Genomic DNA, 71,360 nt, shown 5'->3' with positions numbered 1-71,360 from the left:
ACAGACAGAGTTTATGGGAAGGGAGAAGAGAGAGAGAGAGAGAGAGAGAGAGAGAGAGAGAGAGAGAGAGAGAGAGAGAGAGAGAGGGGAAGAGGAAGAAGAGGAAGAAGTAGGTAGAGTTCTGCCTTTTAAAGGAACAGGGTACTGCCTGCCACGCATGTAGGAGTGCCAGGTTCCCAAGGAGCGGGGCCAGATGTGCCTGGATGCTAAAAGCCACTGCTGTTGGGGAAAACACTCCCCTGTGGCTGAAAACTTGGGAAGGGCTAAGTACTGGGCTGGGCCTTTCACAGAGTGGCCACAGGCTCTGGCTTGCTGGGACAATTTTGGGCCACTAAGGTGTGTGAAGGAAAATACAGCTGTCACCTTGAGGGAAGGAGATTACTCCCAGTCAAACACAAGTGACAGGTCCAGGAATGTGAATTCAGGTTGCCCTGAGTAGCGTGTTTCCCAGCAGAATCAGTTACATGAGCATCTATGATGACAGAACGACAATAGTCATAAACAAAAGTATTTTCCAAATGTGGTAACGAGGAATGCAGATGGGTAGGTCAGGGGGGCACAGCAAAGTGGGCAGATATCCATTACTGGTTCCAGGTGTCATCTGATGCCACTCTGTCAGGCTGGTGGAAGGCAGGAAACTGTTAAATTAGCACATTCCAAACGTTTTATCCAACGGCTGAAAGGATGCTGGTTCAGACCAGAAGCAGGCAATAAACGGCTACTAGAAGGACTTACAGATAGTCGAAGATAACTCCAAATCTCTAACATCCCAATTGTCCACAACCAGGGAGTACGAGTCAACCAGCCAGCCTTGCGGTCTTTTACACAGGTGTGCCTTTATTCTGGGAACTTCAGTCCATAGATGATTTTCACAGTGCACCAGCTGGAAAGGAATTCTATACCTGCCTCTGGTTTATGGACAGGCTTACATTATTTTATATTCGAGACCCACTCTACCCGACAAAGAGGGACATGGGAAATATCTTCATTTCACCATGAAGAATCTGAGGCCGTGTTACGTGACTTGTCCAAGAGCACACAGTCAGCAAAAGGGGCATATCTGGAAGTGGTCAGGAGCTCAGCTCTTGACTGCATAGCTCTTTGGCTAGTCAGCCAAGCAAACTTCCTTAGATTCTTGACTTGACACTTTGAAGGACCCAGAGCGGGTATCTCCAAAGGCTGGAAAGGCCCTGTAGTCAGCTCTCTTCCCAGCCCACCCTTTGGGGCTTGGTTCTTCTCCTTTCCTGGAGGGACAGGGTGGGCAAAGGGGCTGCCCTGCACAGCAGCAGCAGCGGTGTCACAGGAGGCAACACTGTGCCTGCCATGTGACAGGGGTTACACAAGGTCCCATCGCCTGATCCCCACACCAACCCTGCAAGCTGGGCATCAGGAAGCTCCTGGAACGCAGCCTGGTGGAGGCTGACATTCAGAGGTCCTGGCTTTGAGTGGAGGGAACTCTCTAGGGATAAATAGGCTGTGGAGTTTGGTGATGGCGTTTGGATCCCAAGGGGTGGGACTCTCTGGTACCACAGTAGAGACAAATGGTTTTCTATACATCTATGGACCCTAGGCTTCTCCTACCAGGGAACAGGGCTCCTTTTGAGCTGGTATTTCAACATACGTTCTTCATGGAGAAGAGGCGTGGATAGTGTTTGCATTTCTTGGTTAAGAGAGGTCAGACATCGTTTAGAACAGAGCACAGACATCTCCATGCGGCTGTGGAAAAAGCAAGTTCTGAAGCCCAGCCCCCAGTGCTGGATCCACCCCACCCCTCTCTCCTCCACGTACAGGCCTCTGGGGAGGAGGATAAAGCAAGCACATTCCAGATGTTCCCAAGAAAACATATTTAGGAAAAGGATGTTTTCTCAAAAGTTACCAAAAATAGAGAAATGAAGAGGAAAAGACAACCTCTGACCCACTTAAAGAGCCATTTCCCAGTAAGGACTTTCTAAGTCACAGACATGGCAGAAGAGGAAAAGGCCAGTAGCTCTGGCATAAAAATGTAAATCTCTGGCACACCAAAAACTATCGAGCACCAAATGGCAATAACACAATAGTAAAAGCACAAATATAGGGCTAATGAGATACCACATGGTGCCAAGCTTGGCAGTTTGTTCTTCGGAGCCCACGTCATAGAAGGAGAGAACCGACTCCTGCAAGTTGTCCCAACCATCACATGTATGCCACGGCATGTGCGTGCCGTCCACACACATGCATTCACACACAGCAAGTGAATGTAGAAGCATATACATACAAGCAAATATTAAAATGAAAACGCCCAGCTTGGAAAATGATTTTTCAATAATTCCATCAAAACCTGGCTAGAGGGGCTTGAATTGAAAGATGAATTGGTGGAGAACATTCTGAGCAAGGATGAGAAAGGACCTGCGTTAATCTCCAGCATCCACACTGGGGAGGTCGAGTCGGGCATAGCACTGGGGGCCAGAGTGGCCTGCCCGAGAAAAGACAGTGAAAGTGACCTCTGGCCTCCACACTTATATGTACCCAGATGAATCCATACCTACATACCAAAAACCAGGTTAGACAATAAAGTGTGTCATCCACACACCCCCAAAACCCCCGCCCCAAAGGAGCAGTAACTGAATATATGGCCTTAAGTGTGCGAGGCGAGGACTCTAGCAGGAATTACAGTCCCAGGACTGAAAAATGGTGGAGAAAGAAGATGCTTAAAAAATGGTGACTTAATTACGTTTTTATTGCTGTTCCTTGCCATACAAATTATAGTTTTGAAATACCATTGTTCGCCTATCAGATAATAAGATTTTCTTCACTGTTGTAACTACCCTAAGCTAGGACAGACAACAGTCCCCTCAAAGGGAGGCATGTAAGCCAGAAGCAGCCCTTGTGGAGACCATTTGACAAATGCATCCAGGAAATTTAACTAAAATATCTTGGAATTTTCTCTAAGGAAATAAGACTTTCAGACAAAAATTTATACACAGATATGATCAATAAAAAGGATGTTGAATACCAAAAAAGTGGAAGCCCAGATATTCTAAATATGTAATTATTATGTAATTACATGTATTATGATACATCTGTAGGATTACATAGCTATTTCAAATGTTATTTTTGAGGACTGTTCATGCAAAAGAAAAAAAAGAAGCCTAAAATATTAGTGAAAAAAGTAGGCTATGATTACAACTTGGAAAAGTATGTATATATATATATATATATATATATATACACATACACAAACACACATATATCACATGCATACATGCATATATATGTATTTATAAACACACACATACACACATATATGAACAATGTGGTCATATAGGAATTTGGCCCCATAACAGGGCATAGTAGTGCAAACCTTTAATTCCAGGACTTGGGAGGCGAGGCAGCCAGATCTCTGTGAGTTTGAGGCCAGCCTGATCTCCAGAGTGAGATCCAGGACCCAGTCAGTCTCAAAACAGAAAAAAAAACCCCAAAAAACAAAAACAAAAAACAAACCAAAAAAAGAAAAACGGAGAAAAAAGTGAAAAAAGAAAAGAGATTTGGCTCCATCACTCATGTCTACCAGGAATCCAAAGCAAGTTATTGCACTTTTCTCTCGGATGCCATATCCTACACTGTAGCTGTCGCTGTCCCCCAACGTTCTGAGGACAGTGGGATGTCTGCTGATTCATCGGTGTTTCTGAGGTTAGATTTGAGGCTGGAGGTGGAGAACAGCCTGAAGGAAGGCTGAGGGCAAGCAGCCCGGCTGCTTGGGTCTTTTAAGACAGTGGTGATCCCTTGGTGGACCAGGAGTCCAGAAAGTATCAGGACCACTGTGTTGAGAACAGGTCTACCATGGCGGGCACAATCCTAGTGATCAAGGGCTGTGGAGAATCTGGCCAGTGAGCCCAATGTGTTGGCAGAGGGACAGGCTACTCTGCCCTGAGAATGGACACTTATCCCTGCTAGCATGAATAGACCTCTCAGAATATGCTCTCCTGATCCAATGCCCCAGGTCATGGGATACCTTAGAATAGCTATGGAAGGTAGGTGCTCTAATGACAGTAATAGGTGGCCAGACTATGAACATTAGGGTACTGCAAGTGAACAGATCTCTCCAAGGTTTTTTAAAGCTAAAATATAGTATTTGAAAGATTTATTTATTTTTAAAACCATTTATTTATTTTTAAAAGATTTATTTATAGATGTGCATCATGTGTCTGTGCCTGAGGAGACAGGAAGAAGGTGCAGCATTCCCTGGAAGTGGAGATTGTTGTGAGACGCCACATGAGTGCTGGGAATTGAAACTGGGCCCTCTGCAAGAGCAGCCAGTTCTCTTGACCACTAAGCTATCTCTTCAGCCCCTAAAATATAGCTAATAATATTTGTGTGGGTTAAAACTTATATTATAAAAAAGTTATCTTATTTTCTATACTTTCAATTTTTATATCAGTTATATATTACTATCAAAACATAAAGGTTGCTGGGCATCATGGTGCACTCTTTTAATCCCAGCACTTGTGAGAGAGGCTGAGGCAGGAAGATTCTCTGTGAGTTTGAGGCTAGCCTGGTCCATATAGTAATTTCCAGGTCAGCCTGGGCAACATAGTAAAACCTTATCTAAAACAAACAAATCAACAACAACATCAACAAAATATATACACACAGGAAGAAAGAAAACATTTAGATGGTCATTTAGAAAGTAATATACATACATAGGTGACTCACCTGCAGAATCGCAGCCCAGAGAGAGAGAGAGAGAGAGAGAGAGAGAGATAAGTATATGTGCCTGTGAGTTCTGGTGCCCTCAGAGACCAGAGGCATTAAATTTCCTGGAACTGGAGTTACAGATGGCTGTAGGCCAGGTGAGTGCTGGGAACCGAAATCGAGTCCTTTGCAAGAGCAATAAACACTCTTAGGGACTGAGACAACTCTCTAGTCCCATGTGTTTATTTCTTACAGAGTGCTGCAGCCTAGCTTGAGAGCTCACAGTCCACTCCTCTCTGGCTGATCAGTACAAGCCCAAGAAGCTAGCTGACCAACAGGACTCGGGGTGAAGGCAAAGGTCATCCCGCCTAAGAGCACTTGCCTAGAAGGCCTTTGACCTCAATGACACTCTTTCTAAAGACACCCATTGCCAACATTCAGGGATCACGTATTGTCTTGCCCAGTGCTCTATTGCTGTGACGAGACAGCATAACCATGGCAACTCTTATAAAGGAAAGCATTTCGCTGGGGCTGGCTTACAGTTTCAGAGGTTTAGCCCATTGTCACCATGTCAGGATACATGGTAGTATGCAGGCATGGTGCTGGAGAAGGAGCTGAGAATTCTACATCCAGATCTGAAGGTAGCAGGAAGTGAGACACTGGTCCTCAAATGGGCTTCTAAGGCCCCAAAGTCCCCCTGCAGTGACACACCTCTTCCAACAAGGCCACACCTACCCCAACAAGGCCATAACTCCTAATACCTCTCAAAGAGCACCACTTCCTAATGACCAAGTATTCAAATAGATGAGCCTGTGGGGGCCAGTCCTATTCAAACCACCACAGGTATGCTATACAGTTGTAGCATCTGACCTCTCCATGTAGAGAAGCCAGACAGCTCACGGTCTTGTGACTTCTCATGGAGACCAGATGTCTGTCAAGCAAGCATGAGGTCTTGAGCTCAGACCGCCCCCCCCAGCACCCACCTAAAGGCTGGTAGCAATAGCAATCTGTAATCTCAGTGCTCTTATAAAGAGATGGGAGGTGGAGACAGGATATTCCTGGGAGCTCGTGGGCCAGCTAGCCTGGTATATACACTTCAAACAAAGCCCTGTCTCAAACTAGGTGGAGGGTGAAGAAGGCTGACATCTGAGGCTATCTTCTGATCGTTAGACGTGAGCTGTGGGACACATAGCACTTCACTGACACACGGACCAGCAGCTGGAATCCAACGGTTTGCAGCTGTTCATACAATACAGGAGCCAGAATCAAAGAGGGACCTCTGCATCAGTATCCGGTGCCTATGATGCCAACAGCGCCCTCCGTCCTAGAAGCTGCCAGGTGAAGAGGGCTCTCTGCCTTCTCCCTGGGGAAGAGCGCCATTCAAGCCACACACCCCAAGCCCCTCCGTGAGACAGGCACAAATCTTTCTTGGTACCACTCAGCATCAGGCATCCTCAGGCTCCAAAAAGCCTCGGAGAGAGCGTGCCTTCTTCACCCATCACAGGAGCCACCACCGCTCAGAATCTGGAATCCTCAGGAGTCAGAAGCTGCCATGGTACAAAGCTCACGTGTCTGTTGTCAAGGCTCTGTACCCATGGTACGTGTTTCCCGTCACCTCTGGTTCTTTGTGGCCTCGTAAAATCGCAGCGAGCACAGTTGCAGTCAGATGGAGGAAGCTGTAAATCTGATCTCTGCGTGCAGGTTGCAGGGAGCACATTTCCCATCATGTCCTTGTATAGTCAAAGGGCACAGAGGTCAGAGATGGATCGTGGAGGAAGCTTGCTTCCCCTTTCCTACTCTGCTTACTGGAGGGTGAGCAGGTTTGCAGAGGAGCCCATGCTGTCCTAATAAGCCTGCTCTCACGGTCACAGTGCTGCAGATGCCTTGGTTCCCTTGGGGTTCTCAGGCCGTTGTTCTGTTGAACTTGGGCCTAGAATGAGTCTCAGGCAGATATTGGAGGAATGCACACAGGCCAGGGTCCCTGTAGCACTAATTGTGAGGAGACAGCTCTCCCCTCCCCTGTTTAACAACCCTAAAGGAAACTAGTTTTAGAAGATGTAAGATCACAGTGATAGGAGCATCCTGGACCTGAAGGTAGAAAGGATACTGCTGATGAGCATATGCTTACAATCTCTTTCCCAGTGCTGGTCTTCTTGGTCCTTGTCTCTAACCCATTACATCAGGGCTAGTGGAAACAAGCCACATCTTACATATACACTCAGCTAGCTAGAGGCTCCTAGAGCACCCAGTTGCTAAGGATGCTGATCAAGGTTCCATCCGGTTGTAACAGGAAAGAAGTGCAGTGGTCCATTAGTGATGTTTGCTATGGGTGCAGGCAGGAAGGTGAGGGCTCGGGTGTGCTAAGGTGGGTGAGAGACATGGGAGGGCGCTCTGGGGTGCAGATGTGGGATTCCCCTCTGTATGCTATGAACTTGTTTTATTACTATTGGTTAATAAAGAAGCTGGTTAATAATATATATAGCTGGAGGAGGGGGAACCTAAACTAATGCAGGAAGAAAGAAGGCAGAGTCAGGTAGATGTCATGTAGCCACCCAAGAAACAAGATGTGAGGTAATGAACCATGAGACATGTGGTAAAATATAAAATAATAAAATCTTTAAGATGTAAGAGCTAGTTAGGAATATGCCTGAGCCGTTGGCCAAACAGTGTTGTAATTAATATAGTTTTTGTGTGATTATTTGGGTCTGGATGGCCAGGAAACAAAAACATAGTCTCTGCTTACATAGTCCCGGAGTGATTGATGGCAGAAAAGAAGGACCACAGAGGAAGCAAACAGGCCCCAAGTGAATATCTGCTAGCATCAAAAATCCTTGTTAAGTTCAGGAGATTCTGCGGTCACAAGTGTGGGATGTTGGCTAGGAGCACCTTCATGACTAGCAGGAGCTGCTTTATCCGTAGACCTAGGCTATGGACTCAGGCCAGTTAATTGTCTTGTCTTGAATTTTGCCTCCTGTGTGACTATGGTGCTTGGTGATGGGGTCTTGAGCTTGGATCAATGCCAGGTGCTAACTGAGGTTGACCAAGCATCCGCTGAAGCTCTATGGGACTGTGGGATCCTGTTTCAATCCTTTCCACAATCAGGTACTACACACTGGGGGCTAACAGCAATTGAGATTTATTTCCCGTAGTTGTGGAGTCAGGGAAGTACTGCCTTGATTAAGGTACTGTTGGATCCGGACCTGGTGAGGGCCTACTCTCCAGCTCACAGCTATGACTACAAGGTCTCTCTTTCCCCGGCATCTAATCACACTAGTCTCCATCATGGTCACAGGCTGTGTCGTGATGACATGCTCTCTTCCCACAGGCCCTTCCTTCCAATGTCCTTACCTTGCTCAGGATAAGGATTTCAATATATGAGTGGGAGTGGGGTACAAGCATGGAGACAGAGGAGCTCTTCCGGCCAGACACAGAGTCCACCATGCCTCTTCCATGAATAGAGGAGATGCTCAGGGAACAAGTGCCTTGGCAGCCTGGGAAAAAGAACCCCAGCAGTGTGGGTCACAGAGTTGAAAGAGAGAGGCGCTTAGGAAGAGAATAAACACATGCCAGTATGGGTATGATCTTCCCAAGGGTAGTCACAATAAATTGTCTTAGCAGGTGACAAACATACCACGTTGGTGGCTCACAAGTTACACTTGAAAGGGTTGCTAAGAAACTCCCTATGACTTTCTAACAAGTGAGATGATGGGCGGGTTACGAGGTGAGTTGGATGGGGCTGTAATCCGTTCAGGTAAAACCAGGAGCTGCCAGGGTTACTCAAGGTTTACAGTCTGTCTTTTTACTGTATGAACTTTTTCTGGTGAAATTCCTAGAAGCTGCAGGTACTTATAGTTAGGAAAGGAGAAAGGCCTTAAACAAAGGTTAATTGTGACCGAATCTTTTTTTTTTTTCTGGACTTGGTGATCTCCCGTTAGTTCTGTCGCGCCATCTCAGTGGGTGAACGCACCCATCACGGTCCTGACTTTCTTTCTCATGTTCTCCCTCCTTCTGCTCCTCATCAGGTCCTTGGGAGCTCAGTCTGGTGCTCCACACTGGGTGACCGAATCTTTGATTATCAGCAGGCAAGAGGCTTTAACCATACTCTGGCATGAGAGACCTCCCTTTTCCCATGCCCTTGTAAGAGTCCATCTTTCTCTCCTGCCTCAGTTCCTCTCTCTAATTTACACAGAAATGCCCTGTGTATTACAGGCACCCCTGGCTCCATCTTTGCTACTTCCTCAAAGCCATCATCTTCCTTGTCTTCTTCCTCCTCCTCTCTCCCATGGTCACTAGAGTCAGTTATGCACAGAAGAAAGAACAAAGAGAGGGAAGGGATGCTTGAGCTGTGCCTATGGCAGTCACTGACTCTGTGGTCCTCACCTGCCTGCTGGGCTTCCTGGGGTCACGTGGTCCTTTCCAGCATGGTTGTACTTCTTCCTACATCCATGCCTTCGAATCTCTGACTGCTCTGCGACATACAGGCCAATGAGACAATACACTAACTTCAAAGCCAAAGAAGCTGCTGCATGGACTGTCCTCAAAGTCCCCTGCTAGATCGAGGGGTGACTTTAACTATAAGCCGTGGTGCTCCTTTCAGAGTTGGCCAGATGGGGAAACCTTTGGTGCAGAGACCTCCGCGTGGCAAGGAGATGCCGCTGCCTGGCCAAGGCATAGACAATTAACACGAACTCTGGCAGGCTTACAGGTGCTTTGCCCAGGGTGTACTTAATATCTTGGTTTAGAGTCTTCCTGTGGAAGTCTGGGATTTGAAACCCAGCATCCCTTTCCCTTCCCTTTAGGATCTTGAAGCACTTCTGGCAACCCTAGACTTCTTGAGTATTCACACCTTTAAAACTGTGGCCAGCTGCTGAGTCTGCTCAGCTGGCAAAGGCGTTCCGAGCCTGATATCCTGAGTTTAGTTCAACCCTGGAGTCTGTACGGTAGGAGGAGAGAACTGATTCCTGGATGTTGTCCCCTGACAGCCACCACCAACCACCACTATCATCATGACACACACACACACACACACACACACACACACACACACACACGCACACACGCACGCACGCACGCATGCACGCACGCACGCACCCCTCCTGCCTGACTCTTTTGTGTTTTGATAGCAGCTGCTTGTCATCTTGGAATGGCCCCTCTCTCATTACCCCCTCCCGACTGGAAAACTCCTAGTCATCTTCTAAGATTTTTCATAAAACAGTCCTTCCTCTGGGAAGTTTCTGCAATGGTCTAAATCTTTGTGTTCCCCGAATTTAGGTATTAGAAGTTGGCGGCCATTAGGAGGGGATTTTGTGTCCTTGGAGAGAGGCCCTAGAAACTGCTTTGCCCCCTTTCACAAAGAAAAACCCAGTAAGAGACTCCGTCCCTGACCAGACAGTAGGTCCAGTAAGAAACTCCGTCCCTGCCGGGCGGCGGTGGCACACACCTTTAATCCCAGCACTCGGGAGGCAGAGGCAGGCGGATCTCTGTGAGTTCGAGACCAGCCTGGTCTACAAGAGCTAGCTCCAGGATAGGCTCCAAAGCTACAGAGAAACCCTGTCTCGAAAAACCAAAAAAAAAAAAAAAAAAAAAAACTCCGTCCCTGACCAGACAGTAGGTCCAGTAAGAGACTCCGTCCCTGACCAGACAGTAGGTCCAGTAAGAGACTGCGTCCCTGACCAGACAGTAGGTCCAGTAAGAGACTGCGTCCCTGACCAGACAGTAGGTCCAGTAAGAGACTCCGTCCCTGACCAGACAGTAGGTCCAGGCACCCAGTCATTGCTGTTTTCCACTTGGACTCCAGCTTCCCGAGCTGTGAAGAACGCATTTCTGTTCTACATAAGCCATCTGGTCTACAGTATTTTTCTATTGTAGTCTGGAAGGGCTGAGATATTAGCCCTACAAAGTGGTGGTGATGGTGGTGGTGGTGGTGGTGGTGGCGGCGGCGGCAGAAAGGTCACTTCCTCCCCTTCCTGCATTCTCTTTACCACTCCAGCCTTTCTTTTAAACAGCTTTGGTGTTATTCTGGGTCCCAGCGTCGTTTTTACCTCTGCAGTCTCGGGTCCGGGTCCCAGGATTCCCCTGGTCTTCTGTGACTTTACTCTGGCCAGAGGGCTAGGTGGGGAGCAGGCTGACTCTTTAGCTAGGTTAATGCCTAGTGCCAGGCCCAGTCTGGGGGTGAGGCAGTGAGTGACCAAGCCAGGAAGTTCAGCAGCTCGGAGCTGTGGGTGTTGCAGTCATTTGTGGTGCCAGGGAAAACTCCTTCTGTGACCTGTCGGAATTCATACCACTTGAATTCACTTCCCTAACCAGTACATTCTTTCAACTCTTCTAGGAGACGTTCTTCTTTTCATTTCAGGGGTTCAAACATGGCCAGCTGAGTGTCTCTCTGGTGCGGGGACAGAGGGATCAGGAAGGAACGGACAGACGTCAGAAAAACAGTGTAGAGGGCAGTGGCCAGACGGGCACAGTGAGCTGGTAAGGAACTAGATATTAAACCTGGAACCAAAGGTCTCATTGCCATCCCAGGGGTTCTGCGAGACTTGCTGAAGAGGCTGCTAAACCTAGCCAAGGCATCTCTGTTTATCTGTCCAGACTCCTGGCACCCATTCCAAGCAAGAGGCTGCTGGGATTCTGAAGCCACAACTGGGACAAGAAGATGGAAGAGCTGTCGGGGCTCCAGGCTGAGTGAGGACACGGCACAGGAGCTCAGCACAGCCCTCTCTTGCGGCCACCCCGGGGGCAGGGAAGGACATCCCTTGCTGGCAGGGCTACTGACCTCAGGCAGCCAAAGGGACGCCCACAACCCAGTGAGCTGCCTGGGCTCAGGCCCAGCTGGGGACACAGATGTGCGTCACCCCAATCATCCAGGCCACTTGAGTCAGGCAAATGAGATTTAGACAATTTAAAAATCAGATTTGGACACAGTCCAAGCCAGGCTTCTGTCTGGAGGGAGGGTGCTGGGACTGTTGACAGAGACTAAAAAGTTTAGCCCTTCTCTCTCTCTCTCTCTCTCTCTCTCTCTCTCTCTCTCTCTCTCTCTCATTTTCTTTTCAAAGGAAAATATACTTATGTGCAACAGAACACACACATACCACACACACACACACACACACACACACACACACACACACACACACACAAGTTTTTTCCTTAAAGGTCAGACTTAAAGGACTTCCAGTAAAAATACCAACTGCTTTTAAACAGACTCCAAACAAGGTCCTTTCCAGAAGTGTGTGTATGTTTCTCTCTCTCTCTCTCTCTCTCTCTCTCTCTCTCTCTCTCTCTCTCTCTCTCTCTGTGTGTGTGTGTGTGTGTGTGTGGTGGTCAAGGAAGAGTTCGGGGTTCAGACTATGCTTTTTAACCACTGATTGGTTTGGAATCAGCTCCTTTCATGAGTTTGTACCACCTCACTGAGAGACGGCAACAGAGAGAGCTTTGCTGTATACAGAAATGAGTAGACTGTCTGCCCCGGTTCCTTGTGAACATTCAGTGTGGGCATGAAAGCATTTCAGATACAGCATCCTCTCAGATGCGTGCAGGGTATTGGACCACTGGTGTCGGGTATGGGTGTAGCTCTGGGGCCCTGAGCAATGGTGACGTCACACCCTTTTGTACGCTCCAGACAAAGTCAGCTAAGCTTCCTTACCAGACAGATGAGTTACACCAGCCCCGGAGAACTTCCAGGTACCCCAGCCTCAGTGCTGCCAGACTCCATGCTGCCCCTTCTGCTAGATTTGTCACCCCAGCTGCTGAGCAGCCACAGTCCGGGGTGTCATTAAGACAGAGTTGGTCTGGTTAGGGATATTGGCCTAGTGACCCTGCCCCCATCCTGCACCGATCACTATGACAACAGCTCATAGAGGCCCCAGGGGCTTAGGAATCCCACTTCCACAGAGGGCGAGGTTGGCTGAGGTCAGACAAAGAGGGATTAATAGAGCCCTGTTCTCATTAAGCCACAGAGTGCCATTATGACAGGCTACAAGGGCTCTACCAGAAGATGCATCATGCTTTCAAGTCACAGAGAACCTGGCAAACTAAAGAGAACGTTCCCAGCATGATCCCCAAAGTCGCCATGGTACCTAGAATCAGAAAAAGACAAAAACAAATAGAAATAACCCGCATACCGAACAACCGGCCATCTACTAAGGCCTGCCATAGCTGTCAAGAGCAAAGGCTCCAAATGACAGTGCCGATTATATTCGTTAAACTCTTTGTGATGCATGAAAGCAAGTACATGTATCATACAAGGACATTTCTGTAAAAAAAAAGACATATACAATAAAGTCTAAAAACACTTCAAATTTGTTAGCAGTAGCCGAGCCTGAAAACTGAGATGATGCATAACCCGTGTATTCTTGATCTGCACTTTCTATAATGAACGTGTACTTGTTTTGTTTTTCTAGCGCGAGCTTGTATGCATGTAGAGGCCAGGCTGGCATTGGGGTCTCCCTTAAATTACTCCCTATTGTACTGTCAGCTTTATTTTTTAGTTATGTGTCTGTATAGGCATGTGTGCGTTTGTGTGCATATCTGCACGTGAGCGAAGGTGCCTGAGATGGCTGCTTTGGATCACCCCAGAGCTGGAGTTAAAGCAGTTGTGAGTTGCCTGCTGTGAGTGCCGGGAATTCTCAACTTTATTCTTCTGAGAGAGTAGTGGGCCCTCTTAACTGGTGAACCCCAAATCCAGCCCCATCTTACCTTAGTTTTCGAGGCAGAGTCTCTCAGTGAACCGAGAGCTCAGAAGTTGCCTGGAGTTCCTGGTCAGCAGAATTCCAGGGACTCCCTTGCTCCAGTCTCTCCAGTACTTGGGATCGCAGGGGTGTCTGTCCTTTGTCATAAGTGTCCTGAAGATCAAGTTCCGGTGCTCAGGCTTGCTCTATAAGCATTTACTGGCTGAGCGATCTCCATGGGCATTCTCTTGTTTGTTTCAGGATAGGGTTTCTCTGTGTAGCCCCTCACTGTCCTGGAACTAGCTCTTGACCAGACTGGACTCAAACTCCAAGATCCGCCTGCCTCTGCCTCTGTGTGCTGGGATTAAAGGTGTGTGCCACCACCACTGCATAGCGGCTTCTCTTGTATTTCACAAAAATGTAGTTCCTTACAAATGGGTACAGAGAATTAAGAGACTGATATCCTTTTCTCTAGAGGTCAGCTTCTGTTAATGAGACTCACAAAAAAAGGTCCTGTTTTGAAAAGTCGAGATTTTGGTCACAGTTTTTATTGATTTAAGTACTAATACTTTAAAAAATTATTTTATGAAGCTGGCAAGATGGTTCTCTGGGTGGAAGTGCTTGCTCTGTAAACCTGATTCACCAAATCTGATTCCTGGAACCTATGTTTAAAAAAAAAAATCAGATGTGGTGGTGTGCACTTGAAATCCCAGCACAAAGACAGCAAGACGGGAGGCAGAGACAGGAGGACTGCTCAGGAGCTTGTAGACCAGCCAGCCTGGAGTATGAACAGAGACAGGAGGATTGCTTAGGAGCTTACAGACCCACCAACCTGGAGTAGGAACAGCAAGAGAGACCCCACCTCAAAAGCAATAGAGAAGGGGAGAACCAACTTCTGAAAGTTGCCCTCTGACCTCCAAACATGTACCATGACTCTCACATACACAAAACAACAATAATAATGCTTTTAAAAAGATAATATTCACCAATCCTGTACAATAAAGGAACTTCTGGAGGCATCACAATCCCTGACTTCAAACTCTACTACAGAGCTATAGTACTGAAAAAAAATCTGGTATTGGCATGAAAACAGACAGGAGGACCAATGAAACCAAATCGAAGACCCATCTATCTATCAATCCACACACCTATGAACACCTGATTTTTGACAAAGAAGCAAAAAATCTAAAATGGAAAAAAGAAAGCACATTCAACAAATGGTGCTGGCATAACTGGATATAAACATGTAGAAAAATGAAAATAGACCCATATCTATCACCATGCATAAAACTTAAGTCCAAATGGATCAAAGACCTCAACATAAAGCCAACTACACTGAACCTCACAGAAGAGAATGTGGAAAGTATAATTGAATGCATTGGCCTCCTAAATATAAACTTGGTAGCAGAGACACTGAGAGAAACAATTAGTAAATGAAACTTCCTAAAACTGAGAAGCTTCTGTAAAGCAAAGGACATGGTCAACAAAACAAAACAGCAGATCTTCACCAACCCCACATTGGATAGAGGGTTGATCTCAAAAATATACAAAGAACTCAAGAAACTAGACATCATAAGAACAATAATCCATCAAAAGAATGGGGTACAGATCTAAACAGAAAACTCTCAACAGAGGAATCTAAAATGCTAAAAGACACTTGAGGAAATGTTCAACATCCTTAGCCATCAGAGAAATGCAAATAAAAACAACTCTGAGATTCCATCTTACACCTGTAAGAATGATCAAGATCAAAACACTAATGACAACTTATGCTGGGGAGGATATGGGATAAAGGGAACACTCCTCCATTGCTGGTGGGAGTGCAAACTGGTACAGCCTTTTGGATAACAGTATGGCAATTTCTCAGAAAATTAGGAAACAACATACCTCAAGATCCAGCAAGGGGCTGGAGAGATGGCTTAGTGGTTAAGAACATTGCCTGCTCTTCCGAAGGTCCTGAGTTCAATTCCCAGCAACCAAATGGTGGCTCACAACCATCTGTAATGAGGTCTGGTGCCCTATTCTGGCCTGCAGACATACACACAGACAGAATGATGTATACACAATAGAAAAAAGATCCAGCAATATCACTTTTGGGTATATACCCAAAGGATGCTCATTCATACCACAAGAACATGTGCTCAACTATGTTCATGGCAGCATTGTTTGTCATAGCCAGAACCCGGAAACAACCTAAATGCCCCATGACTGAAGTATAGATAAAGAAAATTGTGGTACATTTACACAATGGAGTACCACACAGCAGCAAAAAAATGACATCTTGAAATTTGCAGGCAAATAGATGGATCCAGAAAACATCATATTAAAGTGAGGTAACCCAGACCCAGAAAGACAAATACAATATGTACTCACTCATAAGTGGCTTTTAGACATAAAGCAAAGAAAAACCAGCCTACAGTTCACAATCCCAGAGAACCTAGACAACAATGAGAACCCTAAGAGAGACATACATGAATCTAATCTACATGGGAAAGGGTAGAAGGGGAGGGGAAAGGAAAGGAGAGGAGCAGAGAAAAAAAATATAGTTTGATAAAAACAATGAAAAAAGAGAAACAACAGCAAATCTCTAAAATAAAAAAAAAATAATGTTCACATCAACCAGTGGACAGTTGGCTCTCTGTGCTCACAAATGTAATCAACCAGAAACTGACTGTGTTTAGGGGGAAACTAGACCTTAATGAGTAAGAATAGGCTTTTTCTTGTCATTTTTCCTCCAGCAATACAGACAATTAAGCACTAGTTACACAGTAGTTACAATGTATTAGTTTTCCTAAGTAACATAAAGGCAATTTAAAGTATATAAGAGGATATACATAGGTTACGTGCTGTACTCTGCCATTTGGAGGGACTTAAGCATCCTCACACTGGAATTCCAGAGACAGATAACGAGGAATGACTGTGTAAGCACATCATCCTAAACAGCTCTGCTGTCTTATGCCTGACACAGAGTATTATAACATAGCTCACCATAAGCTTTATCGTGGTGAAGGATCCAATCCCAACTGTATCACAGACCATGTGGCTCTCAGGGCTACTGGATGAGATCGGTTTGACGACATCGAATGGCCTGGGATGACGTGACTTGCGGAGCACGAGCATCAATTTGCTCTTTATAAATTTGCAGTTTGGAGGCTGGAGAGCCACCTCAGGGCTTTAGAGCACTGGCTGTTTTCCCACAGCATCTCAGTTCAATGTGCAGCACCCGCTTGGCAGCCCACAACTGTCCCTGTCTCCCAGGGGGGCTTCTCAGCAGGCATCAGGCACACACACGCGCACAGACATACAAGAAAAACACCCATACACGAAAAATGAAGTAACTAAAAGTTAAAGTTGCAGTCTGCTGCGAGCGGACTGTCAGCCCCAATATTCCGCCCGTCGCTATTCTTTTCTTTTCCACTTTTATTCTTTTCCACTTTTTGCAGTCTGCTGTGTCTCGTTTGCCATCTTTTGAGAAAGCACACATCTGCTTGGCATAATGTATAAATAAAGCAAGAGAACATGGGTCTGGGGACTTTGAAGGGAAGGCACCCATCGCCCAGCTGAGACCCTAGGTGGAGTGGAGGCCATGACTCTTTTGGGACAAGAGACCATGGAATACCACGTAAAGCATGATACAGACATGAAATCCTATTGCATTTTATCTTGGCGGCAGCTGAGAAGTACTTAGGAATTTCAATAAGGGATGAGAGCAGGGTGCTCAGATTTTTGGGTTTTATTGAATTAAACACAAATTTTAATTATTTTTTGGTGTTGGGAAGAAAAGTTAGACCCTCACACATGCTAGGTACGTGCTCTACCACCGAGATATCCCCCCAGCCCTTATTTCACTTGAAAAGAGGACTATAATCAGAGACAGCCCGGGACATGGGCTGTGATAGACAGGTTATCAGGGACCTTGCATGCATGTTCTCTTTCAGCGGGCAAATCCAAATGTAAGCTCACCTGAAGAGGCGGCAGGGAGAAGTTGCATGTCTGGTGTTCGAGCCAGAGAAAGGGATGGCTCCTTCAAGTCATGGATTTGTTTCTACCCTGGGGTCCTGTGGAATCTGTGTGTATGTAATTGTACTTCCTGCTCCAGATGATCTTAGATGCACACTTTCGGTTTGTCCAGAATTCTTTGCTGTTGTGGAAGCATGGTCTGGTATATAGCTAAGACTGGTCTTAAGCTGACGATCGTCCTGCTCCTGCAAGTGAGTGTTAGGGATTACAGGTACGAACTACTATGCCTAGCTCATAATTCTATATTTGTGCTATTTTGTTTCACCTGATGTTTTTAAAGTGGCATCAAATTATCTCTGAAATGAAGCAGAATATATATAATGAAAAGATGTTTGAAATACCTGGGCCTGCAAAAGCAGTTTCTTTAGGCTTTCAAATTCTTCCAACTTCTCATTTAGTGGGTTTTTTGTTTGTTTGTTTTGCTTGTTTGTCTCTTTTAAATCCAATGATTGTTTCAGTGTGAATTTATGTCAAATATTACTTTAAGAAAATCTGGAAAGGCTATGATTCTAACGGCACAAGCTTGTGAAGAATAGTGGGATAAAGGTATCAAAACTGAAGACATTTTGGACTGAGAGTAAGTCACTATTGAGTGTTCAGCTCTACACGGAACAGCAATATCACCCCCTCCAAGAATTCAAGGACCACTGCAGAAGAGGAGGGAGGAAGAATATAACAGCCAGAGGATGGAAAGAGTGCCCTGGAATGCCGTTTTCCAGAGGTGACCAAAGCAGTTGTGGTTACCTGCCTGAGAGCCTCATGAGGTTCGGCTATCAGCCTTCCGTCAGTGGGGGAAGGGCAATAAATAAGGTCCAGCCTCTTTCTCAGGGGCTATTGGCGGTAAATGGTTGTTTTGGGGTAGAGAGTAACTTTCTTTGGTGCTGCACTCATTGCTAAGTTGCCTTTGCTTAAGTAAGTAAGCCCCCATATGTGCTAATACAAGTAACCTTAATTAAAGACACCCACATACACACACACACACACACACACACACACACACACACAGCATGAAAATAGGAGTAAGAACTTGTTGAGAAAGAGAATGGGCTCAATGGAAGAGGAAGAGGGGTGACTGAGGCTAACTTAGGGTGAACATGACCAAAATCTATTATATAAATGTATGAAGTTATCAAAGAATAATAAACAAAAAATTGGGAGTGTATACACAAAAGTAATAAAAAGTTAGGTCTTTTGGTTTTCAACTATTTGCACATCCTGATCCAGGATTTATATCTAATATACATAAGGAACACCATGACTCCAACTAAAAAGACACATAATCCAATTCAAAAATGCGCACAAGATTTAAACAGATGTTTTTCCAAAGATGATATGCAAGTATCTAATAACATTCACCTGAGAAGACCGTCAGCATCATTAGCTCTTAGGGAGATGTCAACCAAAGCCACAATGAGATACACTTCAGTGAGGGTGGCTAAGATCAAGAGACAGCGTCGAGTGCCAGGAGGGAACAGTTAGGAACCTTTGGCAGGAATGTCAAATGGTGCACTTCAGAAAATGTGGTGCCAAGTCCATTCAACATGGAGTTGCTGTATGCCCCAGCAATGCCACTTCTGGGCACATGAAAAATGAAAGCATAAACACACACAAACCCACCAGCAGCATTATTTTTGAGCAGATAGGAGCTTGGCTTGCAGAACACAGAAGGGAGAGGCAAGTAGATCACAGAGTTCCTGGCCACACTGGTCTACAAAGTGAGTTCAAGGACAGAGGAATCTCCCACCCCATCTTGAAAAACCAAAACCAAAACCAAAACCAAAAACCAAAACCAAACAAACAAAGAGCCAATAAGTGAAACAACCCAACAACGGAAGAATGGATGAACAAAAACATGAGACATCCACAGGAAGGAAAACTATTTGGTCACAGAAAGCAATAAAGCACTTACGGATAATGCTTCGCGTAGATAAACCTTGAATCTGTATGCGATGTGGAAGAAGCTGGGATTACCAAAAGGCCGCGTGTAAACACCATTCTGTCTGCAGGAAATGTCCAGTGGGGAATAGAAACTGAAACTATCTGTCTAGAGCTTTGAAGACGGGGGTGGGGGGGGTGGGGGTGGGGTGGAGGGGGGAGAACACACGACGGGGTTGGAGCATGATAGCTAAGTGGTATGGAATCAGTCTCTCGCCCTTCTCGCTCTCTTGTTCTCTCCGGTCCTTCCTTTTCTCTTTCTTTCTGAGACAAGTTCTCAGCATGTAGCCCATGCTGGACTCAAGCTCACGTGTGTCTTTCCCCTGCCTTCGAGCATTGGGATTAGAGGTTTGTAATTAGCACACATGACGTGGGTTTCTTTCCCAGGTGATAGACATTCTAAAATTGATGGTAGTGGCTGTACACTCTGTGAATGTAATAAAAACCCATTGAGCTGTACAGTTCACATCACATGGGCGTGCTTTATGGTGTGCAAATTATATCCTGATAAAGCTACTGAAAAGTATGGTGGCGCACGCCTTTAATCCTTGCACTTGGGAAACAGAGGGAGGCCGATCTCTGAGTCTGAGTCCAACCTGGTCTACAGAGTGAGTTTCAGGACAGTCAGGGCTACACACACAAACCCTGTCTTGGGAGAGAGAAAAAGAGAGGGGGAGGCAAATCACTTGGTACTTATTCTATTTGACCCACTTAGAAGGCTGGGATGCTGATGGGAACTCAGGTATGATCCTAAACTGCTTCAAACTTCAGCTCAGCCACTAGCCCAAGTTGCACAAGCCCACAGTGCAACATTCGCAGACAACCATTGCATGTCCTTACTTAGGAGATAGTGACATCTGAGGCACAGCATGCTTGTGTAGATCTGGGGGTATAATCACACCGTAGGAACTGAGGGGTGTGTCCCGAAAGGCCTGCTATGGTTTGAACGTGTTCCCCAGAGTTCACATGAAGGCACAGTTTGTACAATGCTTCTAGTGTAAGCACGACAATCTGAGTCCAATCCCCAGAATTTTAAGAAAGTCTGGGCGAGGTGCTGCGCTCTTGTAATCCCAGAGTGGAGAGGCAGAGAATGGGCTTGCTGGGCCAGTCAGCAAGTTCTGGAACAGTGAGAGACACCGAGAGACACCGTCTCAAAACCAAAACCAAAACAAGGTGGATGGCTCTTGAGGAATGACACTCAGATTGGCCTCTGATACACACACACACACACACACACACACACACACACACACACACACACACACACACACACACCAAACACCACACACTGGAAGGCAATCCAATCTCTTGAATTTATATGTGAATAAATGATACTTGAAGCTGGAGCCTTTGGGAGCCAGTTAAACACCGTGTGAAGTCATGAGGGTGGAGCCACCATGATGATCCGAGGGGGTTTTATGAGGAGAGGGAGGAAACATGAGCTGGCACGCTTGCTCTGTCTCACCATGTGATGCCCTGTGTCCTCAAGGCCAGATGCCTAGCAGGTGACACACCATGTGCGCCTCCAGAACCATTAGCCAAATAAACATCTATTCTTTATAAATGACCTGGCCTCAAGTACTTTGTTATAGCAACAGAAAACAGTCAAAGACAACTCTTTCTAAGGCCCCTGTCCTCAGAAGGTGTTACAAGTAAGCGGAGCTAGAAGATTTCCTTTATAGGAATAAACTATCATTGGTCTTGCTAATGTAGGGGGCCTGAGAGATAGTTTAGAGTTTGCTCTTAAGCCTGACCTTAATTCCCAGTTCATTAAGTTTATGGGAACGCCTCAGAGAGGGAGGCAGGAGCTGCCTCCATTCCACAGGAAGCCCATGAATGGTACTGAGTCGGCTGTCCACACGTCACCCACCATAAGTGTTTAGTCCTTAGCTGAAGTGGCAGTTGGTTTTAGTCTACATTCTTGTGTCCTACTTTTCTGGGTCTCTGAGTCAGCAACTACATCTAAAGTCTGACCAAATGGCCCTGAGTGTGAGGGCCTTAGTTTTAGAGTCAGTTAGTCCAGGCCAGGCCCCTGGTGAGTGGACATTAGAAGGTTGAGGACACAAGGACCGAGGGCTTGACTATGGTGGTCTCTCTAGGACACCCCTCTAGCAGCCCCAGGGAGCTTTTCCCAACCCCCTCCAGCACACTCCACTCTGTTCATGTTTCTGGGGTGTTTTCTGTCAGAATCTCAATGGTCAACCCTTGAAGAAGATGTTTTCCTTTTTTAAAGCGACTTCATATGTTATTAAAACAGGGGCATGTTGGGAATTAAATCTAGTTTGTCTGAGCCAGAAGTCTACAAGCCCTCAGCCCCACCTCCAGCCCCCTCATTTCTGTACCCCATTGCAGACTTCACTGTAACTCAGGCTTCTTGTGTGTGACCCCTCTAATCTGGGGCTAGGGAGCTTCCATTTAAAGTACCACGAGAGAAAAGAAAAAAGAAGCATGGCTTTCCCTACTTCCAAGCCCTGAGTCTGTCTCTCAGGATGCCTGTTGTTGCCAAGGAAGATGAAGCAGATGTCTTGGCAGTAGCTTCAAAAGCTTCCTGCCAAACCAGGGGAGAGCTTGTCTTCAGTCTAGCTGCAGCCAAGACAGACAAGTCCCAGCTCGCATTAGTCACAGGAAATGAGTGCACACACGAGAGCATCTCAGACCTGGGAGGCCTGCAGCTCCCAGCGGTCTCTCTTCAGCAGAATTTCAACACTGACCACAGAAGTTTCTTGGCAAGGCTGTGACAGACTTCAAGTGTCTATCCTCCACTCCCCCAGGCCCTAGGCTTCCCAGGCCACCCCGTCCTCCCCATCATGCACTATCCCACAGCATCCCAGCTGGCAGGGAAGAAGACCTGGAAGGGACATGCAACCATAACACTCTAGGGTTTTTTGTTTTTTTGCAGAGGCTGATAAAGTGCACATAACATGAAGCTTACCATTCTAACCATTTCCAAGTGTCCAATTCAGTGGCATTTAACACATTCACCCTGTCTCACAAGCACCACCACCACCCCTTTCCAGAACATTGTGTCAGGAGGAAGCTCATATCAACCAGAAATCTCTTCTTCTTCCTCCCTCCCCTAGCCTCTGGTGATTTAACCTCTCATCTCTCAGTCCCTGACTTTTCCATGTTGTATGTAATTCATAAGCAATATTTTATAGCATGTGACCATTGCGAATGGCTTCTGTCACTCAGCTTAGTGTTTCCAAAGTTCATTCATACTTTATTTATACTTCATGTACTTCAGAATTTTCTATTGTATGGCTTTACCAGATTATTTTACTGGCCCATCATAGGTATTCACCCAAGATAGGCATTTGGGTTGTTTCTACTTTTAGTTTATTGAGAATAGTGTTATCATTTTTTTTTTGGTTTTTTGAGATAGGATTTCCCTGTAGCTTTGGGGCCTGTCCTAGAACTAGCTCTTGTAGACTAGGTTGGCCTCGAACTCACAGAGATTTGCCTGCCTCTGCCTCCCGAGTGCTGAGATTAAGGGCGTGCGCCACCACCGCCCGGTTATAAAAATTTTTATATGAAAATTTTTTGTATGTTTAATTTATTCAAACATGTCTTTAGTCTTCTCGCCTGTACACTTACTTGTGGGATTGCTGGGTCATATGATTTCTATTTCAAAGTCTTGATGACTATTTTAAGAACTACAAAGCCAAGCTAGGAATGGTGCTGCACGCCTGTAATCCCAGCACTCAGGAGGCAGAGGCAGGCAGATCTCTGAGTTCAAGGCCAGCTTGGTCTACAGAGCAAGTCCCAGGACAGCCAGGGCTACACAGGGAAATCTTCTCTCAGAAAAAAAAAAATGACCAACTATTTTCTTTCCTTTTCTGGGCTGTTTATCATGCTTTCAATGATGAACTTTGATGCACAAAGGTTTCTCTACTTGATCAAGCTTAGTTTATGTTTTTCTCTTTAGAGCTGAGTGTGCCTAGCATGTGATGTATAAATCAGGTATGGTGCTTCACACCCACAACCCCAGCACCTAGAAGCAGGAGGTCATGCTTGGCTATATAACAAGTTTGAGGCCACTCTGTGCTGCCTCAAAAAGCCAGGAAACAAATCAAGTTCCTTAGATGTACTAACTCACATCTGCATTCTCAGCTCCATCCCATGCATGTGCATGTGTAGCCTTGTGCCGATACCATAATATTGTTTTCATTGGTCTACCTACATAGCAAGTTTTGAAGGCTGGACGTAGAAGGCCTATTCTTTTTCAAGATTGCTTTGACTGCTCAGTGTCCCTTACAATTCTATATATTTTATTCCTTTTGAGATGAGGTTTCACTCTATAGGCCAGACTGGCCTGGAACTCAGGAGTCTCATGCTTCAGCCTCTAAAATGCTGAGATCAGGCATGAGGAGCCATGCCTAGCCCCATATACATTTTAATATTAGAGCTTCTGTTTCCTTCTTTTTTTAAAGGTCATTGAGATTTAGATATGGATGACATTGTCCTATATATCAAGTTGAGGGTGATTGCCATCTTAACAAAATAAAGCCTTAAAATAATTTAGATTTGTTTAATTGTTTTATGTGTACAAGTGTTTAACTTGAATGTATGTATGTGTACCATGTGCATGCAGTGCCCTCAGAAGCCAGAAGAGGGCACAGGAGGTCCTGGGACTAGGGTTAGAGATGGTTTGAGCTCTACTGTGGGTGAGAGGAATTGAACCTGTGTCCACTGCAAGAACAAAAGTGCTCTTAACGGCTTTGCTAACTCACTAGCTCTAGTGTGAAGACTTTCAATCCATGACTACAGGTGTCTTCTCATTCCCCTTTACTTTCTTTCAGCAGTGTTCTTTCTTCTACTTTTATGTTGACATATATATGTTACATGCAAGTGTGTATGGGTATCTATGTGTCTATGAGTGTATGTGTGTGTGAGGGGTGTATGTATGTGTGAGAGGTGTGTGTGATGTGGAAGTGCAAGGCTTATGCTAGGAATCTTTCTCAATCGTTCTCTACCTTACTCTCTTTGAAGTAGAGTCTCACAGTAAAATCCAGAGCTCACCAATACGGCTATTTTCCCTAGGCAGATTCCCTGGGGATCCCTTATCTCTGCTTTCGAGGCTAGGATTATTGGTGGAACACCACACCCATACAGAATTTACGTGGGTGCTTGGGACTTTAACTCTGGCTTTAGCTGCTGAGTCATCCTTCCAGCCCCATCAATGATGGTATATGGTCCTCAGTGTAGAAATCTTCAACTTTCTTGGTTAAATTCAATTCCAAGTATTTTATTTTGTGGACGCCATATGCGTGGAACGGCTTTCTTAGACATATGACTGATTTGTATGTTCCTATCGTATCCTTTGGCTTCGCTGAATCCATTTATTAGCTGTCATAGTTTTTTGTCTGTATGCATTTCTTATGAGTGTCTATCTACATGTAAAATCACGTCATCTGCAAAAAGAACACCTTGACTACGCCTTTAGCCATGTGGGTGCCTTTGATCTCTTCTGTCTTGCCTAATTGCTCTGGCTAGAACTTCTGGTCTTGTTGCCTACCTGAGTGTAAGCTGTGTATATGTGTGTGTGTGTGTGTGTGTGTGTGTGTGTGTGTGAGAGAGAGAGAGAGAGAGAGAGAGAGAGAGAGAGAGAGAGAGAGAGAAACCAGGACTTCACTAAATATTCTTCTACCTCTTCCTGTCATCCCTCTGTGGCCTTCAGAGTGGCTCCCACACCTGCCCACTCTCCCACTTCTGCCCATCGTTTTCTCAGAAAATACCCCAGGTTTACAGCAAAGAATGTTTTGAGGAATTTCCGCACCTAGTACATGTGGATCCTTCCACCTAGTCAGTTGGCATGAATTCTCTTGGACCCTCTTCCTCACTATCCTGAACATGAAAGCTCAGGGGTACATCATAAGTGCTGGGGAGCATGTGGGAAGCCTTTAGATATTTTTCTAGAGGCCAGGCTTGCTGAGAAGAGCAATGTCCTCATATTGGCACAGGAAAAATTAATTCCCAAACCCTCCAGCCTGACTTGGCAGAAGAACTGATCGCTGGCTGTCACAGAGTCATGGTGTTCTAGGGCACCTGACCCGTGGCAGGGAGCACCACTGGCAAGCCATAGAAACAGAACCAAAACCTAAAATCATGTCTCCTTCAGCTAGAGGAGGCCAGAAGTGCCCTATACCTGGACCAAGCACCTCTGTGAAACAAATGGGTTGAGATCCATATGCTAGGTTAGAAAACAAAGCCACAAGGAACCTAGGGCTGTGCTCAGTACCTTCCTGCTTCCTGCTAGAAGCACACGGAAGGCACAACATAGACAAATTCAGTTCTTCAAGGACAAGGCCAGGGGCTGCTCTGTGGATCCTTAGTCAGAACTGGCATCAAACAACACCCAGAAGCATTTGACAAAATCACCACAGTGAGATATATTAATATCCTCTCAGAGATGATGGGTCAGGTAATCCAGAATAAATTAGAATAAAAACCTGGGAAATAGAGCCAATAAATTTGAAATTATATATTCTCTCCAAGCAAGATACAATTCAATGAAATTTAAAATGAATTACATAGGGATAGCAATACTAAAGATAGAATCTGGGAAATAGGCATAAACACACAACGTTATGAGTATTTTAAATAGCTTTTTATAGTTTAAATAAGGAAGACAAACTTTAAATTCATAGTTGTTGAAAATCAACCAAAACGAGACACACTAAATGATAACATGCATAGGAGGTGGCCCAAATTCTGCTCTGATGGATTAAGTAGGTAATACTGGGTGCTGACGAGGTGCTTCATAGGCACACATACAAATAAATAAATGCAAATAAAAATAGAAAAATAGTAATATATATATATAGCCCAAACTATCTGTTTTTTAAATTTTCATTTCAATTATTTATTTGATACAGGGTCTTACTATGTAGTTCTAGCTGTCCTGGAGCTCACTTGATAGACCAGTCTTATTATTGTTATAGTTATTATTTATTTTTGTTTTGTTTCATTTTTCAAAACAGGGTTTCTCTGTGATGATGTGGGATGCCCCTCTGTATGCTGTGAACATGCTTTATTGCCACTGGTTAATAAAGACGCTGATTTGGCCAGTAGCCAGGCAGAATAGAGCCAGGCGGGAAATCCAAGCATAAAGAGAGGAAGAAAGAAGGCAAAGAGCCACCAGCAGCCACCTGAGGAGTAAGATGCCAGAGAATTACTGGTGAGCCACAGGGCACGTGGTGATACACAGATTATTAGAAATGGGCGAATGTGTATGTAGAGCTATTCAGGAAGAAGCCTGAGCCATTGGCCAAATACCTTGTAAGCATCAGACTGGTTATTTGGGAACTGGCTGGTGCCAGAGAAACCTCCAGTTACACTGTGTAATAGCTCTGTCTGTCTTGGAACTCACTTTGCAAATCAGGCTGGCCTTGAACTCACAGAGATCTGCCTCCCTCTGCTCCCAAGTGCTGGGATTAAAGGCAAGATAAAAGAACAGTGGAAGGGCTGGAAGATGGCTCAGTTGGCAAACTTCTTGCCAAGGAAGTAATAAATCTGGGCACAGCAGGATACATCTCTAACCCCAGTGCTGGACGGGGTAGAGGGTAGAGACCAGAGAACCCCTGGAGTTCACTGGCCAGCCATGCTAATGAAATGATGACTTAGGTTCTGTGTGAGACCCCGACTCAAAAAAATACAGGTAGAGAATGATGGAGGACAGACTGTGTTGACCTCTGACCCCCCACAAGCAGGTACGCACACATATATTAACAAGTCCAAACACCACATGCATCACACACACACACACACACACACACACACACACACACACACACACACACACACATTTAAAATGGAAAGAACAGTGAGTGGCATTAATTTCTCATCAACATGAGTGCCAAAAGAAAGATAAACAAAAGAGCCCAGATTGAAAACTGGATTGATAACACAAAGACAATTTTAGAGCTATAGGAGAAGATTGTGCATTTCTGAAATCTAAAGAGGAGGATGCTTTCTAGAGAAAAAATATAAAGTATGAAAGAATTAGAAAAACATCCATAGAAGAAACAGATCAGGAAGGGGTAAAGGGGTACAGCTGTGTGACAGACAGGCGGGCCTGGGCAGCTTGTGGAGGGATTTTATTGGTACTTTGGTATTTTTGCAAAGCTCACTCGGCTGTTCTGACGCCTGCATGAACCTGGGACCCCTATTCTTGAATTCAGGCTCTCACACTTAAGACCCTTGAGCCCTAGGCCTAAGGGGTGTCCTCAAAGCCAGCCCAAATTCCGTGGTGGGGAAACGATTTTAGGCAGGGCAGCAGCAGGAACCTGCCTCTTATCTATTGGCAACAATAATGTCTCAGGCTTAAAGTAGGGGGCAGGAGATGACGTGCTGGGCTTAGCTTGGCCCTTGTAACCATGAGACAAAACAAAACAAAGCAAATGAAGCACCCACTTCTTCTTGGTCACTGTCAGCCGCTGTACTGCTCTTGGGAGGGGGAGGCCCGGGGACTCACCAGGCACCCCCCTCCCCACAGAGAGCAGCATGAAGTCCTCAGAGATGAAGTTAGCCCTCTTTGCTTCTTAAGAGTCACACAGCAGTCCTTCCTGGATGCTAACAAACAAAGTCCCAACACTTCCTGAACCAAAATGTCTTCGTGGAGACCTTCAGCAGGATGGGGCTTCACAGCCTGCTCCTGAAGGCTTCACTCCCAGAAAGGCTTGTCTTCTCAACAGTCATGGCCCAGGCTCCTGGGATTTACTGGGGACCTCAGGGAGAACATTGAACATCTTTTCCCCCCACTCTTGCCTGACACTGGACAACTGACAGGAAGTTGGAAGTCACAGACACTGAGATAAAGCCAGTAAGTATCCAGGGCTTCCAGGCCTGCTGGGGATTTTTGTTCCCATATTTCTCCAGAGGGATCTAAGAGAAGACTGTTTTCTTTCACAGATGCCCCCGGATCCTTCCTTCCATGCCATTATCTGCTGGGCAATAACCCTGACCACCATGAGGAAGATGTGCCTAAGCTTGACCTGAATCCCAGATGAGGGAACCACAGGGGAGGGTCAGGGTGTAGGGAGGTAGGGCTAACATCTAGGGGTTGTTAAGAGACCTGCTCCTGGTGGTGCCTTTCTAAGTTTTTGTTTTCAGGTAGACTGGTGTGTGAGTTATAGGTGAGTATATGTGCAGGTGTGTGTGTGCCCGCTGAGTGTGCCATGCAGGTGTGTGCGCGCCCGCTGTGAGTGTGCCATGCAGGTGTGTGCGCGCCCGCTGTGAGTGTGCCATGCAGGTGTGTGTGCCCACTGTGAGTGTGCCATGCAGGTGTGTGTCCGCTGTGAATGTGCTATGCATGTGTGTGCGTGCCCTCTGTGAGGGTGCCATGGAGGCATGTGCGCGTCCACTGTGCGTGTGCCATGCAGGTGTGTGTATGTCCACCGTGAGTGTGCCTTACAGGTGTGTGTGCACCCGCAGTGAGTGTGCTATTCAGGTGTGTGTGTGCCTGCTGTAGTGTGCCATGCAGATGTGTGTGTGCCTGTTGTGAGTGTGCCACGTAGGTGTGTGCCTTCTGTGAGTGTGCCATGCAAGTGTGTGTGTGCCCGCTGTGAGTGTGCCATGCAGGTGTGTACAGAGCCCCCAAATTCTCCTGCCCCACCAAATGCACAACTCCCCCACTGTGGACACTCTGCTCCACGGAATAACCAGTGATCCTATAGAAAGTCTAGATTTTATCAGGCTCATTTTCGGTGTGGATTCTATGTTTGTCCAAAAGCATGTATGTCTCCCCTAGAGCAGCTTTCTCAACCTTCCTAACACTGTGATCCTTAAACACAGTTCCTCATGTTGTGGTGATCCCCAACCATAAAATTAATTTTGTTATTTCATAACTGTAATTTTGCTGTTATGAATCATAATGTAAACATCTGATATTTCTGACAGTCTTAGGTGACCCCTGTCAAGGGTCATTTGACCCCAGAGTGGTTGCGACCCACAGGTTGAGAACCACTGCACTGTAAGATGTATCGAGCAACTTAGGCCCACCCATCCCTCCTTCCCCTTGTACCCTTGGCAGCCAGTTATGTTTTCGCTGGCCCTGCAGTGTTGCCCTCTCTGTGTTACTGTGTTGGCATGGCTTAGTTCCTTTTTCAAACTGTCGTCTTTTTCAGGTAGCACTATGCATGAGAGGTTCTCCCCCAATCTTTGAAGGCTTCCTAGTGCATCTCTTCACCATGCTGACTATATTCCATTGTCTGGGCTCTAGTCTTCATCTATGCACCCACAGAAGGGTAGCTTGATTGCTTCCACGTTTGAGCAATTAGGAGTAAAGCTGCGGCCATGAACAGTAGGTTACTGTGTGGACTCCAATCTTTCAACTCCCCTGGCTAAATGCCAAGGTGCACAATTGCTGCATCTGCCGGGATGGAGTCGGTTTGGGACCATGGTTCCTCTGTGAACAGCTTTGCTGAGACAGGGTTTAAATGCTTTCGTAAAAGCTCCTCATTTAAACTGAGCAGCCTGGCGAATCCCAGAGAATGTTTACAGGCTCACTCCCTTGCGCTGACTTGACCATTTCCCCACTCCCGAAACGTAAATGTTTCCTCATGGCCTCTGGCAATTGGTTCTCTCCCGCACCCTTCTGTCCCCCAACCACTATCATCTGCTTTCTTCCCACAAGACAGTTTACCTTCTCCAGAATTCCACACAAACGGGCTCCTGCAGTGCATTCTGGGTCTGGCTTCCTTGACTTAGCGTGTTTTGGAGTTCCACCCTGCCATAGCCACTGGCAGCTCTTCCTTTCTGTGCTGAACGGCGTCATACCTTATATGGATGGACCCTGGTTTACTCACCCATTAACCCGTAGGTATTTGGGTTGTTTCCTGTGGACAGGAAACTGCTGGACACAACACTGCCATGAACGTCCATGCCTAAGTGTTTGTGTGTGGCTTCTGGAAGAAGGGGGGTGGTCACTTGGCTACCCAGTGGGAGCAAGCCGTGGAGGAGAAGCTTGGGGGAGGATGGGGAAGACATGCAGAGATTTGCCTCTGTCCCCAGCCTCCCTCCAGAGGCACCCAGCCTGTAGCTCTGAACAAAAGGTCAGAGGCCGGCAAAGAGAGGAAGAAGTGTTTATTTCCTCATCTCCATGGTGCTGGGAAAACTCCTTTGTCTACACTGCAGAGTGAACTGGGATGAGGTCCCCTGCTCCCACTATCCTGCTGTTATTCGTGAGTCTCATCAGCATGGCTGGTATCCAATCTGTTCCATCTACCCTCCTTCCCACGTCCTCCATGGCCCATACCCAAACAGCACAACCCTTGGCCTCAGTGGATGAGATGACTCCGTGCTGCCATCTTCCAAGGTCCCCGAGTCACAGTAAAGCTGGGAAAGCATGTCACTACCCAGCCCTGCAGACCAACAGTTAGGCTCAGGGACGCTCAGTGACAGGCTCAAAGTGACATCTGATGAGATGAGAGCCTCTTCTTACATCTGTGCTCTACAGCATCCCCACAGCTTCCCATTCTATACATTCTATCCCCCTTAGGGATGTCACAGTCCAGAAGGCCTGGGTTCAAATCCTAGGACCACTCAGATAACCAGAAAGAAGTTCACTAGAGTCGTACACCAGGTTGGGGGCAGGAAGCGAGGTTATTTTCAGGTGGCTGCTCAGCTTCTCTACAGCTGTGGATGCCAGGGAAAGAGGTGGGCAAGAAATCTGCCATCCTGCTTTCTAACCTAAAAACATAGCCATCTGGGCCTAGAGCACTTGTCTGAGGAAGTCAGCAAAGTGGCCATTAAACCAAAAATGAAAAGAGAAGCGTGCATGAGGAGATACCAAGAGCCTGAGCCCAGAGGCAGAAAGCCAGTGTGGGCCAGTTCTGAGGGAATAGCACAGAGCCTTCATGCTCCGCTAGGCCCTAGCCTCTATGGCTTCCTTAGAGCCTGTGCTGACATCCTCAGAGGCTGAGTGAGAGAGAGGATCATGGGAGATGCCAGGAGCCAGCTGCCTGGGAAGGTTGGGCCATGCAGAGCGACACATAGACAATGTTCAGGATGGCAGGGAAGGCTCCAGGCTTCCCCTTGGCATCTCCTTCCCTGTAGGAAGGAAGGCAGGCATGTTGCTCTCTCCACCATTAGCAAAGACATCCTTGAGGGTCACTGAAGCTTAGTTGGGCACGACGCACAAAGAATAGATGCCAAACTTTGGGCTCAGCAAAGAACCTGATTCAGTACCATAACCCAGTGTTACAGGACAAGGGGGCAGGTATACGATTGGCCTGGGAACACTTGTGAATGCCAAATGTTCACGGCAGGAGGCGGATATAATGGGTTGGAGAGGGTCTCCTCAAATTTCAAGTCTACCTAGAACAGTGATCGTCAACCTGTGGGGTCGCATATCGGATTCCTGCATATTAGATATTTACATTATGATTCATAACAATAGCAAAATTACACGTATGAACAACAAAAATAATTTTATGGTTGGGGTCACCATGGCATGAGGAGCTGGACTAAAGGGCTGCAGCGTTAGGAAGGTTGAGAACCACTGTTCTGGAAGCTGTGAGGATGGCTTTTATGGGAAAGAGGTTCGAAACATGATCAAGAGAGAATGGCGTGCATTATGTGCCACGTTAGGCAACATAGTCTCATGGCTCGAGTTCTTACAAAGGGGAGTTGGGCCCAGAGATGTGGGAGAGCCCACTGTGTGAAGACAAGAGACACATAGGCACATGTCACATGAAGATGGAAGCAGAGGTCGGAGTGAGGAAGCTGTACACGGGGCATGCCCAGCGCTGCTCAGAGCCAGGGAGAAGAGGGAGGTGGTCCATGGAGACCATAAACACGCAAGCATTATGTATCTAGCTTCCGGAACTGCTAAGCAAGTTGTTTTGTTTAGATCCACTTCATTAGGGATGAAGGCAGACACCCATGCAGGGACCAAAAGCCAGGGCCAGGCTACACACACTGTATGTGCTGGCAGGCGGTAAGAGAGGACATTTTAGTGGTGTTTTATGTTGGGCAGGAGCTGAACTGAAGCTAGACGACCCCTGGGAGGAGTGACGTGAACAACTCCTTTTCCATCTTCAGGTCCATTTCCGTGCCTTGAGCAGGACAACAGGAACGTTCACTATCTGCATGGCCTGTTCTTTCTCATGTCGGCTGAGCCCCAGAGGTGTGCACGCCAAACTCCTGCCTCCTTCTCCCCTGCTCACACTGTATGCTCTGGGCCTTTGCCTTGCTCCTGATGGCTCGTGCTCTCTTTCCCAGCTCTTCTGCTACAAGTTGTCCTCCTGCAACGGGACCGACCTGCTTCTATTCTGCTTCCCTAGGACACCTGCTGCTCTGTTTTAGGGATCACAGTTCTGCACACAATAGGCACCCACTGAACACCGTCTGGAGATGGGGAATTGGACATGACTGGCCAGCTTGGTTGTAGGAATCTCGCAAATCCAGCTTTACTGAAAGAAGTGACCAGAGGCTGTGCTATTTGTTGAGTTTGCAGAGAAGCATCCGGAGTTTCGGAGGAACGTTATCAAGAGGGAACGTCCTCTCACTGAGTCATTTGCTAAGCTCCTGATCTCTTTGTTAGAGGCTGCAGCTTTACCTCAAGTATGATCTGAGAGTGCGATCTCTAGCCCCTTACCAGCAGCCAGAGCTAGGGAAATAAGAACCAAGGGTCAGCAAGTAGGGCAGGGACTCATGTTTGCACATCGTGTTTATGCACTGCACAATGCCCAGCATGTATTTAACGGCCAGTGCTGACAATAGGCTTGCTGAGGCTAACTCACCGGCCTCTGACTGCCCTGCCTGACCACTTAGTAGGCAGCTTGCATTGGGCAGAGGTCCATCTATGATTAGCTCCCGAAGCTTCAAGCACAGATAAGACCTTTTGGTCAAATGAGTCCAGCACTGGGAGTAAAGAGTTATTCTACAGTCTGGAGGGATGAACATTCTGGAGCTACCATGGCCCCATCCTCATCAAGGGAGTACTGCTGGCTGTTCATGCCACTTCTCTGCCAGTCCCTGGCCACCTTTCTCCAATCCAAGGTCCTTAGGGTATAGAGTGGGATGGTGGTGGCTCCAAACAACAGCTGACAGTCCTTGGGGCATCTAAGGCTGGAACTGAGAGCTCAGCCACTCCAAGGGGCTCTGTGCATCAGGTCTTCTCTGAGCAGCCATTGGCCTGTGTGGACATACAGCTGCACTGGGAAGTATCTGCCAACCAGGCAGGAGATTCACTGGTTTCTTTGCGGTCCTCTTTCTTGGGATCTGTACAGCGGGGTGGTGAGTCAGACAGAAAACAAAGCATAACCTCCCACACCAGGTTGACACTGGGCATTAAATCCATGGCAGTTTGTGGACACAAAGCCCAGGTGACAGCTGGGAACAGAAACCACAGGTTCTACAGAGGAGCAAAGCTTGGCTGTGGTTAGCCTCTGATGCAAGGGTTCTGGTCTCAGCAGATCCTTGCGCACACGGGGATGAGCAGAGCTGAAGAAATGGTAGGCAGTAGGTGGGCACTCTCCAGCAGAGCCCAGGAGGCAAGCCTGGCCAGGATTAGTCCTCGAACTGGGACTTTCCAGAACTGTCTCAAGTTCACGATGTTCTAAGAACAATGATGGGAGGAAGGGAGCAGCGGATGCAGCCAGCGGCAACACATCCTGCCCACGGGGCCCATAATAGCCTTCAAAACAAACACATGCTGCTGTTCAGCCTTCAGTTTCTCTTGCATGGAGATATTTGGAAGTTTCCTGAGTCTGAGTCCTCAGAACAGCCGGGTGCTTCCTCCTCTGGACCTCCGATTCCAATTTGATCCTGATTAAGAATTCAAATCAAAGTGGAGGGGGAGGAAAGGCTATGGAGTGGCACAGGCTGCTCCTGGCACACACCTTAGAATCCCTGAAGAGATGTTTGCTGCAGAACCCAAGACAAAGCAGTACCTTAGGGTGTTGGGGTGCAAGGCCAGGCCTGTGTTCATCCACCAGGCAGGACATGTCTGAAATCATGACAATTCCAGCCCCATGTGGTACCCAAGATGAGGATCTGGAAGGAAGCGGTTCTCCTACAAAGGGCTTGGCTGAGAGATTACTGGCCAGAGGCTCCACTGGGCCTGGCCCTCTGCCTCAGTTTACACTTCTTCCTAGTTACAGCTAAGAGACAGACAGGAGGGCTGGAGCAGAGTCAGCAGACATACCTTCCCTGGTTACAAAGGACAATCCTAGTTACACACACACACACACACACACACACACACACAGAGAGAGAGAGAGAGAGAGAGAGAGAGAGAGAGAGAGAGAGACAGACAGACAGACAGACAGACAGACAGACAGACAGAGAGACCACCACCACCACTACCACCTCCACCACCACCATCACTACCACCACCACCACCACCACCACCACCTCTCTCCCATCAGCCCAGGCATGGAAAAAGAAGAACACTAAACTTCTGGCTTTGTCACATACAGACTTTACTGGGTAACTGGAGGACGTAGACTAGCTATGCAGGTCACAGACCTGCGATCAAAACAAGTCATGACGGGAAACTGTTATCTGTGGAGCAGAACACCCGTGCCAGGGTGTCCAAGAGCTCCACGGCAGACAAATCCATCCTGGTGGGCAAAACCACACTGGAGAATGATAGGTCAGGTCCTGTTAGGGACGCCAGCTGGGAGCTGGCCCATGGTCATCCAAATCCCTACACACCCACTTCTCCTATGTCGTCTATCTCCCAGAATGGGTGCAAGGAGTGTGTGTGTGTGTGTGTGTGTGTGTGAGAAAGAGAGGTAGACAGCTCATAGCCAAGGCACACAGGAATGATGTAGAGAGAGAAGAATCCAAGGATACGGTTGACTGGCTCTGCAGAGGACTGGGACACGTGGCCTCTTCCCACCTACTGAAGCTTCCTTTGCTGTCAGTGAGAAGGGCTTGAGGGGGCTTTTGGGCACTGGGCAGGGTTCTGGGCATGAAGTGATGGGAGGGGGTGAAGGCCTGCTGGTGAAAGGGAAGTAGAGTTGGGGTGGGGGCTAGCTAGATCAGTTCTAGGCTCTGGCAAGGCAGAGGATTACCCTGGTTCTCAGCCTAGAACCATCTATGCCCTCCCACTCAGGCTGGGTAGATGGCCCTGCTCAAAACTAGGCAGCTGACAAGGGACATGGAAAGACGCAAGCCAGGTCAGACCTGGTACTCCCAGCCTGCTCCTGTAGGTCTTACAAGGTAAGGGAGCTGGGGACCCTGGACACCGACAGCAGCAGATAACTGGATGGTGCCACTTGGGGGCTCCTGACAGTGACTCTTGGACCCAACTGGGCCCTCTAATGCCTCTGTGAAGCTCAACTGAGTCAAGGAACAAAAAGGCTGCATTTTGTTAAAAACTATGTGTTTCATAAAAAAACCAAAAAACAACCAGAAAAAAAAACCTAGTTCCTAACGCAAAGAATATACTCCAACATTCTTTGCTCCAGGAGATATCATTTACTGGAAGGCACAGGGTTGCCCTGGTGCACAGCTCCTTCTCCTTAGCTGGTAGCTCCACTGGAGAAAAGCTAACAAGTTCAGATCCTGAGGGCAGAGAGGCCTTAGAGGAGAAGCGTCAGTTCCTCACACCTCATGGGTCAAGCTCTGGGAGATGCTATGACCCACTTGGTTAACAGGTGCATTAAAGAGGCCATGGGCTAGCCAGGCACTTCCTGGGAAATGGAATGGAAGACCTGGGGTCCTGGAGTCCTCCATGCCCTAGGGAGGCAAGGCAGGGTCTAAGTTTTCCTATCAGAATTGAAAGTACAAAGAGATGCCGAAGGAACTTGGGTCAGGGCAGTCTGGACAACTGGGCTTTCTGCTCTGATCACGCCTTGGGGCCTCAGCAGCCAAGTAGAGATTCCAGAGCAGCCTGTCGCAGGTACTCCCTTTAGCCCAACCTAGGTTCAGTAAGTCTTCCTTCCTGTACTGAGCTGGCAGAGACAGTGGATACATGTATGTAGGTGTCCCTTCCCTGGTGGACATTGTCCTCTGATCTCATTCCATCTTAAGAGGTCAGGCCCTTGTTGAGCAAGGAAAGATCATACCAATTCTCTTCTTTACAATCAGGTGGGCTGGGATGATGCAGTTTGATTCCTATGATGCTCCCCAATCTTCTTCTGCAGAGTCCTTGTCCATCCCAAAGCCTAGGAGGAAAAGGAACAGTGTGGTACTGGGACTAAGGGTCCAGGCTTCCACTTCCATTGGTAGTTCTTGCCTTGCAGGTAGAATCCACATATTCACATACAGGCCTCTTCCCCGGGAGGGTACGCAGCTGCAGGCGCAGTATAGGTTGGAAGGGGTAAGTCAAAAGAGACTGGGAGAGGTTTGGGCAAGTGTGTCATGGTCTTGGATATACTGCAAGATGTCCATTTCATCCATAGCTTGGATCTGTTGCTGCTTCTGTGGTCCAGGCCCAGTTTCTGATGGGCCCACAGAGGGGGGCACAGTTGGTTTCCTGGGCAGTGCTGGCTTTGCTGGGACTAGAGGCTTGGGCTTAGTCTGGGGCTTGGGTTTAGGTTCAGATCCTAGGTTCAGAATCTGGTCCAGGTCCTCTTCAACTCTAGGGAACCAAAGAGAGCACTCCTGGAATATAACTATATCCATGAAAGGAATAAGAGCCTGGAGCAACACCATCCCCACACAGGCATGGGATAGCTCCCAGCTCGCCTCACGCCAAGGTATCGCTCACTGGACCATCCACCCAGCACTGAGGAGAAGCCTCCGGGCAGGTCTTTCTGACCCTTCACATCCACAGCAGCCAGGGTAGAGGCAGACACTTGGTGGTGTCTTCAGGCCTGCTGGTGTCTTCAGGGTACCCAGCCCTTTAGAAATAACTGCCTGCTGTCTGGTACAGACTCCCGACCTTCACTGAGCACTTGAGAGCCATTATCACTCTTTCAGATCCCTACTTCCAGGAAGGATATATATGTGTCTATTTTATAGACAGGACTTACAGTCTGAGAGGCTGGGCGGCTCACTGAGAGGGCACTAGGTCGTAGTTGTGGTGAGTCACAACCTCGTTCTCTGACCTGGGAGGCACACCGTGAAGCTAAATCAGCTCTACCCAGAGAAGCAGTTAACATGGATGCTGCTGCTGTGGGACAGGGTCTGCTGGCTGAGGTACAGCTCTGTGAGTCACCTGGGTTCTAGAGAGAGCCTTACGAGGCTGGAGTGGACTCAGCCAGGTCTCATCGGGATTGGGTCATGTGAGTCTGGAGCAACCACTCGGCACCCAGGTTATATCCTCAGCGCTCACAGGGAAGTTCACAACTACCTGTACCTCCCGTCTAAGGGAGTCCAACCCCTCTTCTGACCTCTGAGAGCACGGTACACGTGGCGCAGAGGTAGAAATGCGGACAAAACAGTCACACAAAGTAATGCGATAAAAATTTTCAGAAAGATTGGGTGATGGCACAGTCCTCGGATGGCCCACTGGCTGATGGGACTGAGGCTTCGGTAGTGATTGGCGAGGAGGAGAGCATGCCTGGGTACTGAACAGCCAGCCAGACGGCCCACTGCTCACCTGTTCTTAGCCTGGGGAAGCTCGTGTTGTAAGTTCCCAGTGGAGGAACTCGATCTCAGAAGCAGATGTGCAACATAAACCTCCCTTGACCCCCTCTCCCTTGACACCCCCTCCCCCACGTTAGCTCACTCAGTACTGAGATAGACGCAGCGGGCCAGGCACTTCTGCACTCCTCAGTTTGTCTGATGCGCTCTCAAAATACTGGGAGCAGATACAAACCCCGTTTTACTGAGGCTTGGATTCCATGGCTAGGGTGACCCACAGGAGGCTGGCTTTCTAGAGGGTGGTCGCCTTCCTGGGAACTCCTGCATAGAGGTCCCTTCTCCAGCTTCAGGGAGGGGCTGTCCCCTGTGCTGACAGTTATCTCCACAGCTGTCCTTCAGTCATGCCGGGCTAAGTGAGTTCGGCACAGCTGTGGAAAGCAGAGGACCTGGGAGGCCACTTAGCTTCTCCACGTTCTGGTTCCTCATCTCTAGGAAGGGAAGGGGGAGCATTAGCGCTGTACAGCAGATCTGAGCAGATCTAGCAGCGCCTCAGCAGGTGGCCTCAGGCCACTCCACCTCTCAGCCTCTCTCAGTCTGCCCACCTGTAGGGGTGGGGGTAGTTCGTGCTCCTCTAACCTCACAGGGACCCTTGTAAGGACCAAATAAAACAACCCTAGAAGTGCTTCGCAAATCTAAGGGCATACTGCACACACTGACTTGGACTGACAGTCACGGAATGTTAGAGCAGGGAGCAGCTATAATAGAGCCACTGCCTCACTCCTCCTGCAGGGCACCCTGACTCTTGACCAGAGAGGATCTGAATAATGACAGGGACTCAGAAGCAGTCACTGATGGTTAGAGAAGATGGGGAAGGGTTCCTATGGGAAGGAGGAAGAAAGGTGGCCCTGACATGACTTGGCAGGATCCTGCAAAGGGGGCTGCCAGAGAGCAAAGGCTGGGAACAAAGGACTGAGAACAGTGTGAAGGAGGCTGTCTGCCCTGGGCAGTGTGACCTTGCAGAGGAACAAGAGTAACCCAGTAAGGACTGAGGTGGGGGAGGGTGACAGGAGTGGACAGAGGAGCACTCGGTCTGAACAATGCCCTGGTCCTACAAGGCCTGAAAGAGCCCTGAGTGCACACAGAGCAGTGTGGAGAACTAACTGCCTGTCAGGAACCAGCGGCTTGGGAGCTCTGGGTTGCCCTGCCTGCTTTTAGGGGTGATCGTGGCTTTCAGAGCCTGCTTGGGGAGATCAGAAGTGAGCAAAAAGTCTAGGCACAGAGGGAACGGGTGGGCCAGCTTCTAGAGAGACCAGGAACGGTAGGGAGATGGAGGGAGGTGTCCTCATCCACAGGAAGGCTGCTCCTGCCAGTCTTCTCCAGGCAGCCATTGTGTCTTGACTCACTGGGTCCCGAGCTGGCTTCCTTACTTCCTCGAGAGGACATCAAGGGTGCCCACAAGAAGCTCAAAAGGACAGAACTATATTCAGAGTTCTTTGGAAAGCCGGACAGCAGCTAAAGGCCTGACCTATTTCAAGCATAGCCACGACTCTCTGGAACAAGTCACAGCAGGCTCTGCTAAGGTTGGGAGGGGTGCCCTGGGTGGCCAGCCACAGCACGGCCAGCATCGCCACTCTTAACGTATGGACGGTGACACGGGCCCCCCAGATCATGTCTAACTAACATGGGGTTCAGCTCCTCTCTCTTCCAGACCCAGGTGGTATGATGTCCTGAAGTGTTCTGTGTCCCGGAGCCGTAGCTCTCTCCTCCCTCCTAAGCCCCCACAAAGGGCAGAACTCAGCTACAGACTTTGAGAACTGGGATAGAGGTTCCTTGAACTCTGCTTGGTTCATTCAACAACTCCAACATTGCAGCCTCAGGAGAATCGAAGCTGAGGTAAGTGGCTAAGAGAGCGATGGAGGAGTGGAAGCCCGCCATCAAAGGGAGTCCAGTTACTGCCTCAACAGGAACAAGGTAGGCACAAAGAATAATAAATTCTGGCTCCTGCTCTCAAGAAGCCAATTCTTCACCACCAGATGTCTGTTAATGGAGGCAGGAATGCAAAGCCCACATTCTCTGAGCCGTGATTCCCAGGGGGCTGTGCAAGACTGGGAGGCATAATGAAAAGGAAGGGTCCCAGGGACCAATAAGGCCATGAAATGTTGCGTGACAGTGTTTGCTTGTGCATAAGCCTGCTTAACGCGGATGTCAGCTGGCCAAGGCATCCTGTGGAAATCGCCGTGAGACACCCACAGAACAGTGAACGTGGGATGGAAAGAAAGTAAAGGTTTATGGTATGCGGTGCTGCCCCTCCAGCATATACCCGGCCACCAGACTGCCCCATGCCTCAGTTTCCTCCCTAATGGGATAACTATGATCCTGGCTCCTCCCAGGCAGCAGGATGTCAGGAGCCAGCACACACGATGAACAATGAGCTAGTGAACAGATGCCAGGGGCCTCTGAGAGGTGTAAATACAAGACGCCATCGAGGTGACTCAGGCTTGGCGGGCACTTAGAGGGCTGTGTAATAGCCCGGGGCTGCTAACTAGGGGTGCGGTGCGGATGTCAGCCTCCAAGGACCACAGGCCTCGGTGCTATCTAAACTGCCCTGGAAAGAGGCCGCTCTGCTTCATGCATATCACCAAGCACGCTGTATCCTGGGGGGCGTGGATTGGGAGGTAGGAACACCACAGTGGAAGCAACTGGGAGCAGGGTGTAGCACAAGAAGTCAGGGAGACCCCGCAGCAGGAAGGCAGGTCTCCCAGCCCTTCTTCTCCAAGGGCGCAGGGATTCCACCGGAGCTGAGAGGTGGTTACCTCGGTTGACAAGAGTGGTGGCCTTGGGCAAGTCATCTTTCCTACACTATTTTCTGTAATTGCAGAGAACAGCACCCATTGTCAGGTCCGTGGGAAGGGTAAATAAAATTACCTGTGGTGAGGCAAACCTACTACAACTCCGAACACACAGCAGCTCTAAGGAAACAGACAGTATTTCTTTCACATCTGACATCAACCTTCAGGTAATAGATTAATCCTGAAGTTCTCTGCCCTCTGATAGGACCCTCCTGGATGGCTGGTCATTGCTCTCTCTGAACACAAAGTATATCAAGGGTTAGTTTTATTTGTTCCCCAAGCCACTTATGCCCATTACACTTGCTCATGAATTAGATAATTTTAGTTATTCTATTCCCTTAAAGGAGCTATTAAAATGGACGTGTGAAAAGGAAAGGAATGGAACTCTCTGGGGAACCAATGGGGCTGCCCTGGTTGCTGACAATCTTCCCCCAGCAAATCCTTGCTCCCTTTAAGCCGTGAGTGGCCACTCAAGGCTGCAGGACTTGGCCAGGGCTGGATCCCTCGCTTGTGGGCTGAAGCTAGGAAAACACCCTCACACGTGGGTAAGAGCTACTGTAGTCTCTGGGGACAACAGTACCTGAACAGCTCCTTGCAGCTATCCCTGCATGTGGGTCTTCCACTCTCACGGGTAGTTGGCAGCAGTAAAGGGTCACCCAGGGAGACAGCACCACCAAGGTCAGGGTCGTCAAACAGCTTCAGGGCTGTGGGAAGAAGGAGCAGAGGGTAAAAAGAAGGGCTGGTCTATCCTCGGCTACCAGAGAGCAGGCCTGCTAAGCCTCCTATTGCACCCAAGGGAGTGAGCAAAGAAAGCAGAGAGGTGGGACACCCTGTAGGGCAGGAGGGTGAGATTCTTCCAGCTCTCTTCGGTATGAGGAGCCTGTCCACCCGGTCTGGCTCTGTTCCAGGGCTGCTCTCTGTTGGGGTGAGTGGCTTCTCAGGATATTGCACCAGACCCCCTTGCAAAGTTCCAGCAGGACTGGACCCCTGAGCTTGCCCACAGGTACAAATGAGCAGGTGCTGAGGGGCAGCCACCAGCCACAGATCTTGCTAAGGTCATGAATGGGGAGTGGGGACAACAGACACTAAGTGTTGATAGGACCACCTTTGGTAAACCCAGGTCTTCGCAACCCTCTCCCACCTGAGCCACTCATGGCAATCCTTTGGGAGTGTCAATCATGTCTCTACTTGAAAGCCTCTTTTTCCAGTGGAGATAGCTAGGACCTCCTGGCATCTTGGGGTCCACCACTGCACTCCCTCCCAGGATGCCGCTGTCCTATGGGAACCCGTGTTTCTGCTCAGCCCTGAAAGAGATTTGTGGCTGTGCTACATTTTCAGGTGATGCTATCTATGTATCCCCAGCTTCCCGTGGGCTCTGAGATGTAAGGTTAGGGATCTGAGCTTTGACCTTCCCTTGGTGGATGCTCACCAGGCATGGGATGAATCAGAAAGTTACCATCAATTACCTCCCTGGGGAGGAGAACCTGGGCAGGCATGAGGAAGGTTCGGAGAGACAGGTGGATGAGTCCCAAAGCTACTGAGCCCTCCCTCTGAACCCTGCATCATGCCTTGCAGAAGAGTCTACAGGGGTGACATGCAGTCATTCAAATTAAACATTGTACAGAGTAGCATGCACGCTCAAGATGGGCCAGTACCCTCTTTCCATTAAACAGTTCCAGTGCCCATGTGGCTACAGAGGTAACCAGGGAACTATGTCTTTAAGCAACCAAAAAAAAAAAAAGGCATTCTCTTCCTGTATAGGACATTCATACACTGGTTATGAGGTTCTAATTGGCCAGCATAAAATCTCTACATACCTAATCTGTATTCCATCTAAACAGGATACTGGCTTGGGGACACAGGCAGTCAACAAACTCTAGGCCAACAGCAGGAACAACAACAGCACTTACAGTCCTGTGTGGTCTCCAGAGGTCTCTGGGGGGACACTTTATTGCCTGGGCTGAAGAGCCCTGCGTCAGGATCCACCTCCTCATCAAAGATGGTGAGCCGAGGTGAAGGTTTGGGCCTCATGGCCACTTCTGGGTGTTTCTTGGGCTTCTTGGAGCTGGAAATAAAACACAAGGTAAGGAGTCTCATGAGTGCACAGGTGGCTCACTGGTCATCCCCAGGTTCCCAGCTCGGCTGGAACTGTCTGGATGCCAAGGGTCGTAGAAGAGAGAGTCAGAAGAGGACCACAGGAAGATCTGGGGCAGCCCAACCAGAGCAATCTTAGCAGGTGGAGCAGCCTCAGTGATCCTCAAATCTCCAACTCAAGGTCCTCTTGACCCAAGGGGTCAAACAGACAAGAGGAGGGTGACGAAAAGAAGGTGTGTGCATGAACCAGGAATGAGCTTTGCCAAAATCTGACAATCGAGTGGAGAGTCGCTGACTGCTTGAAGCAGTCACAATCAATGCTCAGGTGTGATGGGCACTGTGAAGGGTAGGGAGAAGCGAGGGGATATCTGGATTAGTCACTGATGGTCAGACAGTTCCTAACTCAGATGGTCTACTCAGGTATCATGCTATCACATGACCATGGGCCTGGTAACATGCTTCTCTTCTCAAGGTGAGGGTACCTGTGAGGTGCCTCCTGGGGCCTGAGTTCAGAAAGCTGGACTTTCCAGTCACTTGGACATGGGGCAGATGTGGTCCGTGGCTCAGAGTTCAAGGGACAGGGCCCAGAAGGTAGGAAGAGGCCTATTAGTGACTTTTCTTTTCATAACAAAATTAAAGTGGGATTCCTTGCTGTATGCTATGAATATGTTTTATTACTATTGGTTAATAAAAAAAAGTTGCTTTGGCCTATGGCAGGGCAGAATATAGCTAGGTGGGAAAACTAAATTGAATGCAGGGAGAAAGAAAGCAGGGTCAGACGCTGCCGGGGAAGCAAGATATGAGGTAACACCACGGCCACATGGCAATACATAGACTAATAGAAATGGGTTAATTTAAGATGTAAGAGCTGGCTAGAAATACGCCTGCGCCATCAGCCAGACAGTGTTGTAATTAATACAGTTTCTGTGTGATTATTTGGGTCTGGGCGGCTGGGAAACAAAAGTACTGTCTCCGTCTATACAAAATACCTAACAACAATAACACAACACAACACAACACAACACAAAACAACTCCAAGAAGGCAGGGATTATTTGGATTTATGGTTTGAGGATACAGTCCACCATGGTGGCAAAATCAGGGTGATAGACGTATGACGTGGCTGATCACACTGTAGTCATAGCCAGGAAGCCAACAGAGATAAATGTCAGTGCTCAGCTTTGTCCCTTTCATGAAGTCTGGGACACCAGGCCATAGAATGGTGCTGCCCATATTTAGGGTCCATTTTCCAATCTCAGTTAATCCAATCAAGAAAAATCCTTCACAGGCATGCCCAGAGGCTTGTCTTCTAGTTAATTCTAGATCCTGTCAAGAGCTGACAATAGTGACCACCACACGGCCTAAGGCTTTGCTTCCCACACATGTCCTTCTTTCTGTATTGCACCTGCTGCCCTTCTGTCCAATGCCACGGGTCCCCAGGGCGGCCTACTCCTGTGACGTTCCTCTGGCAGCAGCCCAGCCTGGCTCTGCTACACCTGTTCACTAACTGATGAGCTCTTGCCCTGGGATGCTTGCAGCCGGAAACTGGGGGTCACTGGGAGGCTTCTGGGGGTAAGCCACAGTTTTAATTCTTGATCCAGGTGGGCAAGGCAACCTTCATGGAGCTAGATCACATGATCTGGGTTGCCTTGTGACACTGCCTACACATCAGAAACTTGGTTTTATTTTAACAAGTTGACCTCATGCCTGGGGGCTGCTGCCCACATTAGCCGTTTGAAGATTCCTGCAAACAGCAAGGTTTTTCTTTCTTTCTTTTCTTTTCTTTTTTCTTCTTCTTCTTTTTTTTTTTTTTACTGGAAACTGGGATTGCTTTCGCCTGAATGCCTGGCAGCCAGTTCCACTGCAGTGAGGTCATCTCTGAGCTCATGTTGGCAAACTGCACAGAGGCTGCCTGTTGCCAAAAATTGTAGCAGGTCTTTGGGTGCTGCAAGGCCAGGGACTCTGAGCTGACTATTCCCACAGTCTGGAGGTAGATCTATGTGCTGGCTAGTTTTCATGCCAATTGGACACAAGGTAGGGTCATCTGGGAAGAAGGAATTTTAGTGGAGAAAATGCCTCCATCAAGTTGACCAGTAAGTAAATCCATCGGGCATCTTCTTAATTGAAGACTGATATGGGAGGGCTCAGCTCACTGTGGGAGGTACCACCACGAGGCAGGTGGTCCTAGAAAGTAGGATGAACAAGCCACAGAGGGTAAGCTTGGGTCCACGGCAGCAGCACACTCCTCCACAGCCTCCCCATCAGTTCCCACCCCCAGGTTCCTGCCTTGAGTTCCTGCCCTGGTTTCTCTGGATGATGGATGGACCACAAGTTGTAAGATGAAATAAACCCTTCCCTCCCCAAGCTGATGTTGGTCATAGTGTCTTTTCACAGCACTGGAAATCGTAACTAAGACTCCAGCCTAGCCTACAGTCACAGATGAGAGCGGAGAAGCTGTGGACGCCAGGAAGGTGCTTATCTGGATGTCCTGGCACTCTGGCTTACATCTGTCAGGTCAGCCTCGTTGGCCAGATAGAGAAGCAATGGTTCAGAGGAGTCGAGTGTCTGGTGGAGGCCACACAGCAGACTGAACACTTTGGGGCTGGCTGCAGGGTGGTTATTACTTATGATCCTATGCTCTTGCGCCTTACTCTAAATGTCCCGTGTATAAGACTGACCTTGCTCTCCTCGGGAGAGGAAGGGACACATTCCAAAGGCAATGGCAGCACCTGTGTCCCTATTCTAGTATTTGTACTTTGTCCGTCAACACAGCCACCAAGATGAAGTGAAGTGCTAAGCTCTGCCTGTGGCACTGGGGTGAGTGAAGGGAGCCAGGATCTCTAGCCTAATAGTGCGCATCCTCTGGAAGCCTAAGCTCCAGCTCCTCTCAGACCCTGCAGTGTGGACTCGGCTGTTCCTCATGGGGTGGCTCCCTTCATCTTATCCCCTGATAGGGGGTGCTAACAGAGGCTATGATCCTAGCAAGGATGGACTATAGTCCAGACTCCCTGTGCCCATGTGCCTGGAGGTCCCTGTGAGATGGGAGCCTTTCTCCATGGGATATAACCATCAGTTGGGTTTGTGATCCCCTGGACCAGCCTTGGAGGATGGGAAGAGAAGCGTGGGCTCTGTTCCATCATCGATATATCCCTTACTCACCTATGCTAAAATCCTCTGCTTGGTCTCTGGCCCTGGACCCAGCAGGCACAGCAGCAGTGATGGGCAGAGAACTCCATCTATGCCCATGCCAGCACCTGGCCCATCAGCTCCAGGAAGGCAGGCCCAAGGCTGCTCCTCAGCCATTCCCGTAGCTTTGCCCTCTATGTCCTGAACTTCCCGACTCAGAAACTACCTTCTCTGGGGATCAAACGCACATGTTACCCAGTCAAAGGCTCAGAGGGCAGGGAGGCAAAGTTCCCTATGGATCAAGATCAGCAGGAAGCAGAGAGGATACGCAGGAAGCCAGGTGACCTTCCAACCATTTCCCTACTCCTACCCAGGCTGGCTCGACAGTACAAATGATGCTAGACTGTCCTTCTGGGCAGGTTTCCTCTCAAACAAGAGTCACATCTTTGTCCTCCTTGATGATACCTGTGATTTTTGCTAAACTGAAAAGAAGCAGATGTTCAGCACAGGAGCGCAGAGTCAGGCACTGTCTGTACTCAGCCCCACCCCGCCAAGCTGCCCTGGCCTCCTAATTTTCAGATCTCCCATGGGAGACAAGACATCAAGGGATCTGGAGCTTTGGGACCTGGAAATTGCCGGGTCTTGTCTGGTTCGTCTGGAAACTGCAGAAAGGTGTTCAGTAAATACCGGAAGGACGAAGGCAGGCAGGCAGACAGGCAGACAAGCAGGCAAGCACGCACACATACAGACATTTGTCCTCTGTGTAGCTGGATAGTTATCAGATAGAAGGGGGACAGATTAGCTGACTGGATAGGAGGGAAGGAGAAACAGGCAGGCAGGCAGGCAGGCAGGCAGGCAGAGTTATAACACGTCTCTAATTCAGACTCTTTCTACTTGTCCCAGGAGACAGGGAGAGTGAGGGTCACAGCATCAATCTCAGCGCTCATCTTTACAAAGCCCTTTCTCTACTCCAACACTGCTATCACAACCATGTCCCCTGCCAGCCTGTCAGCTGCAAGCCGCCCGTCCATTCCCTTGGAGCGCCTCCTAGGAGCAGCACTCACCAAGCACCTCCCAAACAAAGGTGCCCTTGCTAGGTGATGGGACAGACATTCTCGAGATAGGCGCCTGTTCCCAGAGGCTGTGAGCTGAGCAGCCAGTCACCAGCCATTCCATATAGAAAACCCCAGTCTGCCACAGCTGGAGCCGAGAGTGGAGTCAGTGGAACGGGGTGGCTGACCTGGTGGGCTGAGGCCAGAAGAGAGTCTTTGGCAGACCGAATGCCAGTCACTCTGCATGACCAGAAACATATACCCCTCTAGGTGATGGTGAGAAGAGGAGGGGGAAGCAGTTCCTCATGGAACTTTGCTCACAGACCATGGTCCGGCCTGAGGAACAAAGCAGCATGAATGGCAGGCGAGGCTGGCGTAAGAGCCAGACGGAGCTGTAACCTAAGTGATAGATGGATGGGATCGATCATTTCATCTGAGATTTGAGTCACTGGAGCTCTGAGTGTTCCTCCTCCTGCGCTTCCTTATGCCAACACCTCCACCCAGCTGTCCACAGACACTCAGTCCGCCCTCAGCACTGACAGGAGGCAAAGCTTCTGACCGATACAAGGTTTATTCTCTTTTCCTCACCAGGGACTGGGCGGGGTCGGCAGCCCCTGACTTCCTGGTGGACCCGTGCAGATCCTAAGGGCTACCTAAAGAGGCATCTCGTCCCGCACCAGCTGTGTGAGGTAGGGAGGGGCTCCTGCATGGCTGCAGGCATGTGTAAGCATGTTCATGCTGGTGTGCAGACTCCGATTCTCCTACTGCGTGCCTGACAGGAGACAGATGCACAGCCGGGCCATGTTCCGAGGCAGGCATGTAGCACACGCAGGGAGATGCGGCAGCTGCTGCTGACAGCTCCAGAGCTCTGCCTCCCTCCCTGTGGCTCAGGCACTTCTGGTGACAGTGATCGACACATGAGAGCAGCCTCCCCTCTGGCCACCCAGGGGCCGTGTGGAGCCATTCCAGATTCATCCACCTCCCACAGCAACCAGTGATGGGCACCAGCTGCCCTGGACTGGCGAGCAAGGGAGTAGCAGAGAGGGTCGCCAGACCTAGCCAGCCGCCTGGGTCTGGACAGAAGGCTGGAGCCCACAGCCAAGACAGACCACCTTCAAAGCCAGGGCGATGACACACCAAATATGGCAACAAACATCTTTTCCAATGATGCAACTTTTCTGCTTTACCATAAAGAATTTTTCATATCTTCACCTTAAATTTGGCTGTTTGTTCCAATTGCAGAACAATCTCAGGGTGCCACTAAACGATCTTTTTCTGTGTGTGCAGGTGCACACGTGTGCATACCCGTGCATGTGAGCAGAGGCCAAAGGGAAGTTCAGCTGTCACTTCCCTGGCACTGTCCACCGTGGTTTTGGAATCAGGATCTCTAGCTGGCCTGGAGCTCAGCAAACAGGACAGGCGAGCTGGCCAGGGAAGCCCAGGGACCTGCCTGTCTCTGCCACCACCCCCAGGATTCTAAACATGTCCCTGCACTTCAGGCTTCTTTATGTGGGTTCTGGGTTTATTTGAGCCATCTCCCAGCCCAGTAAAGACTTCCTGAACTCCATCCCTGGCCAGCTTGACCTGCAGCAGCTCCTCACGGGGCTCCATAGAACAGCAATTGCCAGGAGAGGTATCCACCCTGAGGGTCGGGCAGCCTCATGGAATAGACGGGAGCTTCAGGGAGGGACTGGGTAGAAGATGAGCAGGTGTCAGCAGCTGTGACAGGCGGAGGCCTCAGGAAGTGCAGGGAGGGGTGAGACAACTTGGCACACCCGTAGGGAGATCTACGGAAACTCTCTGTAGTCTGTATGCAGCTAGTACCGGGCGAGGCCAGGGCTGTTTCATGATATTTGGCTTATGATTATGAACTTAACAAGGAGATAGGCCCGGGATGACGAATCGCCCTGGAGAGCCCTCATTGCTATGGAGTCCAGCGCCATACTCACCAAAGCAACAGCCCAACTCTCCAGGTTTCACACTGTCAACCCCTATCTCAGGGACCAGTACCTCAGTAATGAGTCCCACTTCTTACATTATGGGTGACACCATTTCATTTTCTCTGTCTTGTCCTCACCATGTACCACCAGGATACCAAGTGGTGTTGCCTGCAGAGGACCATCCTTCATCCTAAGGTGAATATCCGGCCCTGCTCACGCAGCTATTATTCCAAGAGATAGAATATGCACAAGAAGACAAGGGCCACTTTACACAGATACTCTGGCCAGAACCTGCAGCAAACAGCCCAGGAAGCCAAACCAGCAAACAGCCTCTACAACAGCCAGTCCCCAGGGGCCAAGCGTGATCAATACCTGCCAGGTTGTCTAACTGTCACCTTTACTCCCAATTTAGGGGGACCAGTCGCAGAAAGCAAGTCAAACACCCGCCCTTAATGGATTCCCTAAGACCTAGGACATCTTGCTTTTATGTGCCCGTGCTGACAGACCCCAGTGACAGTCCAACCCCGCCAGCCCTTTTGTCTAATGTAAGGCTTCTCATTCCTGCCTGTCTGCCTGCCTTGAGTCTCTGGCAAATGCAGGTGCTGGAGATCAGGTCCACCCTGCCTACTGCAGAATGAACAAGCAGCCTTTGTTTGCTCTTATCTAAGGAGTCTCTTCCACCGTCCCAATCAGCATCCCGCAGTGTTCTAGCCACTGGCATGACTGAGGAAGCGGGCTGCCACTGTTGAAGACTGTCTGTCACCCACGTCATCCAAACCGATAAAAACAGAGAAGTCAGCCAGGCAGTGCTGGTGCCTGACGTTAGTTCCAGCACTTGGGAGGCAGAGGCAGGAAGATAGAGCTCTGAGTTCGAGGCCAGCCTGGTCTACAGAGCGAGTTCCAGGACAACCAGGGCTGTACACAGAAACCATGACTCAAAAAATAAGCAAGTCAGTAAACAAAAACCTCGAGAAGTCCAGGCCCGGCATAGGTAGTGGTCTCAGCTGGATATGAAGAGTCCTGAACCCCACCTCCCCAAAACACACACACAACGAATCAGGTCACTGAAGGTCCTCCTCTCAGGATGCCCCTGGTTTCTTACAAACGTTCCTCAACTCTATTACCCTGAACACTGAGTCCAACCTCCTACTGGACATGGACTGTCATGCTATGAATGGCTGATGTTGGGGGCAGCCTTGAATAGAAAAATGGTAGACACGGCCCCTCACATGACTCGATCAGGAAGGGATCAGGTAAGCATTCGCTCCAGCAAGAGCTCAGCGTAGCACACTCTTTCTCCACAGGGACAGAACTGTGGGAGGCAGCCTGCCACCTCCAGGTGTACAGGTGCTCCTGCCAGGAGGTACAAGCAGGGCCTGCGCATAAACTATCACCTGGTGCTGCGGTTTGCATAACAAAAGGAAGTAGGCACACAGCCCTCCACAGTTCGTCTGATGTGAGAGACACAGGCCTTGGGAAGAAGACAGACTAGTTACCACATCTTACAAATAACTTTCCTTTCTTCCTTTTGACTCTTGGGCCTAGACCCTTCGGGGCTTTGATGGGAAAGGTAAAAGCTGCTTGAAGGCTAGAGAGCCTTCCCTCCACACCACTGGAGGCCCCTTTGCTCCCGAAACCCTAACTGTTTCGCAACTGAAGAAGTCACAGCTCGGAGTTGAGCAAACTGCCCGTGACCTGCTTCAAAGGTAGGATTTGAATGCTGAACCCTACTTTGGGGGGGGGGTGATCATACATCCTGGAGTTCCAGCTTTCAAACTGTGTGCTTATAAGAGGCCCCGACCTTTTCCAAAGCTATCTAGGGTCACTTCAGGGGACAAAGAACTAGTTCCCACGTCAATTTGAACGAAGGCAATTCTACTCAGGTCTGTTTTTTCCATTCTGCGTCTGTGTGAATTTTTTTCTCTTGAAAAGCGGCCTTTGCTACTGAAATAGAAAGGGCAGAAACCACTGTGCTAGCCACGGTCCCTGGAGTCCTTTGAGGCTGGGCCAGGAGCAGGAAGGACCTGCATGCAAATACAGTAGCGAGGCTGCTGTGCCCCTGGGTAAGGGTGGATCAAAGTTTTCACTCTGCCTTCCTCCCTACTTTGGGGCGAGCTAGGGCCTAGAACCATGGAGGTACTACTGGGGGTCTCCACTGCTCTCAGAGAACCTGTTTAGTGGGGAGGGGGGGTAGGCAGCAGAGGGAGTCGAGAGGAGCAGGAGGATTAGGAGGAGAGGCATTATGGGGGGGGTACCCTATCTACCCCACCCCTCTGCGCTGTGTAGGAGTATCTCTCAGACTTCAGCATACACTGGTGCCTGGGCTGCTGCAGGGTGAGGGACCAAGGCTCACAGACGAGGGCTCCATGGAAGGGCTCGGGCTCCTGGGGAACTGTATCCCCACCTGGCTCCAGGCAGAAACACAGGCCCTAACTGTGCTCTGATGCAAAGGCTTAGCCAACAGAGGCCTGGGCCTCCTGGCTCAAAGTCCCCAAGGTCCTGCTATTTGTTTAGCAAGAGGCACCCAAGGAAGGGCATTCCAGGGTTAGTAGGGGAGAGGGGCAGCAAGGCTGAAATCACCCCATCCCCCCCAGCTCCTGCCATGGATTCTAGATGCCCGGTGAGGAAATCTAGGAGCAATAGCAGGGGTTCTACAGACACTGAAAAATGGAAGGGTCATCCCAGAGCAGAAACTTCAGTCAAATACAAAAAGTCAAGGATTATTTTCATACTCAACGCAAGCAGTTATTTCATGGAAAACGAAGCAAAATCTATGGAAAAATAATGATAAGACAGTCTCCAAAGAAAAAGGTCTTCACTTGAGTCCTGGGCCCTCCCCTTTGAGAGCCTGAGAGGCCAGCCTCACAGACAGGCAGGGGCAGGAGCCAGCTGTGTCCTCTGTCACTAGGAAGCAGGCTGGGAAAGTGGCAGGCGCAGCGGTGCTTTGATGACAGAGAAGAGAGGCCTAAAACAGGGCCACTGTGTGGGCCCCAAGGAGCCTTTCTCAGCCAGAGCCCCCTGCAGAACCTTGGCTCTGAGGCCATTACTCAGATGCACAGTTCAACGGAATGAGAACTCTTTACCCAGGCGTTCCTTGAGTTCCTCCCTGCAACAGCAAAAGCCTGCGGAAGGCACCAAAAGCCAGGACCTGATGGTGCCACTTCCAGTGCCTGGGCCTGAGGGCTGGCTCAGAGTCTGAGGGAAATACAGATTGGTCCAGAGAGAGCCCCAGCAAAGCTGTGGGAAACACCCAGCTGCGAATTGCAGCTCTGAAATAATCCCACTGTTAAGGAGATGTGAATGTCAGAAATACCTGTTCCTGGGGAAAGGACTTTTGCCTGTGTTTCCAATCTCTCCCAATGACCAGGTTTTTTGTTTTTTTTTTTTTGAGTGAGGTTGAAAAATGTCTCTAGCACAAGGCAGTTTTCTCAGAGCCACAAAGATGCTAAAATAGAGTTAAATACAGAAAGTATGTATAACAGAGAAAGGCGCCTGGGACAGAACGTTAATTGGAAAAGCAGAGTGAGAAACAGTATGTACACCATGTCTGGAGTCCGGCACGGGCCAGAGTCAGGGAAAATACTCAGGAAAGACAAGGAGTGATGCTGTCTGAATGAGCGAGGCTGTGGGCTTTTCTCTGCTTTTCAACGGTGCACCATGGCTGACTTTTCCCTAGTTGGAGGCTGGTTAAAGAGACAAAGAAAAGCCAGGCCAGTCAGGCTCCGGCTTTGTGCCAATCTCTCCCACCCTAGTAGACAGTCCTGAAATGGAGCCTGAGCGCCTCCCTGTGGCCACATTAGGGAACGCCTGAGATTGAGCATAAGGAAGGCTGCTCCAGAAATGTCCTGGGAGCCAGGCGTGCTCTATCTAGAGGAGCCAAGGAACTCAGAATATAGGCCTCTAGTGGAACCAAGAATACTCTACCAAAGGGTGAGGTGGGCAGCTCTTCTGTCCATGAGAGGGAAACCTGACTCTTCAAGTCACTGCTGTGTCATATACGAAGTGCCCTGGTTACTAACTTACTTATTTACTTCATCCATCTGTCTGTCCATTCATCCATCGATCTGTCCGTCCAACCATCGATCCATCCAACCAACCATCCATCCGTCCGTCCGTCCATCCAACCATCCATCCATCCATCCATCCATCCATCCATCCACCCATTCGTCCGTCCAACCATCCATCCGTCCGTCCGTCCATCCAACCATCCATCCATCCATCCATCCATCCATTCACCCATTCGTCCGTCCAACCATCCATCCGTCCGTCCGTCCATCCAACCATCCATCCATCCATCCATCCATCCATCCATCCATCCATCCATCCACCCATTCGTCCGTCCATCCACCCATCCATCCGTCCATCCATGTCACCTTGACACAAACTAGAGTTACCTGAGAAGAGGCGCCTCAGTTGAGACAATGCCTCCATCAGATTGCCTTCAGGAATGCATGTAGTGAATTTTCTTGAATAATGCATGGTGTGGGAGAGCCCAGTCCTTAGGGGGCAGAGCCCCCTTTGGGTAGGTGGGCCTGGGATGTAGAAGACAGCAAGCCCGGGAGACACAGCATCCATCCCTTGATGGTCTCTGCTTCAGCTCCTGTCTGACTGCCCTCAGTGACTGTGACCTGGGGGTTGAAGCCAAGGAAACCTTGTCCTTCCCTCCCCGAATTGCTTTCGGGCAAGGTCTTTAATCACAGAAGTAGAAACCAAACTAGAACACCAGGCTTTGGCTAAGTCCCTGCTCTGAGGAGTCTCGACTTCTCCATGCGTTAAAACCCTTCCTAGCTCGTGCCACATTGCCAAAAGATGATCACAGGTGGCTTCAGCCCTAGTTCTGCCATTTGGGGCTGTTTGAATGAGCTCACGACGCCTGACTCTAGACTCCAGTGCCCTACCACAGAAAACAAAGTCAGCCTCACAGGGATCTGTCTCCTCCGGGGTGCCAGCCGTAGCCCCAGAAAGCAGTTTCGCATGTTCTGGATCTTTTCACTAATGAGGGAGCCATCGGCACAGAGTGCGCTTAGCGAGGTTTCCTATGTTCTCAAGCCTCCCTGGGTCTCATATGAAGCATATACACGTGTGTCCTAATTGCCACACATCGACTGCAGGTCACAGCCAATTTCAGAAGTGCTGTCTCACAGGTAACACAAGCTCCTGCAGGCAATTGCCAATTAGCTCAGTTCCTGGAACTGAGAAAGCTTGCGAGAAACCTTACTTATTGTTCCTGACAGAGCCGATAGTACCAACTGGTGTCACATGGGTCCTTAAGAGAAAATCTTGCAGGAAGGGGAGTTCTCTTGGTGCTACTTTCCCAGAAACCAGAAGCCAGCGGCCCTTACCGCCCAAGGGCACAGAGCTCCCTCCAGGTGGTCCCAGCCTGGCTGCCCAACACCGGCCCCTCAACTCTGCTATACTAGACTAAGAAATTCAAGGCAGCACTTGCCAACCCCAAGAGCATTTTCCTACCCAAAAAAGGAGCCACTTTGCTAACTATGTTGTTCAGCCAAAGGCTGGTGCAGCCTCAGAAGTCCATTTCAGCTTGGCACGGCTCCTGGTTACTTAGAATGGCAGATGGCGTGAGTTCAGACAATGCCCCATTCTTAACAAAATAAAGCCCAGGCAGGGTCCTCGTGCTGGGTGAGGCCCATAAGGAGTGGATATTATAGGGTTCTCCCCATGTCACCCTGGGATCCTTACTACCTGTCCCTGTGGACCAGACCCCTCCTCCTCACAATATACACAATGGCTGGAGGCTACTGGGGACACTAGATTCCCCTGGCCCTGGGACCTCTGCCCAATGTGAGGCCTCATCTTCTCTGTTGTGGGCTCACATTCCTTCAGTCCATGTTCCACAGGTCACATTTGGGGAGGACAGCCCATGCTGAATGGGTGGCATGCTGGGGACCTCATCTTGTATGTCATCACACTGAACATGCCTTTGTCTAATGCTTCGGGGGCTCTTGTTGCAGGCAGCCTCCCCTGTCTGTATCCTGAGGATGGCGAGACCCATTTGTCACAGTGTGGAGAAGGCTGCCCCAGGCCGCGGTCTGGTTCTGCTGGAAGCAGACCTTATGATGACGGCTAATGCGAACACCTGCACATCCTAGCTTATCCCCCCGCAGTGCTCCAGGCAGTAGGTACTGTCGAGAGCCCATATTTACTGAGGAAAACTGGAGAAAGAGGCAGATAGCCAGCGAGCCTTGGCGACTGAAGGATGGAGCTGGAATTCAGGCCCCAGCGGCAAGTGCTCAAACTCAGTGCCAAGCCAGCACCATTCTTCACCTTGGGCTGTTGTTTGCAAAGGAAGGAACAGCTGAGACGCAGCATGCGAAGCAAATGGCGTTATGCTCAGCACAGAAAATATTAGTCTATTAGCTGTTCTTCGCTCGAGCCAAGAAGGAGAAAAAGTATTCTGGGATGGCGAGAGGCTGGTTTCCATTAGGGAAGCCATTGTGTTCTCAGCCCACATCCATTTGGGGGGTGGGGGCTGTGGCAGGAGATGTCTGGCTGTGCATCTCCTCCTCCAGCCTGTGTCCTGACCCCATTTCCAGCACAGGGTGGTCCCTGTAGCCAGGGCTCAGGAGCGGCTCACTGATTGGCTGGACGCATCAGAGAGGCGTGAAGCAAAAGGGTTGCCTAGCTGGTTTGCCCCTCTGTCTCCTTTTGGAGCATGTGTGAGCATGTGAAGGGGACACTGTCCAGTCACTGTCACAGGTGACTGACACCCACATGGTCCTGGAGGAGCTGAAGGAAACCCTGCCCTACAGATGGAGAAGCACGCTCAGGTGCAAACAAGTCACATTGCCACTCATCAGCGAGAAGGAGAACCCAGGTCCTAGTGCCAGAATTGCTGGGTCCAGCAGGCTGTGCTACTGAGCTACCGTGGGGCTGTGTAGTTAGTCACAGACGGGGGGGGGGGGGTAGTCTGACGAGGGCTGGGTAGGTGTAACCCTGAGGTGGAGCAGAGTGAACTCTCCTGAGCACACCAGGTCAAAGTCCCAGGACCTGGGACGCAGTGGAGACCTACCGCATGATGCCCAGGGGATCGAGCACCTCTTCCTCCTCCTCTTCCTCCAAGGACTTCTCCACATCCTTGTTGCTCAGGCCCAGTGTGGGCGGCTGCACGTCATCCCGCTGCTCAAAGAAATCAAAACCCTCATCGCTGTCTCCTGGCTGGCTGGCTGTGTCACCCAGGACAGAGGGGTCTCTAGTAGCAAGGCCTGCAGCCCCTGCAGCCCTGGTTCCTATGGGAGAAGAAAATGAGAGCCTGACGCCCACTTTCAAGGAGACATCTCCACACCCACCTCGGGAGCCAGGTTCTGAGGACTTCCTGAAACTTCCTGGGAAACACCCCAATTCTGAGAGTCTGGGAGAGGGCCAGTTCTGTGGTGTCCCCCTCAGGAATGCTGGCACCATGGGAGGCCGGTGTGGCCTAGCCATGGGGAATGTCAGAATAGGCTGAAGGTAGGAGTTTCAGCTGTGGCCCAGTGCTGTGTGAACTTTGCCCAGGGAGACACAGACAACTCTCTGCTCATCCCAGATAGAGGAGCACCTGCAGAACAAAGGGAAGAGTCCACCCATGTCTAGCTTGATGCGCTGAGTTTAACTGAGGTTACTTACAGGAGCGTCTTATAAGCAGCTATACCATGTTAAAAAAAAAAGGGACTCCTTCCTTCCTAACAGCTTGTCTATCTGTCCATCCGTCCATCCATCCACCCTGTCTGTCCATCCATCCATCCATCTTGCCCATCCATCCCTCCATCCATCCCTCTCTCCCTCCATTCATTCTGCCCACCCATCCATATCAGTCCATACATCCTGTCCGTCCACCCATCCACCCACCCATCCATCCATCCATCCATCCTTCCCTCCATTCATTCTGCCCACCCAAATACCTTTAAATCCGTATTTGTTTGTTTTTACCCTCTTTGTTTCCCTGCGCTCCTCACTGGAACCTTGGCTTTTGTAAGTTCCCTTTTCTTTCCTTTATTAAAGCTAAATATTATATATTAAAGCTAGTCTGGTTAATCATAATTGTCGATCGACCACGCCCCTACACTGCCCACCCATCCATATATCAGTTCATACATCCTGTCCGTCTGTCCATCCGTCCATCCATCCATCCCTCCCTTCCTCCATTCATTCTGCCCACCCATCCATATATCAGTTCATACATCCTGTCCGTCCGTCCATCCATCCATCCATCCATCCATCCATCCACTTACCTTTCAGTCTGTCTGTCTGTCCCTCCATCTGCCTTATCTGTCACCTGGGGAGAGGTGGGACCTTCTGAGTCCCTCCATCATCCAGGAGGGAAAGTAAACGAACCCATTTTTGTGCTTCACATACAGGTTAGTGATCACAGCCGCTAAGAATCCAAGAGGGCAGCAGCTGTGTCATGCCAGAGGACATTAACTCTACCACAGAAACAGCCAAGCCAGTGCCCAGAAAACCCGGTGGTGAAGCACACAAGCCAGTGTACAACGAGGCTTGAGGAGGACTGTCTCTTTCTCAATGCTTTGCTGTAGTAAATCCTCGCCAGGGACTCTGCTGACCTAACCATAGTCAGACAACTCCAGGAGCCTGCGTGATCAGATTTCTACCCGAATGAGTGCAGTGAGCATGTAGGAGATTCCAGAACAAACTGCGACCATCCCAGGACAACTGGGCTGACATCAGTTCTCAAAGTATGAGAAGCAGGTGTTTATGGTAAGTTCAGTTTAGAAAGGGGAAGCAAGCCCCCAGAAATAGAGGCTTGGCATCATTGAGGTATCTGCACACGTAATATCTGTCTGTGAAAGCCTGGGAATAAACAGAGTCCTCCCCCACAGACAGTTTGAGAAGCGTAGGTTTGGACTGTTTGTTCGTTTCCATGCAAGCAGTGACTGGGTAGCCACTTTTTGAAACCATCACTTAAAAAGAAATCACTCAGCCAGGCATGGTGGTGCACACCTTTAATCCCAGCACTGAGGAGGCAGAGGCAGGCGGATCTCTGAGTTAGAGGCCAGCCTGGTCTATGTAGTGAGTTTCAAGACGACAGGACTACATAGTTAAGCTCTGTCTTAAACGAACAAACATCACTCAGTGGTTAAAAATCCTAAAAAGCGTTCTTCTTTCACATTTGGTTTATGGGAATTACGTCCCATAGAACCGTAGAAATGGAGATCCATGAGCTCAGAAAAGAGCCAAGTTAAATGACTGTTGGGAAAAGGAAGGGGGTGAGGAGAGAGAGAGAGAGAGAGAGAGAGAGAGAGAGAGAGAGAGAGAGAGAGAGAGAGAGAGAGAGAGAGAGAGAGAGAGAGATAGGCACCAGACGTAGGCGTGGCCTGGCCCCATCATCGAGGGATGAAAGGCAGATGCTCGCCCAGGGGGATTTAAGTATACAGGAGTGCTGGAGGGTGCGGTGTTAAAATACCACCCCCTGGATAACAGGCTCTGTCTGAAGCATCCCATGGGTGTTAGTTCATACACCCCCAATCTCCATCAGTAAATTACTTCTCTTATTGAGAACACTGATGAAAGAGGGAAGGGGGAGGGTGCGTCCTGATACTATAAAGACAGGTTTGAGGTCCTTGGAGCTGGCTATAGGAGTGCCAGATCACACCCATCCTCTCTATGCGGGGGATGGGCTGATTGTGATATCCACAAGGGACCCAGTCAGCAGGTTGGGTGGGGAGGCACAGCGTTCTCTGGATGTCACAGGCTGCTAGGTCTGATGGGCAGGAGGCAGAGGGATGTGCACACGCAAGTGTCTAAGTGAAGGGAGATATATGATGAGATGGCTAGGAAAGCCATGGCCAAGTCCCTCTATGAATACCTGCTGGCATCCAGTGGTTAGTTAGCAGGAGGGCTGGGGCTCCTGCTTACCATCCAGCCCAGGACGTCACTGAGCCCCAAGAGCTTTTCTAAAGTTTGCAGGCCATGGAGGGTGGCGATGGGCCGCCCACTGGGTCACAGTGGTGGTGGTGGTGGGGTTCTGGGCTGCAGAGACCTCAGGGACACGGGACAAAGCCTCAGGTACCTAGGAATTCTAGCAGCTCCGGGCTGCCCGCCAACTGGGCATCCTTGGAGACACAGCGCAGAATTTCATCAAACATGGCTCTCCTTTCCCGAATGTCAGACTCCCCGACAAACAGGACCTTCCTAGGCAGCGGGGGCAAGCTGGCTGCCGGGTAATGACTGCTCAGTTTCTGGTAAAATTCCTCGATCTCGCTGTATTTTTTGGAGACCTGGAATGAGAGGAGTATGTGGTTTCCTGAGAGAAGAGTAAGAAACTTCCTCACCCTGACGGGATATGTGCCCGGAGCAGGCCCGCCTATGCCCTGCTGAGCTATGCTGCTGCTGCCCCCCAGCCTCACTCTCTGGTCCCCAAGGAAGGATGCAGGAGTGCAGAGGCCTAAGGTACTGCTGCAGGTTCTGTGTACAGCCCTTTACAGGGACCTACGTGTCCTGCAAATGACCACGGCCTACACCTATTCTGGTCTATCTGAGCCTGCCCAGAGTGAGTTCGGCTCGTGGCAGGTGATGGGCCATCTTGCGGCAGCACAGGGAATCACTTTTTCAGCACATCTTGATCATCCTCTGACTTGAACCGGCCTTCTGGTGGGGCCTGTCCTGCATGGGGCAGAGCCGAGAACTGCCAAGCAGGAGTCCCTGATGCATGGGTGACACATCGCCTGCTGCTGCCACCAGGTGTTCCCTGAGTCTCCAAAGGCAGCACTTGGCTTACTGCAGATCACAGGCTAACTGACCCGATCAATTATAACCGCTGTCTCCACCTCTTCCCAGTTCTGAACCTCCCCACAGCTTAGCGATCACGGCTTTTTCATATACTCTTGCTATGCATTTGCTGACATAGAAGAACTCTCTGGCTGGCTCTCAGCTTCATGCAGTGAGTAGCCACAGCCCTGTAGGCTTGTACTGGGATCTGTACAATCCATATGAGCTCAGACAAAAGTCACGTGCCTTATGCCCGGGCCTTCACCAGCACCCTGGGTTTCCTCAGTCCCGGACTCGTTGGTGCTTCCTTGGAGGGTAAACCCATCTCCACAGGACATATGTGGCACCGTTGAGGATGAAGGCATGGATGACCCGCACCCCCAGACCTGGCGGTACCATCTTAAGTATGTACACGGGTGTGTGACTGGACTGAGGGTGGTCCCATTACTGGGACTCTGGAAGGGTGTGGTCCACAGCTCGTTAACCAGCGTACCACCCCATTTCAAGGTCCTAGACACCAGGAGCTGGCTGTGCAGTGAGCGTGGCAATGAGGGAGCTTCAGAACCTTCCAAAAGAGGAGTCCCCTGGGATAGGAAGCTGTTACCTATAGTTCCAACCAGGAAGAACTCTAGAGGAAAGAGTAAAGAGGATCCCCAGGGCACCGGTTTCTCAGGTTCCCACCTTAATTCCTGAGTTCTGAGGCTCTGGCAACGGTAGCCAAGCCACAGTGGGGAGTGAGCACCCCCTGCTGGCCTAACTGCTCCCTGCAGGCTCAGGCTCCAGACTCACAAAACAGGCAGTGTGAGCTGTAAGTCTCAGGCGCCCTGGCACCGTCCACGGCTCCGGCTCCCTCACCTACTCGTGTTCCAGGCAGAATATCAAGCAGCTGCCAGCAAATGTGACAAGAGCAACAGGGAGCTAAAGTGTGAGCGCCAAAATACCCGGTGACTGTGTGTGGCAAGCACTGCGGAGCACTGGGTTGACAGCGATGCTACCTCACGGTCCTCTGGTAAGTGTACACTGACCGTGCAATCAGGGTTTACAGGCACAGTCATACTTTATCTGAGGCTGCCAGATCTCAGATATAGTGCCCCCCCCGGGGGGGCGGCTTTACGCCCGGGGGGGGGGGAGCTGGCAACTAAATGCTTGCTTTTATTAAAAAATATATATCCTTCTAAGGAACGTACACGAAATACGAATTCTTTCAGCTAACTCATAAAATCCCAGGGGGATAACTCTGGGCTACACCCTTGGATACCATGGCAAATGAGTTTTCCTTTGCCCTCTTAGGTATTCAAGATCTGCGAAGCGCCGCACCAGCCTGTATGCGCACGCCCACGCTTTGTACGCACCCCAGCATACTTTCCACGGGGCGTGGGCATCACTGTTTAGGGCAAAGCAGCACTAGTGTGGCATGTGAAAGTGTCCCAGGTGACCTTTCATTCACCCTGCCCTAACGTTTGGTCCTCCGTACAGGACAGAGCTGGCTGCACTGGCACCCCAAGTGTTCCCAAGATGCTGCCTCTCTGTCCATCAGGCCCCGGCATCACTCACTCCCTTTTTGTCTGCTCGGCTCTGAATGCGTGGGTGCACTGAACTCAGGTAACCTGAGGTCAGGACAGATTACTGGGCGCTGCAAACGGCCCCTTAGAGCGGATCCACTCTCAGAACACGGCAGACCCAGAACTATTGGCTCGTGTTCCACCTAGGTCCCTAGGTTCGACCTAGGGTTGGTCTAAGGAGCAGTCAGATGAAAAACAGCACTGTTGTGGAATGTCCCTTAAGGAAAGATTTGTGATTTACACTATCTTTTTTTTATGTGCATTGATGGTTTGCCTGTGTGTATGTCTGTGTAAAGGTGCTGGATCCTCTGGAACTGGAGTTACAGACAGTTGTGAACTGCCCCATGGGTGCTGGGAATTGAACCCGGGTTCTCTGGAAGAGCAACCAGTGCTCTTAACCTCTGAGCCATCTCTTCAGCCCCTTACATCATCCTTATAATTTGGTCCCTTGCTGTCACCCTTGCTGTACACGTCATCATTTTCCTTTCGTTTCAGATGCCTGGTGTTGTGGAACCAACCTGCAGCAGGCTGCACCCTCCTGGTTCCCCTTACCTTAACCTTAGATCCCGTCTTTCCTGCTCACCAGGTCTGGACCAAAGGGTAAATAAATGTGGAAACACGTCACTCCTTTTTTGAAGTTCTCTGTTCCCTTAGCTTCTCTGACTTTGGTCACCCACCCTCACTTTTCTACCCTGATGCCAGACTCAACTGCTGCTGGCTTGCTGGTGTCTCCAGGATTTCTTCCTCGGCTCTTCTCCCTGCTATCCACTCCTAGCTCTTGACAAGACTTCCAAGCTGATGTCTCAGGCCTGGCCCACTTCTATGCTGGGCTTCCTGAGTCGACCCAATGGGTGGATAGTGCACTAACCAGTCTTGAATCTGCTCTCTGTCGGTGTTGCTGACCTTGGCGAATGGAAGCTGCACACTGGAAGTACCTCACACTCTCCTCGCCCCATCTACTGCTTCTGCAGCTTCCAGCCTGGTGGCTTTCTGTGTTGTCCCCAGAGCCAAGCTCCTGGTCTCCTGATCCCCATGCCTTGCTGTTACTAGACTCTCTGGTTAAAGGCAGATGGGAATGTCATGTCTCTGCTTAAAACGACTTGTCTGCAAGACAAGTGCAGGTCCAGCTGTGTCCTGCCTGTCACCTACCCTTGTGTCCTCCCAAGACCATGATCAACTGCTCAGAGGCTCCAAATTCTCAGCCCCTTCCCAGATCTTTTGCCTTCTTTCTGGGACACCTTTCACTCCTCCCCTGCTGGTCAGCACCTCCCCCCACTTCTCTCTCAAGACAGAGATATTCTGTGTAGTCCTGGAACTCACTCTGTAGACCAGGCTGGCTTTGAACTCCCAGAGATCCACCTGCCTGTGCCTCTAAGTGCTGGAATTAAAAGCTTGTGCCACCACTGCCCAGTAACACCATCTATTCTTTAAGACACAGTCCCACCTTCACCTCTTCCAGGAAGTTTCCAGAATCTTCTCTTCTCTCCAAGGTGTTTTAGGCTGCTCCCCCTACACATTCCCAGTCTCCCCTGTGTGCCTATCACATCTATGTCCTTCACAAGTCTGCCTTCCTGAGGACTCGCAGTATGGATCTCCTCTGATGTTCCAGTCATCCCACAGCCTAGCGCTCTAGACCCTAGGCAAGTGTCAACATGCTGATGCTACTGGACCCTGAGGGGCAGACACCCTGCCTGGGCACCCTCAAAGGATCATGGCTAGGGCCCTCTGCTCACCAAGAACTGGACAACATCTTCAGGCCGATGCTTGGCAGACTTGAACACAGCCAACCGGGTCACCACCAGGATCTGGTATTCCACGTGGCCAGACATCATCTTGCCCCGTACTTCCTGGTGCTGTGGCACGGTCAAGTCAAGGCCTGTGTGGACATTCTGAACTTGCCTGTAAAGCGAAGGAAGGCAGGTCAAGATCAGGTTCAAGTCGGCAGGCTTGGCCAGTGAGGTGCATCAGCCACTCTTCGCATTCTATCCCCATCCCCTGTGGTACTGACCCCAGCAGTTGAGCCAATAGGAATCGCCACGTCTCAGGCTTTGTTTCCTTGTCTTCTCTCCTAGGGCTGAGCTGGATTAGAAAAGCCCACTTGTGCTTCCTCTGCCCCATGTCCAGGCAACTCTGCCTGAGAGGCACAATTACACTCCCCTGTCCCTCCCTGAAACTCCTGACCTTTAAGTTCAGGCCAGAGCAGGAAGCCTGGAAACATGACCTCATCCAGACATCGAGTTCTCAAGATGTGGTCCCCGGACAGCATAAGCATCTGAATCATAAGCCTGAGTTCTGTTTGTTTTGTTTTTGTTTTTCACGATATGGTTTCTCTGTAGCTTTGGTGCCTGTCTTGGAACTAGCGCTTGTAGATCAGGCTGGCCTCAAACTCACTGAGATCCGCCTGCCTCTGCCTCTAGAGTGCTGGGATTAAAGGCGTGCGCCACCACCGCCCAGCAAGCCTGAGGTTGGTAAGGGCAGATTTTAAATAGCTTAAGTTTTGCATGCTATCTTACTTCATTTGCATCTGTTCAACTCTGCTTTCACAGAGAAGCAGTCACAGATAACACCTGCACGGTCTGGGTGTGTTCCTGTACAACTGGAATTGTTAGTTGTCTTCCACCCCCCCAGGCAGTTACGTCATCACCTGTCGCCAGGTGCCTTAATGTCATCTGTGATGTGTGCACCCTTTAAAAGTCGCGCCAGGCCGGGCGGTGGTGGCGCACGCCTTTAATCCCAGCACTCGGGAGGCAGAGGCAGGCGGATCTCCGAGTTCGAGGCCAGCCTGGTCTACAAGAGCTAGTTCCAGGACAGGCTCTAGAAACTACAGGGAAACCCTGTCTCGAAAAACCAAAAATAAAATAAAATAAAAGTCCCGCCAGGCACAGCTCACTCTCTTGCTCCTCTCACCTCTCAGCCAGCCGTTCATTCTTTCACTATCCCTCGCCCCAATAAACCCCTTGTACTAACTTGCTTAGTGGCATACCTTAGCAGGGCCCGCAGAAAGGTATCCACTTTGCCTCTGTCTGTCTCTCTGTCTCTCTCTCTCTCTCTCTCTCTCTCTCTCTCTCTCTCTCTCTCTCTCTCTCTCTCTCTCTCTCTCTCCCCAAGACAGGAGCTCTCTGTGTAACAGCCCTAGCTGCCCTAGAACTAACTCTGTACCAGGCTGACCTTGAATTCACAGAGATCTGCCTCCAGAGTGCTGGGGAAAAGGTGTGTGCCACCACCGCCAGGCACACCCTTCTTTTTTAAAAAATTCCTCCAGAAATCACAAAAGCAAGTAGTTGGCATCATGGTTCAGGAGCATAGTATGCTCACCTGTGTCCTAAACCAAGCTGCTCAACTGCCGTGTGACTACAGGTCCCTAGAGTCCCATTGCCCACGGCTTACCATGATCTGGCTCACACCGCCTCCACAGGCCTCAGCCAAACTCAGGGCCTTCCATGACACCCCAGTCCAATGGTACCCCAATTCCTACCTGTGACCCGGACTCTTTCTTCCAGGTCATCCTGCCTCTTATCTAACACCTCCGTTTGACTGTCAATCATGGTCTACAACGAACCCGTCTGAACAAATGCCCATTCCCCTGTCCCACCTGCTCCCCGTCCCAGGAAGCAGTAAGCTCAGGATGATAGCCCTACCACCGATCTCCACGTCCTCCGCCTCCCTCACAACCTCACCAGATTCAGAAGGCACAGAGAACCTCAATAGGCCTCAGCCCCTCTTCCCCTCAGTGGGGTTGCTCCACCTGGATTCCAGGCAGTGCCTGCAGAACATGGGTGCAGCATCCACAGGGTCTCTGTACCCCTAGTCATGGGGCCTCTCTGTCTGTGCTTTTCTATCACACTGAGAACGAAACCTCATTATCTTTCTCTATTGCGGGCTCTCCAGGGCCACCTCCCACTCTCAGCGCTCCCTCTCCCTCCGGACTGTGGCCTCCGGACTGTGGCCTCCAGACACTGGCCTCCAGATTGTGGCCTCCGGACTGTGGCTTTTGCAGTCTTCTCGGGTTGTTGGACTCTAGCGTCCAAACACCGAGGAGGAGTCGCCCCCAGAGACCACCTCTCACACCACAGCCGATGCAAAAGCATGAGGATTTTATTAATTCTGTCATGACAGGGTCCCTCAGCATTCGGGAAGCCAAGAGACCCCGACTAGCTGGTACAGGCTACTTTTAAAGGAGAAGGCCATAGAAGCAAGGGGGGTTGTGATTGGCTTATTCGAAAGGGCTATTACCAATAACTGGCTGGAGAGCTGTTGCCAGATCAGATGAGGTAAGAGGTCATTTTGACCCCGTTTCCCAGGGGACTGAATCAAAACATACGTATATGGGTAATTGTTCAGGAACTGAGTACGTGCATGTGTAGCTGTTAGGTCCTTGGTTCCCAGGGGAGGAGGAGAAGCACTATGGCACAGAGGCTGAGAGGATTCAGAATTGTCAGAAATGGCTTCAGAATTGTCTTAAAGTCTTACAGGGTGAGCACAGGTTAAGATTTCCTTTCTATAGTTCTCTCCCTTGGGGGGCTTCTCAAGCGTCTGCTCACCTGCCGTCTCTCAGAAAGATGTCCCTGAACCACACTGTATGAAACTCGAGTCGATCCCCAGATCTCTTTTTCCTTAGCATTTACTGTCCTTGATATAGCTTGGATTTTCCTAGGCCCACCTATTCCCACCAAAGCCTCACTAGCATATCCTAAAACCTGGACCAGCCGAGGGGTGGTGGCATACACCTTCTATCCTAGCACTAGGCAAAGGCAGGCAGATCTCTGTAAGTTCAAGGCCAGCCTGGTCTATAAGAGCTAGTTCCAGGACAGAGAAACCCTGTCTCGAAAAACAACAAACAAACAAACAAACAAAAACACAAAAAACAAAAAACCTGGACCAGTATCAGCCACAGAAGAGGCCTCTGGGAAAACACCTGCTGGTTGGACACATGCATGAAGCCCCGGAGATGTCCAGCAGGAGAAGGTTGAAAACGTCAGTTGATCCTGGGTCCAAGGCCACCTCAGCGCTTGCAAAGGTGTCAGCATTACTTGAAGGCAAGCTCCCTGGGTCTACTGTGACTATCAGAATGGTCTCTGCCCCACCACCAGCAGCACTCTCTGTAACACCAGTCACTGAGGGAGGCCACCAGGGACACTTCCTAGGCACCAGCGCCAAGTTCACGGCCATGGGTCTGCCTGGTGTGGCCCACAGGGACATGTACTGCTCCCATGCTTATATACTTGTCTATATGGAACCTCCATCTACAGAAAAAGCGAGGCTCAGTGAAAGGAAAGAACTCACAGGATGACAGGGATACCTGATCTAACGCATGCGGCCCGAAGCCTCATTAACCAAACCAAGGAGAGAGAGCTTCCGACATAAGGGGTTATGTACAGAATTATGTATTTTGAGACAGGGAGCTGGGAGTATAGCTGAACCTGTGGGTGTTATGTCCATTTACACAATAAACTGGCGTCTCGGCCAGAGTTTATGGAGGGAGAGCAAAGGCAGAGTATACGAATATCCTTGAAGTTCGCCATTTTAAAGTTACTTAAAAACCGAGGAACAAGTAGAACCACTCCCCTTCCAACTATCCCAAGTTCTCTCCCAGCTGGGTCCCTTAGGTGTGGCTCTGGGTGGGTGCGCACTGCCTTTGGCCCTAAAGCGGAAGCTCCTGACCTCTCTCCGGCGCCAACAGCCGGGGTCTCAGCTTTACGTGGTGGGGCCCAACAGCAGCAGTGTTCCCAGGGCAACTGGAACTTACTGGTCCCTTCCTCCCGCAGCACCAGCCACCCCGGTGTGGGTATCCCCTGCACGACCAGCTTGTTTGATTCACCTCGTCACTGGTGCTTGGCATCGGGCTGGTACACACAGAACTAGCAATGAAAGGTTTGGGGGATCGGAAGAAATGACCGCCAAGTACGCAAGGACAGGGAATGGCCACCTATCCCAGCCAGTGCCAGTCCGAGGCCCTTCTAGAGTCTTGGATGAGTGCTTGGCCTTAGCTCCCTTGTCTGTAAAACCAGGGACACTAGATGGCGCGCCACCACACCCGCAGGGTAGTGGGGTGCACCGGAATAAACCGACAGGTTGCTAGGGTGCCCGGGACCCAAGGGTCGGGGGTCTGGCTCACCTGGAGGTGACAAGCACCGCCGGGGACTGCATGTTGGCTGCTGGCGGGTGGACGATCACGGGACCGAACGTCACCAGCGTCGCTGCGTTCCGGACCCGCCCAACTCCGGCGCTGCGCCACCTCCCCGGCTCTGGCCCGCCCCCTGCTGGCGCGTCTTGCATCTCGCAGCCTCCGTGGCATACGGGGCAGTGGGATGTTTTGCTTTTCAGCCCTCCGCAGATGCCCCATAGTCACTTCATAAACTTGGCACCTGATTCCGTTTAATCCCAGTACATGCTTATGCCTCTAAGGCGATAGGACTGCAGCCGCTAGTCCTCAAACCGCTCTCCTACAGCTCGCCGCAAAAAACTGCAAAAGCACCCTCTCCTCTCCTGGGGTCGTTTTCACTTATGCAAACAATCACCCTCTCCCTTTTCCCCTCTCCCCTTCCCGTCTCTCTCCTCTCCCACCAGCCCCTCCCCCCGTACGTATGTTTAATTAACACTGCACTTAAGAGCTCAAGGAACAACAACTTTAAGAAGTTTGTTTCCCCCTCCCCCCGCCATGGGTTCCGGGGTGGAATCACCAAGCTTGCATAGAAAATGCTTTCACTCACTGAGCCATTGCACAGGCAGGAACAGAGGTTTTAATGCACCCTCCTCTCCTGTCCCATCCTAAACTCCACCATCCTTTCCCCACCCTTACCTCCCATCCCCTTCTTTTTCTTCTTGCCCATTGAAGAAAAAAGTGGAGTCGGAAAGGGCTTTGTAAAGGAGGAGGTCCTAGAGAACCGAGAACTGCTGAGCCAGAGTGGGAGCGATATTGTGTGGGAGCTCCAGAGACTAGGGGATCAGCGGGACCTGAGCAGAGGAGGCAAGCACGAGTCCTGGCAGGAAGTACTCAGTGTTTGAGCTTAGAACGCTGCATTGACCTGGAGACCAACTCTGGTCATCAAAGAACTGCTTACAAAGGGACGTCCTTGTGCGTTAGTGTGAAGATGACAGACCTGCGGAGCACTCCAGAGTAGGGGAAACGGTGAGGCTGCTGAGCTGCAGAATAGGGCACAGGTGTGAGAACCCCAGGAGATTGGGGTGAACAGAGGAGTCAAGGTGTTGTAGTAGGCTGAGATGAGGCTCTGTCTATAGAGCGCTTGCCTGCCATACATGAGGGCACGAGCTTCATGCCCAGTACCATGTAAACCCATGGTGGTAAGTCCAGCACTCAGAAGGTGAAGGAAGAAGAACCAGAAGTTCAAGGTCGTCCTCTACTCCACAGTGAGTTTGAGGCCAAGTCAGCCTGGGATACTTGAGACCTAGGGGAGAGAGAGAGAGAGAGAGAGAGAGAGAGAGAGAGAGAGAGAGAGAGAGGGAGGGAGGGAGGAGGGAGGGGGGAGGGAGGGAGGGAGGGAGGGAGGGAGGGAGGGAGAGGAGGGAGGGAGGGAGGGGGGGGGGAGGGAGGGAGGGAGGGAGAGAGGGAGGGAGGGAGAGAGAGAGAATAAAAAGATGCTGCTATGGTTTAGCTCCTGCAAGTGGCTGGATAGTGTTCTCTTTTGTGGCTAGACACCTGGAAGAACCCTGAGGTGGTATAATGATGAGTCTGTTTTGGACAAGAGAGACTTCAGGACCTGGGGTTTGGAGACCATTGAATAAAAATAGTCAGGACCTAAGGACTTAAGACTCAGATGTGGATGGAAAGGAGACAATAAAAGATAAGGATCTGGGTGACACCCTCTCCCAGGAGAGCCCTGAAGAGCTGTCTTGAGAGACCCTAGTAGGGACTCCCCACGAAACCCCAGGTCTGCTAGCATGCCTGCCAACAATACTGTGCGAGCCAGTGAGCTGTGCTTTCCCGTGCACTACAGGAATCTCAGCCTGCCTGGTGCCCGCCAGGGGTACCACAGGATTTCTGTGAGGTTACCTACTTTCTTGATAGCAATTCCATTTTGCCTTCCGTGGGTCCCACAGACTCCAGTGCATAACTGTGTGCAATGCATGGAATGTGGGATCTAAATCTGATACTGTGTGCTTGCTGCTCAGCTCCATGGTGCAGGCAGTAGTAACAAGGACCATGTTGCACAAGACTCCTCCCCTCTTTGTGGGACCACTCCATGTGCCCATCCCCTGGAGGGGAGTTGGGCCTCCAGTGTTGTGAACTCTTAGGTCAGCAGGAGGATGTCTGAACTCTGGCCTGTCACGTCCACGCATCCCCTTTGTTTCTAGTGGAATGGGTTGTCTGAGGACCTGCTCATTTCCTCTGTTCTTTCACTGATGCTCCGGCGGTCGGCTCACCTCCATGTGGTGAAGTGGAGGGACCACCCTCTTGCTAGCCATCCAGCCAATACTTACAGGCCCAGCTCAGGCCTGGGGCTACAGAAGGAGATTCAATATTATCCAGTGGTGTTCACTGACCACGTGGGGATATAGGAGATTCCTAGGATGGAGACTCTGGGGGCACGAGGACACCCTGGAGATGGAGAGCTCTTCCAGGAGGAGGTGGTACCAGACCTGAGTGATGGAAAGTGAATGCTCTTGTTCCGGTTTTCTCCTTGAAGAAATGAGTCTAACAGGACCGCAGCATTGCTGAGAGTGCTCATAGCAACTGAGAGATGGAGTGTATGGCAGGTGCTGTGGATCAAAAGCTGCCACCAATAGCCTTCCTTCTGCTTTGACTGCTTTAAGGGCCAGAAAAGTAAAACCTTTCACATTGCGGCTCAAAGGGGGCATGGGACTAACTTCTGGAATATATAAGGGAGTCTCTGCTTCTCTCCCAGAGGACCTGAGTTCTATTTCAACCACCTACATCAGGTTGTTCACGATTGTCTGCAACTCTAGCTCCAGAGGATCTGATGCCCTCTTCTGGTCTCTGCAGATACCAGGGTGTGCGCCACACACACACACACACACACACACACACACACACACACACACAAATAAATCTTTTTATTATTATTTTCCCCAAGACAGGGTTTCTCTGTGTAGTCCTGGCTACCCTGGAACTTACTTTGTAGACCAGACTGGCCTCAAACTCACAGAGATCTGCCTGCCTCTGCCTCCCGAGTGCTGGAATTAAGGGTGTGCACCATCACTACCTGGCTTTACCAGTTTTATGGAGGCAGTTCCCCAGTTGAGGTCCCTCTTCCCAGGTGACCGTAGCTTGTGTCAAGTGGACCAACACTGACCAGTGCTGCTCCCTTCATTGTTGTGTCTAGAACAGAAACCCTGGATTCCATGACCAAGGTCGGAGGTATGGACATTCCAAATCATTACACAATAAGCTTTGATTCCAAAAGTCCTTGTTGATTTTTATTTTTGGTTGTTGTCGTAGTTACTGTTCTGTTGCTGTGACAAAGCTAATTCATAGAAGAAAGCATTTAATTGGGAGCTTGCTTCCAGTTTCAGAGGGTTAGTTCATTGCCATCATGGCAGGAAGCAGACAGGCATGGTGCTGGAACAGTGGCTGAGAGCTTTCCTTCCTGATCTGCAGACAGCAGGCAGAGGGAGAGAGAGAGACTGGGCCTGGCATGGAAGCCCACCCCCAGTGACACACCTTCTTCAGCAAGATCACACCCTATCCCCTTTCAAAGAGGCAGATGATTAGACTTGGCCTGTTGGGAGAGATAGTGTCTAATTATGCAGCCCAGGCTGGCTTAAAAGTCAAAATCACTTTGCCTCCTGAATGCTAGGATTATGGACAGTGGTCATCTCTATCAGGGTCACAAAGGAAGTCCACAGCAATGGTAATTTGAAGGCCAGGTCCTCCCCCATACCTCAGTGTGTTTCTCTGGCCTGAGTGTGGTCATCTCTTCTCCCAGGACACCTCCCAAAAGGGTAGTTCAGAGGCCTGGCTTAATCAGCCAGGAGCTGTTACATATTCTTGCCAGCAGGTGGCACTATCCGCCAGTCCTCTGCGGTTTGTCTCACCTAGGAGGCACTGAAATGTACCCCTAGGAATAACTCTGGGAAAGAAGCTACCTTCTCCTATTACCTCTCCTCCCCTCCTCCACAGGGTGGTCTGGGCCACAGAGTGGCCACGCCCAGAGGCCCGAGGCCAGGGCTTTGAGGACCCCAGTGTGAATGCCAGAGCTGTTGCTTGGGGCAACCTGGGCAGCCTAGTTATAGGTTAAGCATGGGAAATTCCTGCAATTTGAGGGA

The 71,360-nt window shown here is 49.7% G+C and overlaps 1 protein-coding gene across 2 annotated transcripts; it reads right to left on the bottom strand.

The window, feature by feature from the left end:
• Window positions 1–34,696: 34,696 nt before the first annotated feature.
• Hs1bp3 (HCLS1 binding protein 3) lies at window positions 34,697–67,288 on the bottom strand. Of its 2 annotated transcripts, none has more exons than XM_038319217.2 (7): window positions 67,231–67,288; window positions 62,849–63,014; window positions 58,856–59,063; window positions 55,862–56,078; window positions 42,532–42,686; window positions 41,202–41,325; window positions 34,697–36,409 (listed from the first exon to the last, which is right to left on the bottom strand). In XM_038319217.2, the coding sequence occupies exons 1-7, from the start codon at window positions 67,260–67,262 to the stop codon at window positions 36,271–36,273; spliced, it is 1,041 nt and encodes a 346-aa protein (XP_038175145.1). In that variant the 5' UTR covers window positions 67,263–67,288; the 3' UTR covers window positions 34,697–36,270. The 2 variants fall into 2 exon arrangements, with proteins under 2 accessions (XP_038175145.1, XP_038175144.1); XM_038319216.1 differs by having other exon boundaries at window positions 36,267–36,825.
• Between the last annotated feature and the right edge of the window lie 4,072 nt (window positions 67,289–71,360).

This window comes from Arvicola amphibius, chromosome 2 (genome assembly GCF_903992535.2).
Source record: "Arvicola amphibius chromosome 2, mArvAmp1.2, whole genome shotgun sequence".
NCBI lineage: Eukaryota > Metazoa > Chordata > Mammalia > Rodentia > Cricetidae > Arvicola > Arvicola amphibius.
The sequence above is the reverse complement of the archived record's forward strand: the minus strand, read 5'-3'. Positions and strand labels throughout refer to the sequence as shown.

Bases quoted from the DNA above. Each gene is read 5' to 3' on its own strand.
- Hs1bp3 (XM_038319216.1), bottom strand. From the start codon at position 67,262: ATGCAGTCCCCGGCGGTGCTTGTCACCTCCAG. The intron at 63,015-67,230 runs GTGAGCCAGACC...TTCGCTTTACAG, and splicing joins GCGGTGCTTGTCACCTCCAG to GCAAGTTCAGAATGTCCACA. The intron at 59,064-62,848 runs GTGAGCAGAGGG...CTCTCATTCCAG, and splicing joins AAGATGTTGTCCAGTTCTTG to GTCTCCAAAAAATACAGCGA.